This window comes from Zingiber officinale, chromosome 9B, assembly GCF_018446385.1.
Source record: "Zingiber officinale cultivar Zhangliang chromosome 9B, Zo_v1.1, whole genome shotgun sequence".
NCBI classification, from domain to species: Eukaryota; Viridiplantae; Streptophyta; class Magnoliopsida; order Zingiberales; family Zingiberaceae; genus Zingiber; species Zingiber officinale.
This window is the reverse complement of record NC_056003.1, coordinates 41942665-42014753: the sequence shown is the minus strand read 5'-3', so window position 1 is coordinate 42014753 and position 72089 is coordinate 41942665. Positions and strand designations below refer to the sequence as shown.

The following is a 72089-nucleotide window of genomic DNA, read 5'->3' as shown; positions in this document are numbered from 1 at the left end:
GCATGACATACTATCATACAAAACATAGAAATCAAAAGCTGATCATGGCAATATCTTCTAGTATCAACAAGATAGAACTAAACTAATACAATAACTAACTAAACTAATGCTAAGCTGATACAAATTCTGAACTGTAATCACATAACTAAATTGTGAAGCTTTGGAAAACTATTTATCATAAATAGATAAAAATATTAATCATGCTGCTGTTGGGCCTGGCAACTGTACTTGCTATGCGCGCATCCCTAACTAAACTTGGGGTTGCAAATCCCGATTCTAGTAGGGTTTACTAGGTTATCTAAACCTAGGGACGACTGTGGGAGTCCAACCCAAGGACAACTGAAGTCCAGTACAGTGCCACTGAAAAGTAAAATATTAATTTGTAGCTAATATACCTTACCTTGCTCTTACTAGGTTATCTGAACCTAGAGGCGACTGTGGGAGCCCACCCATTGGACCGTAGCCCCATATAAGTTGTAGCAAGGCTAAGTATGCTATAAAATGTTCCTATTGCATTTATCTAAGCTATTAAAAATGCCTATGTTACATTTAACTGAGCTAAACATTTTATCAAACATTTGGTGTGCACTAATTCACACCCTATGTGCTGAAAATTTGTATACAACTAAACTAAAGCATAAATTCATGAAAAGAGCTACTTATACTGCAGGTGAGGGGTTTCTTACTTCCTGCGCTAATTTTCCTTACAATCCAATCGCTAGGCTTTTCCGAAGAAGAGATCTCCTCGACGATCTTCTTGCGTCTATGCTTTCTTCTCGCGGAGAGGAGTGTCCTCGTGCCGGAGTCGTCGCCGGAGGGTGCTCCTTCGACCTTAGGGAGGAAACCCTAGGTCTTCTTGAGCTTGGGCGCCGAGAGGGTGAAGAGAAAGAGGAGGCGGCGTTGAGGGTTTTAGGGAGAAAAAACTATCGATCAAAATAATCAATCCCCACTTAAATCTCCTATTTATATTAAGTGATTAATTTCACCCCAACTCAATCATAAATATTATTGTTCCTCTCTTCTTTCAGCACACCCCTGCTGGGGCCACCTGGTTACTAAGTCATCCATAAGGCATAGAGTTCGCTAGGTCTCGGGTTCGATTCCCGCTTAAGCTGTTTTACAGTTTTATTTATTTTTGCTACTTCTGTTACTCCAAAAATTTTGTAAAAATATTCTAAAATTTCAGAAAAATCATAGAATATTTATAAAATTGATTTGAGAATTTTTGGGCGTTACAATTTGACACATAAGTGTAAGAGTGCTGAATTAAATTTCTATTTCTACACAATTGCAGCTGTGAAACCCTGATACTGGAATTTTGAGTGCAAGTATCAGTTTTTGCTGTTTTCAGAATTTGATATAGGGAATTTGATTGCTGAATTTGGTAAGTTGGTTCAAGAACTAAGTGATGAAATTGGATTCCTCTGTAAATTAAATAGTAAGAAGAAACAGAAATAAAGAAAAGAAAAGGAGAAAAGAACTTGCAGAATTAAAGAAGAAAAAGGAACAAGAATGCTTAAAGTGTGTTAAGAATTGGAAAGCATGATGTTCTTTATTATCTGAGATGGCCAAATTTTAAGTGTGGTGGAGGGAATTATTCTCCATAAGGTGATTTAAGATTGTTTTAGCTTTCAAGTGATGGAATGAAGTTAAAAGGAAAAAATTGGAAAATCAAAAGAGTATCAAGAGTGAAGATAGAGTATCAAGATTTTTGGATAGCCATCAAATTGAAGGAAAGATTAGCTTGATCTTTTGAATTGGTAACGACAAATGGTATTCATCTCTTTACACATCAAATTGGTCAACTCATCAAGTATATTTCTCCAATACTCTCATCTTCTTAATTTTTCATTGAATTCTTTTCTTTTGCCTATTTCATCCACTTTAATTATTTTTTTATTCCATTTCAATTCTTGATGATAAATCCTTTTGATTCATGTATGTTATGTTTATAGTGGTAGAAAATTATAAAATAAGCAAGCTTATGATAGTGAAATGTTGTGAGTTGCATTGAGTGAACTCCACTTATATGCATGTTTGAGTGTGAGAGTAGAATAGGTAAATACCTTGTGAGATTGTAACTTAATTTTTCAATTGGATTGAAACTACCATACCTACTAATTATTGTTTAGATTGTATTCATGATTGTTTGTGATCTTTAGATGACCTTAGTTAATTACTTCTTACCATCTTCTAGGTATTGCTAGGGAATTTGTGTGGAGATGATTTTTAGTTTTCTTGATTTGAACGGGACGCCCAAAATTAAGTGTGGGAGATTTGATAACTATGATTTTACTACATTATTTTGATTCATAATGCATGTTTTTAATTATCTTTTCATAAATTGAATTCATATATCCATCATTTTTCATAATTGCATTTAATTTTGAACTTAATTACAAATTAGCCAATTATCATGGTATTTGATGCTAATATTTTATTATTATATTGTAGACATCAAAAGGGGCATGGACCCGATCAGATCAGACCACATTTGCGATTAAATCTAGGGTGAAATGAGGCAATCAAGCTCTAGAACAATCATAGTCATTCATTCAAGATTGGAACAGATCTATGCCATCCATTGAAGATCTGGCTCATCCAACCTAATGAGGAGTAGATCTGGACTGTAGATGAAGATCAGTACCTTTGGATCAGATTTTAGGCGATCTTCCACTGTTGATTGAGCCCCGAGCATTCTCAGCCGTTGGATCAGATTGGGAGAGGTTTAAAACTCGCGAGAAGCTACAGTGCTTCCTGATCTCGGTTCCTCATGATTTCCTACTGTTCCTTCTTCTTCTTCGCAGCGTTGGCCGCAGCTACCATTACACTTCCAGATCCGTGAGTGATTCTTCTTCGTCGCTGGCGATCACTGAGCTGTCGGCGTTCATCGTCCGAATTCAGAAGAGCGGCAGAGGCGTTCCCAGTCCGTGATGTTTGATTTCTGATTCCAGTTCCGCGATCCAGATTCGAGAGGCGTTCCCCTTATCTGCGATCTTCATTAGCCACCGGAGCTCGAGAGGCATTCCCAGTAGCTTGGGATTTCATTCCATCTTCATTTCATCTATTGCACTCGAGTGGATTTGATCAGTAAATCGAGTGTGTGCAAATTCCAAAATTTGGCATCTGTGTTTGTGCGATGAGAGTGTCATCTAATCCGTGAGCCCGAAGGACATTCCCAGAGGCTGTGATCGAAAGGATGCATTAGCCGGAAGCTTGGTTCTTTGTCGGTGGTTACCCGAAGAGCGTTCTCAGAGGTGACTCTATTTTCTGGCAGAATGAAGAAGTGGCAGCAAGGATTTGGGATGTGGAATGTTTTAGGTTTTTGTTTTCTTTTTCTTTGTCTTTGAATTGTTCTTGAATATGCTCAGATCTGATGATCTGATTCTTTACTTTGCTATTTCGTTCTATTAGAGTTCATTTCTACAATTCTATTCTAATTTTCTTACTTGAAACCCCTGATCTTGTTGAGTTTTTACAATCCGAATCTTGTTCAGCCATTTAATTGTTTGCAATTTATGTTGAATTTGTAGTTTAGTTTACTGCTAACCTGTGAGTTTGGTTAATTAGTGAACAATTCCTTGCTTAGTACAATCGATCTTGTGACTTTATTCTTGCTTGAATGTTAAACGCTTACTTGAGTTCTTGATTGTTATCTCTATTTAGCATTATTTTGTTTGAGCTTGATTGTTAAAGTTGATTGCAATTATGAATAGAATGCTACCTCTGTTCAACATTAATGGGATTAAGCTTTTGAGTTTAACAAGTTCTGTGAATGTAAATTAATATTGAAATGGATTTACTAGATTTAATGACGCATTAGAAACCGAACTTAGCTGAAACTTAATTTGTTGAGTTGAAGCAGATTATGTTTAGATGTAAACAACATTTCTTTGATTCCATTTTTAATTATTCTAGTAAATTTTTGAGAATTAGATGTGTTCAAGTTGAAATGAGAATTGAAAGGAAATGAATAATAGACCTTGTTGGTGTAATAATTCGATTTGAATCAATTCTAGAATTAACACACATTAATAAGTTATCCTTGAAAAAATACGACTTGGGACTTGTTACTGTTGGTGCGGTTAGCACTAACGATTTAACCCTGATTTTGATGAATGACAAATCAGGTTAAGTTAGTTTATTGTTGTCTAAACACTCTGATTGAGTGCACAGGAAAAGTCCAGACAGGTCGACGGGCTGACCAGATGTCTGGCACGAAGCCCAGCTAGGTCGACAGGCTGACTGGATAGATGGCGAGAAGTCCAAGCGGGTCGGCGGGCTGACCGGACGCTTGGCGAGAAGTCCAGCTAGGTCGACGGGCAGACCGGATAGCTGGCGAGAAGTCCAGACGGGTCGAAGGGCTGACCGGACGTCTGGCAGGTAAGTGAGGTAAGTCACCGGAGGGGAGTGACTGCGAGGAAGCGTTCCCGGGAAGGGAACATTAGGCGTCGATCCGGCTTAGATGCATTTCGGATATCTAAGTCGAGATCGTGACTAGATTCCGGTCTCAGAAAGACGGAATCTAAGTCATACTCTTTGCTATTACTTTGTTGAACTGTAATTATGCTAACACTCTATTTTGCAGGATCTATTTTTGTCTCGGACTAACCTTGTTTTGCAGGAAAGTTGTTCGCTGGAAAAAGGTGGTCCGGGCGCCCGGGAGGCACCCGGGCGCCCTGGAGGCAAAAATTATCTTGACCGCGCATCGCCACTTGGAGCTCGCTGGTTGGACTTGCCACGTCTCACCAGGGCGCCTGGAAGGGATCCAGGGCACCCCGAGCTTCATATAAAAGATGGGGCGGAGGCAGAGATACAAGAATCAACTCAGAACTCTCAGACTGCTTGCTTTACTACTCTGCGCTCCTGCGACGCTAACGAAGATCCGACAATACGCTCGTTTCCTCGTCTTTTAATTCTTGTCGGTATCTGTTTTATTTTCATTAGCATTTCTGTACTTTAATTGTAATAATATTCGAACTGCTAGTGATTGCCCAACGAAAGTACTCAAGGAGTACGAGACTTCGAGTAGGAGTCGTCACAGGCTCCGAACCAAGTAAAATTCATTGTGTCCAATTTTTATTCCGCTGCGTTTATACTCGTTATTTTTTCGAATCGATATTCACCCCCCCCCCTCTATCGACGTTTCACGATCCAACAAGTGGTATCAGAGCGGGTACCGCTCTGATTTGGTGCAACCACCAATCAGACAGGGGGTGAAAATTCTTTTTACGCTTAATTCTAATATGATATTATTATTATTAATCTGGGAAGTTTTTTTTTTCTTTCCTCCGTTGCAATTAAATCCATATTGGTGTAACACTAATTTAGATATTCTTATTATTTTTCCCCCACTGCTAATCCAAGACCAAGTCTTGGGATATTCTTTTTCGTTGTTTACTTGTGTGCAGAATGTCTCAACTAGAAGGCTTTAGCACAGTACGCCCTCCCCTATTCAACGGGGATGACTTATCGTACTGGAAGAAAAGAATGGAAGTATACCTAAAGACGGATTACGATCAGTGGTTCAGCGTTATAAAGGCCTACCGAGCTCCAACCGACAACTCCGGAAATCCACTAGACACGGAACAGTGGACTCCGGACATGAGGAAAAAGGCGTCGACAGAAAACAAAGCGATCAATACGCTACACTGCGGTCTAACACGAGAAGAGCTGAACCGAGTCGGACCACATCAGAATGCTAAAGAATTGTGGGACAAACTGATCGAGTTGCACGAAGGAACAAGTGACGCAAAGGTAACAAAAAGAGACCTACTTTTAAATAAAATATTTAATATAAAAATGCAAGAAGGGGAAACGGCAAATCAACTGCATGCAAGAATCAAGGACATCCTCAACGGACTCCACGCGATAGGCCACTAGATGGAAAACAGAGATTTAATAAGGTATGCTCTAAATGCTTTTCCTCGTAATAGCTTGTGGGCATCAATCGTAGATGCCTACAAAATTTTGAAAAATTTATCTAAGTTAAAATTAGACGAGCTTTTCTGTGAGTTAGAATTACATGAACAAACTAATGCTGGAGCCGAGAAAGGTATTGCTTTATTTGCAGGCTTATCCAAAGAAAAGAAGAGCAAGCCCGAATCTGAAGAAGATTCTGATCAAGATTCCGAAGACGAAGAACACCTGGTGAACCTGGTAAGAAAAATGTTCACCAGGAGAAAAAGAAGCTTCAGCAAGAAGGACCTTCAAAAGATCAGTTCTCCCTCGGAACAAAAGAACGTGACGTGCTTTGGATGCAACAAAAAGGGGCACTACAAGAACGAATGCCCAAGACTGAAATTCGACAAACCGAAGCCAACCAAAAAGAAGGCCCTTAAAGTAACGTGGGACGACTCCTCGGACGAATCGGAGGGAGAAGAGCAGAAACACCAGAGCCACCTCGCGCTGATGGCCCGCGAAGCTGAAACAGAAGACGAGTCGGAAGATGAAGACGGGTCTGAACCCGAATCAAGCCACGAGTCCGTACTCGTTTCCGAAGGCCCAGATGAGGTATATTTTAATTTAAACAAAAAATTCTTTAAAATTATTTCTTGCTTAAATAGTAAGTTAATTAAAATAGAAAATGAAAACAAATCACTCCTTGAGGAAAATCAAGACCTCAAGGAACAAATAAAAAATTTAAATCCAACTCAAGATATAACACTTGAAGAGAACTCAACATTAAAATCAGAAATTAATAACTTAAAAGGAATACTAGAGAAATTCACTACAAGATCAAAAAATCTAGACTTAATCCTGAACAATCAAAAAGCATGTTATAATAAAACCGGACTTGGATACAAGTCGAATTCAAATAAAACTTTTAAATCATTAATAACCCAATACAAATCAACTAATCAAGCTTGGGTTCCGAAAGCGTGTTTGACCACGCAAGTAGGAATTAATCAATATTACATACCTAAAGAAAAAATATACTATATTAACTCGAATAAACTAAATCAAAACCCAAAACACAAATCAAAGAAATCAAAATTTAAAAATATTAAAACTCAACAAAAATAAATTATCACCAAGTTAATTATAACTATAAAAGGAATCGACACAAACCTAAAATGAAAATTTAAATTAAACACCAATAATTCAGGGGGAGGCTCCAGAATAGCTGGCACCTCCAAAACTAACTTACCCGACAGGGTAACCTAAACAAACTAACCCGGCAGGGTAATTAGGATTAGCTAAAAAGAGACCAAGTTTAACTTGAATCATGGTACTGGTGAAGTTTTTGGATGATAGTACGTTAGGGAAGCTTGGGCATCGCATGTCTAGAAAGATATGGTTTCGATCTGGTGCATTTGGCCAAGTGGAACTGACCGAAGCTACCCTTAAATGAATCCCAACCAGTTAGACCAAGGTTTAGTACTAAGCTCCGTGGACAGGACTATTCGGAAAACCTCGAAAGGTTGGTTACTTCTAATGACGTCCATGTGACTCACCAAGCTTAGAAGTTTATCCGAAGAATGCCTGTTTGTAGAGACCAAAGTCAAAACTGAATCTAACACAAGTTAAACCAAAACTCCATAATTAAAAATCCAATCCATCTCACAAAATTATAGGATTCCCTGATTGACAACTTAGATCGGGTGAGATGACTAAGAATCAAAATCAAATTTCAAATTAAAATTAATTTTCAAATTTAGTTAATTTTCAAATTAATTAAATTTCGAATTAAATAAATTAAATTTCAAATTGAATTAATTAAATTAAATTTCGAATTAATTAAATTAAATTTTGAATTAAATAAATTAAATCTCAAATTAAATTAATTAAATTAAATTTTGGATTTCAAATTAAATTTTGAACTGAATCAGTTAAATTTTAAACTAACCAAATTTTGAATTAAATACCTAAAATGAATTACGATTAATTTAATTTTGATTCTAAAACCAAATTAACTTTAAAAATTATTTTAAATTGACTTTAAAAAATATTTTAAAAATTAAATTAACTTTAAAAATTATTATTTTAATTAACTTTAAAAAAAATTTATTTTAAATTACCTTTAAAATATATTTTAAAAATTAAATTAACTTTAAAAATTATTATTTTAAATTAACTTTAAAAAATATTTTAAAAAATTAAATTGACTTTAAAAAATTATTTTAAATTAACTTTAAAAAATATTTTAAAAATTAAATTAACTTTAAAAATTATTTTAATTAACTTTTAAAAATTAAATTAACTTTAAAAATTATTTTAAATTAACTTTAAAAAAAAATATTTTAAAAATTAAATTAACTTTAAAAATTATTATTTTAATTAACTTTAAAAAAAAAATTCAATTAACTTTAAAAATTATTATTTTAATTAACTTTAAAAAAAATTTAAATTAACTTTAAAAATTATTTTAAATTAACTTTAAAAAAATATTTTAAAAATTAAATTAACTTTAAAAATTATTTTAATTAACTTTTAAAAATTAAATTAACTTTAAAAATTATTTTAAATTAACTTTAAAAAATTAATAATAATAATTCTGAAGAAACCAATCAATCCCTAGATCATGAAGATGATGAACATACTCAAGCAAATCAACCTCCTAGAACTATAAGAATCAACCCTAACCATCCAACTGATCAAATAATTGGTGACCCAGACCTAAGGGTTCAGACCAGATCATCCTTTAGGAACCTAAGTCAAATTTCCCTGATTTCAAAAATTGAACCCAAAACTGTAGCTGAATCCCTACTTGATCCAGATTGGATCATCGCTATGCAAGAGGAACTAGCTCAATTTGAGCGTAATGAAGTTTGGGATCTAGTACCACCACCTAAAGATAAGAAAATAATAGAAACAAAATGGGTATTTAGAAACAAATTAAGTGAATCTGGGGAAATTACTAGGAATAAAGCTAGGCTAGTTGCCAAAGGATTTAGTCAAGTTGAAGGACTTGACTACGATGAAACCTATGCCCCAGTAGCCAGATTAGAATCCATTAGAATGTTACTAAGTTATGCAGCCCATAAGGGATTCAAACTATATCAAATGGATGTTAAATCAGCCTTTCTCAATAGACTAATAAAAGAAGAAGTTTATGTAGGTCAGCCTCCTGGATTTGAAAATCTAGAACATCCTGATTATGTTTTTAAATTAAAGAAAGTATTATATGGAGTTAAACAAGCACCTAGGGCATGGTATGAAAGGTTGACATCTTACTTAACATCCAAAGGATTCAACCAAGGTCAAATTGACCCAACCTTGTTTGTTAAATTATTAAAAAATGACATATTTATAGCACAAATATATGTAGATGATATAATATTTGGTTCAACTAACTCAGACTTTTTAGAAGAATTTATCAACCTGATGGAACAAGAATTTGAAATGAGTTTAGTAGGAAAATTGTCATATTTTCTAGGATTACAAATTAAACAAACAAATGAAGGAAATTACATTTATCAACAAAAATACACTAAAGAATTACTTAAAAAATTTGGAATGGAAAATACAAAAGAAATAAAAACACCCATGGCAGTAAACACAATCTTAGACAATGACCCAAATGGAAAACCAGTAGATCTAAAGTATTATAGAAGTGCAATAGGCAGTCTACTCTACTTAACTGCAAGCCGACCTGATATCCTATTTGCAGTTAGTATGTGTGCAAGATACCAAACCTGTGCTAAAGAATCCCATTTGACTCAAGTCAAAAGGATTTTTTAAGGGAACAACAAACATAGGAATTTGGTATCCTAGGACCAATGACTTTGAATTGATAGGATATTCTGATTCAGATTATGCTGGATGCAAATTAGACCGCAAAAGCACAAGTGGTGGATGTCAACTACTAGGCCCATCACTTGTTAGCTGGTTTAGTAGAAAGCAACATTGTGTTGCACTATCTACAACTGAGTCAGAATACATAGCCATAAGAGAATGTGTAGCCCAATTATTATGGATGATGCACACCTTAAAAGATTTCAACTTAAAAATCACAAACGTAAAAGTTTTAATTGACAATATTAGCTCAATAAATTTAACAAAAAATCCAGTGCATCATTCAAGAACCAAACACATTGAAATCAGGCACCACTTTATCAGGGATCATGTTACTAAGGGTGACATTGAGCTCAAATACGTTGAGTCCAAGTCAAACTTAGCTGACATATTCACTAAACCACTCCCTGAAAATGAATTTAGCCATTTACGTAGAAAACTAGGAATGTGTCTAATAGACTAGGAGTTTCAAATCTCAAAAATATTTTCAAAAATGATTGTTTTCAAATTATAGGATAAAACATATTTCGTTTTCAAAACTTTCCTATTTTTAGATTTTTAAATATATTTTTAGCCTTAGACTAGTTCAAAATCCTTAGAAAGCATGTACCCATAGGACTAGTTTTGAGCATCTCACCAAAACCCTAGGCTTACCTTGCTTGTGTTTGATGAACATAGAAAGGGGTGAGATGTATAGGCCACTTGCCTAAGACTTAAGATGCTTATTTCAGTGCATCGACATAAGTCTGGGCGTTAAATACAAAATATACATTAATCAAGTTTTAGTTAAACTTAACTTGACTAACCAAGTGAAAGCTGCTATCTTCTGATAAGTCAGTCAGTAACAAACTAGTTAGACATTTGATTTAATGTCAGGTTCAGGGGGAGAAATAAAACTACTTCGGTTTTTCAAACTTAATTTTGAAAACCAAACTTTTCAAGTATGTTAAACCATGTTTTTAAAACTAGTACTCGTGAACTTTGAAAATTTGATTCTAGAAACAGATTTTTTTTTTTTTAAAAAAATCCTTTGTTTTAAAAATTATTTTACTTTGAATATTTTTAGCAAATACTTTCAAAATTTTGTGTCAAGTTCAGGGGGAGGAATTAATTAAAATTTTCCCTTTATTTAAAAATATTTTAAATTTGTGTTTGAAAAATGTTTTCTTAAAAAATTTCTTAAACCTAGTTTTGAAAAACTAAGCTGTTTTACTTTTTATTGAAAATTGATTAGACTTAGTTTTTGAAAATTGAATTTAAAACTCTAGTTCTTAAAATTTGATTTTACTTAATTCTGACATTTTAATTTGAAAGTTAAAATTTTATAAAAATTAGTTTTAAAAATTATTTGTTATTGGATTTTAACAACTTATGTTTGAAAACTTGAATTTTTAACTTTGACCTTAAAAAAAACTATACCTGAAAAATTAGCTATCTCTCAAACTTAGTTTTTGAATTTTGATTTTGAAAAATTATGTTTGAAAACTTAACTTTGACCTTAAAAACTATATTTGAAAATTAGCTATCTTTCAAAATTATAAAGTTATAAATCAGTTTCAAGACTTAGTTTTTTTTTAAATTTAAGAAATAAAAAGCAAAATAATCTATGTTTTAAAACTCGATCCCCCAGATTAACTTGACATTATTTCTTACTTTGTCTGAAATCTATGTGTATGCTTACTTAATCCGTGCTTATTTTTGATGAATGCCAAAGGGGGAGGGTTAGGTGGTTAAGTTAGCTAAACCAATTTGAAAATACAAACTAACTTTAAAACCACATAAATGCATGTTGTTTCTTGCATATGTTTTTACTAACTTAACCAAGTTGTCATTCCATCAAAAAGGGGGAGATTGTTGGTGCGGTTAGCACTAACGATTTAACCCAGGTTTTGATGAATGACAAATCAGGTTAAGTTAGTTTATTGTTGTCTAAACACTCTGATCGAGTGCGCAGGAAAAGTCCAGACAGGTCGACGGGCTGACCAGATGTCTGGCACGAAGCCCAGCTAGGTCGACGGGCTGACCGGATAGCTGGCGAGAAGTCCAAGCGGGTCGACGGGCTGACCGAACGCTTGGCGAGAAGTCCAGCTAGGTCGACGAGCTGATCGGATAGCTGGCGAGAAGTCCAGACGGGTCGAAGGGCTGACCGGACGTTTGGCAGGTAAGTGAGGTAAGTCACCGGAGGGGAGTGACTGCGAGGACGCGTTTCCGGGAAGGGAACATTAGGCGTCGATCCGGCTTAGATCCATTTTGGATATCTAAGTCGAGATCGTGACTAGATTCCGGTCTCGGAAAGACGGAATCTAAGTCATACTCTTTGCTATTACTTTGTTGAACTGTAATTATGCTAACACTCTATTTTGCAGGATCTATTTTTGTCTCAGACTAACCTTGTTTTGCAGGAAAGTTGTTCGCTGGAAAAAGGTGGTCCGGGCGCCCGGAGGTCCGGACGCCCGGGAGGCACCCGGCCGCCCTGGAGGCACCCGGGCGCCCTGGAGGCAAAAATTATCTTGACCGCGCATCGCCACCTGGAGCTCACTGGTTGGACTTGCCACATCTCACCAGGGCGCCTGGAAGGGATCCAGGGCGCCCCGAGCTTCATATAAAAGATGGGGCGGAGGCAGAGATACAAGAATCAACTCAGAACTCTCAGACTGCTTGCTCTACTACTCTGCGCTCCTACGACGCTAACGAAGATCCGACAATACGCTCGTTTCCTCGTCTTTTAATTCTTGTCGGTATCTGTTTTATTTTTATTAGCATTTCTGTACTTTAATTGTAATAATATTCGAATTGCTAGTGATTGCCCAACGAAAGTACTCAAGGAGTACGGGCCTTCGAGTAGGAGTCGTCACAGGCTCCGAACGAAGTAAAATTCATTGTGTCCAATTTTTATTCCGCTGCGTTTATACTCGTTATTTTTTCGAATCGATATTCACCCCCCCCCCCCTCTATCGACGTTTCACAATCCAACAGTTACTACAACACTTGTCTTAATTTTAATGAGTTTCAATTTTAATTAATTTGATGTGTCACGTGACATGCAAAAAGGCCGACACCAGTACTATTCATCCGAAGGCTTTTTGTTCCTTTTGTCCTACAAGTTGTGTTAGTCCAAAATAAAAATATCTAACTTAGACAGAGATAATAAGAGGTAAAAATTAGTTCCTGTCCTTTCAGAATCAGGAACTAGTCAAGGTCTCAGATTATGGATCCAAAATGACCCTAACTTGGACCGACGCCTATTGTCCTTTAACCGGGACATGCCCTCACTTAGTCACTCTCCTCCAGTGACTTACCTTTATTTTCCAATTTGCTAATGGTTGACTAGCCTCTTGACCCACTAGATCTTTATGCTAGTTGTTCGGTTTGTAGACCCAACTGAACTTCTATTGGTTGTCAGGTCCCGTGAACTCAATCGAACTTCTCGCCAGATATTAGATTGGCATGTTGACCTATCTGGACTTCATACTAACTATCGGTCTCACAGACCTAGCTGGATTTCAGCTTGGTGTTAGGTCCTCCAGACCCGTCAACTCCTGCACACTTGGTAACGTAATTAGATCACCATACACCTACTTAACTCCATTATCAATCATTAAAATCTGAATTAGACCATTAGTGCAATCTATTGGGATATGCCCGATGCGGTGTGCGCTAAAACATGTCTCATAAACATGCGCAAAGGAAAATAAAATAATAATAATTCCTAAATTATTACATCACACGCACCACACGCACCACACACATATAAGGATACAACATTCCAAATATGATCACATAATTAAATTTTTATGGAAAGTAAATTTACGCTAGGTGTACCTTACAAATGACCTGTAATGAGAAGGGCATCAACCGTAGCGACGTTGTTGAATCTCGCCTCTATTCGTATCCACACCGAGCTCCTCAAGATAACTCCTTGAATACAAGCCTCTCCTTCAGAAGTTACTAGCCATGAGCGAAGAAAAGAGACCAAGAGGAAGAAGATAATCACACAAGGGAGAGTTTTCTCTCCTATGGTGGTCACGACAACAAGGAGAAAACTTCTCCTTGTTGTTGTGTGGTGAGCGGCAAAGAGAAGGGGAGAGGGAGAGGAGAAGAAAAATTGGCTTAAGATTTTCTAAAAATCTTACAAGCCAATTAATGATCTCATGTGTATAATATTCTCTTAACCATATCAATATATAACCCTCATTAATGAGTTGGATTAAAAAGCTCAAATCCAATCCATTATCTCTTAACTAAAAATTAGCCCATTAACCCCTTGTTTTGGTTCACAACTAAACCAAGTTGGTTCATGACTAATTCAAGATTAAACCAAATATGGTCCAACTCTTCCATAAGAGATGTAGCCCATCCGTGCTTCCATTGTGATAAATATTTTCATATTTGTCTTATGTATGATCCAACCAAATATTTATCTCTTAATTTAAGAATCCTATTATTTAACTTATTTTATGTCTTTTAGAGACTCGTTAGTGTGTGTGACTCAATAGGTTCCTGATTTATCTTGGTCGTCCATAATTAACTACTTAATTATAGAACGATCATGAGTGATACCTACTAATACATCATGATCCCCAATTAGTCAAAAAATCATAGTTAATCTTAGAATTAATTCTAAACCCTTCGGTAGCTATAGTGAGTCGTGCCTCGTTCCTTTCAGTCATCTTATACCCACTTGGTTCAGGACATGGTCTATGTGTCTTGTCTCAATTACGTTGACTACGTCACACCTAGCCCAAGTAATACTTTCTCATTCAATGGATTCAAATTACTCATACATGTGTACAAGAGTCTCATACTCTTAACATGTGATGCTTTGGCCAAAGATTTTGAGTAATAATCCTAACGAGTAGCCATAGGGTATACGTCTCCTCGCAAGGAGCAGTAAATCCTCTGTTGGCTATCCAAACACTTTTGGGCACTTCAACTTATACCCAATCATCCCGGGTCACACCTCAATGAGATGCTTGCTTAAGATGTCAAAGTATAAGTCTTCATGACTAAGATGACTTGTATACTTCAAGTCAAAGGAAACTTGCACTCGTGCTGTAGTAAGAACTTCATAAACATATCTATATATATGTAGAGAACTATATGAAGTCTTATAACGAGTCACTCCAATTAACTAGTTACCATAACTAGCATCCACGTTTAATTCTCGACATCCCGATGTCTCTAGCCAGTGAGAAAATAACTGCTTGGCAAAACCAAGGAGTATAACCCGTGCTAGTCTTACAAAATTGATGATGTCCCAATACATCAATTTGACGACTAGGAAAATTTCAATATATTCATAATTGCATATGTAGATATAATCATTAGTTGCTATCCAATCACAAATTCTCTCATGCTATGAATTATATTACGGATATTCAGTAAATGAGTTTAAAATAATCAAACATATAATATGACTCAAATAGTGAATTTATACTTATAAAATAAATAGAAAAAATTATAAGGTGATTACCTTAGGACATCCCTCAAATTCTAACACAATCGACACCAACAATCTCTCCCTTTTTGATGCAATAATAATCTGGGTTAAGTTAGAAAAAAGATATGCAAAAACAAACAAAAAACATGATTTTAAGAGAAGTCTGAAATAAGACAGTCAGTTTTGTTCTCTTAATCATTTTTAGGGTTAAGTTCTTCTGATTTAATTTTCTTTGGTTGTCTAATTTAAACCCATCTAATTTAAACCCGTCTAACTTAAACCCATCTAACTTAAACCCTAATCTTCCTCCTTTGACATTCATCAAAAAATATGAGTAGATAAATGAGTCAACTGATGAAAAAAATGTACTAAGTAAAGCAATCATGGAAAGTAACAAAAAACTTTCAGGATAATTAGGGGGAAGGAGTTAGAGAATTTTTAACTTTTTCAAACACAAACCATTAAAAGAAATTAAATTTGCAAAACACTTTTTGTGAAGTAGCATCTTTCTAAAAAATATTTCTGAATGTAGGTTAATAGAATTTTTTAAGTGAAATAATTTTAGAAATAAGATTATTTTCGAACAATGTTTCAAAAGGTTTGGGAAACTGAAAAGATAACTCTTGCAAGTGTTTTCAAAACCTTTCCAAAGTGTTCTCAAAAACATCTTTCAACGTATGTCTAAAATAGTTTTCAATATACTTGTAATTAATTTTGCAAAACATATATTTCTGAAAAGAGTATTAGAATTTTGCATGGAAAGCTAACTTTTACAAAATAACTTTAATTTTAAAGCAAATTTAAAAGTGATTTTGCAACATAAACTTTTGAAAAGAGCTTGTCAAATTAATTTTTAAAATATTTACAAAGTAATTTGGAAACAATTTTTTTTTTCAAAATATGGTCAAGAAAAATCTATTCAAAACATTTTTCAAAATGAATATATGAAGAGTATAAGAGTGTTTTTAAAGCAAGTTTTGAACATAATTTGCAAAATATTTCAAAACGATTAAGCAAAAATAGTTTGTAAATATTTTAAGAATATTTTTCAAATAAAGTTTAGAAAGTTTTTTTTTGTATTTTAATCCTTCCTCCCCCTAGACCTGGTATGTATTTAAAACTATTCATCTAGAAAAATCATCCTTAAATGTCTAACTATTAGTTACTAACTGACTACCAGAAGATAGTAGTATTCACTTGGCTAGTCAGATTAAGTAGATGCATCTAGTTAGTGTTTGACTAAAAGCTGATTACTTAACCTGATCACTATACTATTTGGGATTTTAGCCCAAACTTGTGTTGATGCACTGATATAAGCATCTTAAGTCCAGACAATCTGCCTATACATCTCAAGCTATTTTAAATTTTGGAATATAATCAAGGGAGTTCTAGTGTGTTTATGAAATGCTCAAGTCCTAGTTCTATAGAAACATGCTTTCTATGGATTTGATCTAGTCTAAGGCTAAAATCAATTTTGAAATTCTAAGGAAATAGGAATTTTAAACGTAAGAAATTATCCTAGAATTTGCAAATTATTTAGAAAATATTTTGAAAACAACTAGCCTAGTCTATAATCCAAATAAGATGATAAAAAGTGGATTACTATATAGATCAAGTCAGCCAAGTATACAAAGTATGGCAGTCTACTAAGATGATCAAGTATGGTCCTCATCAACTGGAGGGGGTGGAGACTGCTCAGGTACTCATAGGGCTCAAAGGGTCTACTGCAGTCCGATGGCCATCTCCTCTTGGATCGAGGAGAAACCAGTGGCCATCTCTCCTTGAATAGTGTTGAATCCATCCGAGACTGACTACTGGAGCTGTGCGGAGGACTTCTCAAGTTGTGCTAATTGGTCTTCAACGGATAGTGAGGTGGAGGGATGTGTCGAGGTCAAGGGCTAGGTCAGAGTTAAAGGATATCCAAAGAGCTCCTCGGCCGTGAATGCTGGCATCTCCTCTCCCTCACCGAGAATGATGGGTGGAAAGTTGTCCTCGATCTCGCCTGGTATATCTGGCTGTGGTCCCGATCTCATGAGCAGTGATGTCTATATGTACTAATGCAAACTGACGCTGGCTAATCTCGTCATATGCGCTAAGGGGAGTGGTCGTACCCTACATCATATCTACCCCTATGACTGAGAATATATATGTCAAAATATGACAGTATAACATGTGAACTTGCAGCCTAGTGACGAGATTGGATGCATGAATGATATTGTGGAATATGGGTAATGCAATGTTGATGTCAAGGTGCTGGCATAGTGTATACAGGAAAAATGAATGAGATGGCCGCATCATCACAACATCGCGAGATGTGATCGGCAGAATACAGGTAGTCAGGACTCGATATAGGATATAGTCTTGAACCCTAAAAGAGAGTGAGCTAAAGTCAATCACCGTAGGTAGTCTCTCCTCCCCCAAAAAATAGATATAGATAGTATCTAATGTAATATAGGAGTAGGGAAATGACAAATCTCTACTAGGGTAACACAAAAATGGATAAGCAGATCTCTTAAGTCCTAAACTATCATACAATAAAGCAGGGGAGAACTGAAAGTCCTTTCCACAAACTCTTGTAGAATAGATTATGTTATCAACTTTAACTAGATTGTTGTAAAATTGGGCACATAAATCTAAGTTTACTGAATGACTACAATAAACTAGTTTATCCTATTGGAAATGGGGAGAGTTGGAATGTGGAACATGCCCACGTTCCCCACTACTCATAATGGAAAAGTCCATTATGCCCATGGTTTATTTCCCTATATAAAGGGGTGCATCCAAGGATCATGAGGTGTGTGAAATTGCTAGTGTGCAACGCAGAGAGAGGAAGGAGAATATCTGAGGCGGTGGGATTTGATTCGTGGAATTGCGGAGGGTTTTTTGATCCTGTGATCGCTCTTCCGACAGCGAGTTTCGCCATTGTCGATTGCGGATCTGCGGGAGATCGCTGTAAGTTTTTACCGCTTTAATTTAATTCCTCTTTCATGCATTTAGAATATATCTACATTGGTATCAGAGCTGTGTTAATTCTAAATGCATGCTAAATCCTTATCTCTGTGTTGAATCCATTTTATGGCTTGGTTCTGTTCATTTCTTTTTCTGGGCGAAATCATGACTAAGTCGTGATCAGCGATAATAATCGCTGCCCTGAATGGAGTCTGTCTCTGTCTAGTTTTGTCGTAGTTGAGCAAGATTGTGTCCATGTTGCAATCTGCCATAGTCGCCGGCACCGACAACAGCCGTGATCAACGGCTGTTATAAGGCCTCGAATGAACACTCATGGAGTTTGTCTCCATGTGTTGGCCGGTGGCGTACTCGAGGTTGCCTCTTGCAGTTTCTGCACAAAAGGGGAGACGGTGTGTGGCAACCAGCGTTCGTCACTGTGAGATGGTGTGCAGCGTGGGTTCATGGCGAAGAAACGAGTGGAGGCAGTATAGAACGTGGAGTTGCAGAAGATAATTTTTTAGAGTTCACGGTATAAACTAGATTTTTATCTGTTTAATGCATGCTATGAAGAATGAAATACATTAAAAAAAATTAGTAGTAATGTTTCATTATAAATCTGCATGCATTTGAAATTAAGAAACATAATATGTTTATGTTTTTTAATTTAAGTATAAATTTTGCCAAATAATGCATACTGTAGCATTAATTTTGTTCACTCGTTAATTAATTGAAAATTGAGTTCAATTAATTTCACCATTAATGATAAATGGTCAAGAGTAATTTTGGTCCACTTAGACCCGGTTCAGGTTTAAATCATTAGTTGGTTTAACCGAACCAATTTGATTGGGTTTGGACCAAATATGATCAAATGACCAAATGGGTCAAATTTGATCAAATGATTAGATTTGTTCTAATCAGTCAGACTTAAACCAATGAATATTGGTTTGATCAAACGAACCTGAGTTTGATCAATAAGTCTGAAATTGGTAGAAATGGACTTAGATTAAAAGTAACATAACATAGGTACAAAAATCTCTGTCCAATTAGATTAGTTCTAATTAAGGACAAATCCCTATTCAATTAGATTAGTTCTAATTAAGGACAATGGACCAAGCTTAGGATTTGGATCCCTAATCAACTGATTCAATGGGTCTGACTAATTAGATCAGTTCTAATTGTTGATCTAAACTCCTGAAAATAGAGAAAATTTGTTTTTCTTGATTTATTATGTTGGTACTATGCCTGTATAAATTGAAATAAACCGGTTTTATACTGGTTAGTCAGTTTTGTACTCACTTATTTATTTTCAATTTTTTAGATGGCACGGATGATTACCACATTGCCTCATCTTGAAGTGCGCCGAAATTAGCTCAGGGAGGAAATTCAGGAGATAGATTATAACTCTACTTATGGAGTCGACGGACACATTGGATGACTTGATGATCTGTTTTGGAAACTTGAGCGAGAAGAGTTTCCAGTCCTGGACAGTTATAGGATTTGGGCTTTGATGCATTCATTGCCAGAAAATCCAAGGATGATAGCAAACTATATTTGGGGGCGTCATCAAGGATGCGTCACATATTCTGTATTATGTGAGGAAATGCTTCATCATATGACTGAAGAGGATCCAGAAGAGTTTGAAGAGGACCCGGAAATGATTGAGGAGGAACCAGAAGAGGATCCAATTGAGGATCCTATAGAGAATCTTGAAGCTGTCCTACCTGAGGTTACCCCAAATGAGTCCAGGCTGAGAGGGATTATTTTGGCCAATGCACTAGTGTCTGTCCTAGTGGGAGTGGTAGTTGCCTATCTAGTTTACTAGGGTTCTGTTATGTATGAACAATGTTAGTCCATTTCATTTATATCAGTTAGTTATATGTTAATAATATGCAACATAATTTTATATTAATGATATGCTCATTTATTTATGCTATTTGCTTGACATGATGCATGATTAGTTCATGAAGTATTAAATGATTAGTTCATTTAATTAAAGAAATCATGATATATTAAATTATTAGTTCATTTAATTAAAGAATTCATGATATTATAAATGATTAGTTCATTTGTTGGGATGTATGTAATAGAATTAATTAATATTAATTTGATTGGTCATACGAATGATGAGTGAAAACATAGTTGTCACTTGATTTTGTAAACCAACTCAAAGTAATATTAAGTCAATCATAAATTGCATACATATGATATACACTGAATACTAAATAATGTGTTTATTCATGATAGATTATGGCAACCAAAAACATAATAGCTAAACTCAACAAAGGTGAAAAAATTAATGGGGATAACTATAAGATTTGGCACCTCAGGATACAGCATGTACTTGAGGAACAAGAAGTTCTAGAGGTTGTAAATCAGGTTATGGAAGAATCTGTAGATGGTCCTATTGCACAACACAGACGAGATCTTGATGCCTATAAGGCATGGAAGAAAAAGGACTCCACTGCAAAGGGCATATTGATTGGTTCAATGGTAGATGACCTAGCTTTTGAGTATGAGTCATATCTTACGGCTCATGCAGTCTGGGTAGCCCTTAAAGAAAAATGCAGTGGAGTAAGTCTGAGCAAGCTTCGACAGCTGACAATCAAGTTTGACAGTTACAAAAAATGTCCGAATGTGTCAATGGTTCAACACCTCAGGGAGATGTTGAACATGATTCGAGAGCTTAAAACTGCTGGTCATGAGTTGACTGATGAACAACAGGTTCAAGCAGTTATTCGTTCACTTCCAGATTCTTGGGAGACCATGAAGCAGACCTTAACTCACAGTGAGAGTATCAAGACTTTCACTGATGTCTCACGCCATGTAGAATTGGAGGCGGAGAGTATTGAATCCGCAAGGATTTCTGGACAAGCCTATGTGGTTGTAGGTTCTGCTAGATCATATGGATCCAAGAAAAAGAAATGGTTCAAGAAAGGGAAGGGAAAGAAGTAGGAAGCTGCTACTGTGGGGTAGGGCCCAATCAAGAAAATATTAAAGAAGACTGGAAAGAAACCTAAAAACAAGTTGACTTGTTTTAACTGCGGCAAGAAGAGTCACTTCGCTCGGGAGTCCACTAAGCCGAAAAAGGTAAATCCAAGTGTGTCTTCTTTTCAAGAGCATTTTGTTGCTAGCTCAGTGTTGTTAGCTGATTCTTATCCTTTGTGGATTATAGATTCGGGAGCAACCAACCATGTAGCTCGGGAACGAGTTACATTTGTTGAGTACTATTGGGTACCAGCTGGCAACAAGTGGATATATATGGGAAACAATGCAAGAGTTGAAGTCAAAGGAGTCGGCACTTGCAAACTAAACCTCCATGGTGGTAGAGTTTTGTTTCTACATGATGTCCTGTATGCTCCTGAAATTCGACGGAATCTTGTTTCCGTTATATGTCTTCTTGATTTAGGGTATTGTATTAATTTTTACAGTCGGTCTGTTGAACTTAAGATTGACTCGGTGTCAATTGGACATGGTTTTTTAACAAATGATTTTATAGTTCTTGATGTAGAACCAGATGTCAATTATGCTATTGATAATTGTTTTTCAAATATTACTCTAACTAGTGATGCAAATATAACTGATGAGATTTGGCATGCTAGATTAGGACATATAGGACAAGAACGTATGAATCGGTTGGTTAGAGAGGGTCTATTAGACACTCAGGATAAGATTCAATTGTCTATATGTGAGCATTGTCTTGCTGGAAAAGCAACTAGGAAACCATTTGGTAAGGCTATTAGATCTGAATCAACATTGCAGTTAATTCATTCAGATATTTGTGGTCCAATGAATGTGAAGGCTAGACATGGAGCTTCCTATTTCATTACATTTATTGATGATTTCTCTAGGTTCGGTCATGTGTATTTGATTTCTCACAAATCTGAAGCATTAGATTGCTTCATTCGTTATATGAACGAAGTTGAGAATCAAACAGAACGTAAAGTTAAGACTTTATGCACTGACCGTGGAGGGGAGTATTTGTCTGATATGTTCAAGACAATATGTAATGATAGAGGAATTATTAGACAGCTGACAATCCCTGGAACTCCACAGGAAAATGGGGTAGCTGAAAGAAGAAATAGGACTCTTCTTGAAATGGTTAGGTCTATGATGGCGCAAGCTAATTTGTCAATCTCCTATTGGGGAGATGCATTATTAACTGCAGCCTATATATTTAACAAAGTGCCTTTAAAGTTAGTTTCATCTACCCCATATAAACGTTGGACAAGCAGAAAACCAGATTTAAGTAATTTGAGACCCTGGGGGTCAGCTGCTTATGTTCATGATACTTCTCACAAGTATGGAAAACTAGGGCCTAGAGGTAAGAAATATATCTTTATAAGATATCATGAGACCTCCAAAGGTTATGTTTTCATAGGTGAGCAACTAGATGGAACCATCTCCGAAATAGACTCGAGAGATGCGACTTTTCTCGAAACAGAGTTCCCAATCAGAGGTGATGTTGATAAAAATGTTCCTCTATTTGAGGAGGATGCGATATTATCAACAAGAAAGGTGTCAAAAGGAACACCTAAGTCTAGTCAACTGAGTGGGAGTGATATGCCCAGTCATGAGTTGACTTTTCAACAGCCCAACTTACGGAGAAGTGTTCGTAAGATCAAACCTAAGAAGAGGTTTGATATTGAGAATGAGGCATTGGTTACGCTTCCAATTGATGATGACGAACCTCAATCCATTGAGAAAGCATTGGGATGTAGAGTTAGAGAAAAATGGAAAACTGCAATGGTTGAAGAGATGGAGTCGATGATTTATAATCATGTTTGGGACTTAGTCGATCTTCCTCCAGGCCGAAGGGTTATTGGGAATAGATGGATTCTCAAAATAAAGAGGAAAGATGATGGATCGATTAACAGATATAAAGCTCGTTTAGTTGCAAAAGGATATACCCAAATGGAGGGTATTGACTTTGAAGAGGCATTTTTTCCCGTAGTGAAATTTATGTCAATACAAGTTATTTTGGCCTTTGTGGCACATTATGACTTGGAATTACATCAAATGGATGTAAAAACTGCTTTCCTCAATGGTGATCTTAACGAAGAAATCTATATGGTTCAACCAGAAGGTTTCATTGCTGAAGGCCAAGAGCAGAAAGTATGTAGACTTGGAAAGTTTATATATGGGCTAAAGCAAGCATCAAGACAATGGAACATAAGATTTAACGAAGTTGTTTTATCTTATGGTTTCGAGATGATCAATGAGGATCATTATGTTTTCCTGAAAAGGGAAAAAGGAAAGTATGTCATTTTATCATTATATGTTGATGATATGCTGATAGCTGGAAATGACATAGGATATGTGAATGAAGTCAAGAAGTGGTTGTCATCACAATTTGATACAACAGATATGGGAGAAGCTGAATACATCTTAGGAGTGAAGATCATAAGAGATCGTCCTAAAAGACTTTTGGGTCTGCCACAAGAGTCTTATATAAATAAGATGTTACATCATTTCATCATATCTAATTGCAACATAGAACATACACCTATTGTGAAAGGTGTTGGTGCAATATCCCTTAGGTCCAGTTTGACCTGGTTGACCAAGATTGAGTCTTGATTTGGGTTTCGATGTTTGACAATACAAGACTTTGATGATATGAATAAGTGGTATCAGAGCGAGATCGCTCTTCACCGGAATTATCACCGGAAAGGGAAAAAGCTAGAGGGTGAAGAAGTTGGAGCAAATTCATCAAAGTCAAAGAATTCAAGAAGCTCAACCTCAAGATGGAATTCCAAGATGGGCTTGGATTCGATACAAGGGTGCCTCCATCATTTACTTCAACAAGCTTCGATCTTTGGAAATCAAAGATCGAGAATTTTTTGATGATGGAGATAGAGCAATGGTTTTCTCTTATGGAAGGTTTTGAAGCTCCAACAAACTCCAAGGGCAAGCCTCTCAAGAAAAGTAAATGGAGTCAAGTGCAAGTTCAAAGGAGCAAAGCAAATGATAAAGTGACCAAGATTTTGGTCAATTTATTGCCAAGCGATATTTTGGCTCAAGTTGGAGAATTCAAGGATGCCAAAGAGCTATGGAGCAAGTTGGCAAAGATTCATGAGATCCCCTCCACTGTACAAGATCAAGAAGAATCCAAAGAGGGTGACTCATTGGATCAAGACCAAGAGGAAGAGGACGTCGAGGTTGAGAGATGCTCAACTTCCAAAGAAGAAGTCCAAGAAGCTTCATCTTCAAAAGAGTTCAATGTAGAGGGCAAGGAGAGGGCATACTCCTTGTTCCATGTACAAGATGAAGATGAAGAAGTCTCCACCTCTAGGATTGAGGGGGAGCAACTCTTGGTGATGCCGGATCAAGAAGAAGGAGAAGCTTCTACATCCGGGTCAAATGGAGAAGAAGACGATGCATCCTCCACAAGTCAAGTAAAATCTATTGGAGGAGCATCATTATCGGATCAAGAGGAAGCCCCTACCTCCGGATCAAAAGAAGAAGATGACATCCCTACACATGAAGGTATAAATGTATCAATTAAAAATAAAAATCATATCATATGTTTTGAGTGTAGGGAGCATGGGCACTATAAAAGCAAATGCCCTAAATTGGCCAAGAGAAAGAGTCAAGTGGCACCAAAGGGCAAGGTGAAGCCTAAGGAGACCGTCCCCGGAACAAAGAAGAGCAAGGAGCACATTGTGTGCTTCTCTTGCAATCAAAAAGGACATTATAGGAGCCAATGTCCCAAGGGGAAGAAGGCGGTCAAGGCTCTTGGAGGAAGTACAAGTCAAGGGGGAGCCTCCAAGGTAAAAAGAAAGGTATCATTTATTGAGCCTACTCCCTTGAATAATGGTAAAAAGCATGCTAGTTCTAATTTTTATCATTTTAATGCTATTTACCATAAGAATAGAAAGCATGAGAGCTTTAGAGAAAAACATGTGGCTCTACATGCCAAAACTACCACACTTAGGTTTAGAAAGGTAGGTAAAAATCTAGACAAGGAAACTAAGAATTTTAGTTATAGGTCTAGAAATAAATTTGCTCATGGATTCATTGAAAAACCAAAACCTAAGGATTTAATGATAGAAAATCAAGTCTTGAGGTCAAGGCTTGATAAAATGGAAAAGACCCTAAAAAGGATGGAGAATATCCTAAAAGGGCAAAATGAGCAAAACCTAGGTCTAAGAGTACAACAAGGGTCATCCAATGGCCATAGAGGTTTGGGATATAAACCCAAGGCCAAGAAGGATGTAACTTCTTACCATAGGGTTCCATATAGTTATGGAACCAACCTTAGGTCAAATGGTCAAGTCAAAAATACAAGGGAAGTTATCCCTAGGAGTATTTTTGCAACTAAAGTGACTAAGACTTCTAAGAAGTCTAACAAAGTCACTAAAAAGGTCACAAGAGAAGAAATCCCTAGGGTTGGCCTAGAAAATGTGACCAAGGCTTCTAAGAAGCCTAACAAGGTCACTAGGAAGGTATCTAGGGAGGTTATCCCTAGTGAGTACCTAGAGCATCCAAGGATCACCAATAGGTTTTGGGTTCCTAGAAGCATTTTCTCTACCCCATATATGGGTTAGAGGGTGTCAACTCAAATTGAAAGCGTAGTTAACCTAATCATGATGAAGTTGGCACTCCAAGAGCATTTTCAAGGTTATTATTAACCTTTGAAAATGAAAAGGAAAAATCATTTACTCCTTGGAAGAGTAAAATGTGCCTAATTTTGGAAATATTGATTTTAAATCTTAATTGGCACAATTTAGGAAAATCATAAGAACTACTAAGTTGGGAGTTTGGTATGTTCTTAAGAGATTAAAGGCAATCCAGTCCTTAATTTAAAGTGCTACTCTTGTGGAAAAATGAAATATGCCAACACTTGAGGAATATGCTTAATTTTAATTGGCATAAATTAATCAAGAGAATTAGAAATGCCAATTTAGGCTTTAGCACTTTCTTGAAGCACTTTGGGCAATCTAGGTTAGATTTAAAGTTAGCTAAGGGTTAAGGTTACTTAGATAGGTAATCTAGGTATTTTATTTATGCTAATTTTCCATGATTGCTTGCCCATCATATGCCATGACATCATGTTTATTTTTGCACTGATATCTTATTATGAAAAACTCAAAAATACCATGTCATGCCATACATACATCATGTAGTTATAGGATATTTTCTTTTAAAAATTGTTTCTTTTTTATGTATGCCATAACATATCATGCATCATTCTAATTCCTTGTTTATTAAGGACTAATGGCATTAATTAACAAGTAACATTCTTGGTGGATGTCTAAAATTCAAAAATGTCTAGATAGATATACATGATCCCTAGATTAGGGCAAAACCAAACTTTACATCTCACAAAAGAACTATAAGGTGACTTGTATGCGTTTTAGTGCACATTAGATACAAGTGAGATGCTAGGATGATGAATAAAACTCAAGATGTTGATTTAGTGCATTCTTTTGAGGTTTAAATTCATCAAAACACATAGTTATGTGTTTTCCCATCATTGGGAAAGCTAATGTACAAGTCATGTGCATTAAGCCCAAGGAACATGGTGGGATATTGGTTTTGAAAATATTTTAAAATGTCTTTGGAAAACCTTGATGAAGATTATCTGTTGATAGGAATCATCATTGAATAGTTGAGCACAAACTTGGAAGAAAACACTAAACTTTTTACAAGTTTCCAAGTTTGTGTCAATCTTTGAAAATAGAATGTATTTTATTATAAATCTATTTTTTTTCATGATAAAGTATACTCTAAATAATGTCTACACAAATTTTCAAAATTTTTGGAATTTTATAGATTTTTTTAGGGGTTTCTGAAATTCACTGAAAGTGAATTCCAGAACTATCAGGCATTCAATCGATCACCCGATTGATTGAAGAGTCTCAATCGATCGGGCGATCGATTGAGGGCAGGCTTCTTGCGAATAGAAGCTATCTGGATCAATCCACCGATCGATCCAGCCCTTCTGAATCAATTAGTGGATCGATTCAAGATGGTTCAATCGATTGGAACCCAACTCCAATCGATTGAAGATGCTGATTTTGACTGGGAAAGCTTATTTTCAGCATTTTGAACCTATTTTAGTCTAGGTAACCATTCCAAACCCCTAAAAATACATTTGTATACATAAAAAGGGTGTTTTCATGTTGAAAACAAGGATGGATTGGTTAAGGGAGACTAAGTAGAAGTTTACGTTGAGGTTGATTCAAATTTTGAACTTTTGAACCTCAAAACTTCTAAATTTGGGTTTCCTAAAGGTTTAGGGATTCCAAGTCATTGTTGGTACAATAACAGAAGGTACGACCATGTCTTTAGGGGGAGGTACTCTTTAAAGACATGAAAACTATTTTTCATGAACCTTGGAAGGCGGTTAACCTTCTTTTAAGAACATGCTCAAGGTTGAGCGTTTGAACTTTAATGGGGAGTGGATATCCTCATTGTTCAAGTGGTTCAAGTTGGGATATGCTCATGGATGAGCATTCGATACAAATGAAGGGTATGAGACCTTCATTTGGGTTATTGGACCTTGTTAATGCTCAAGGGCGAGCATTGATGATAATGAAGGGTATGGGACCTTCATTATCGTGTTGATCACAACGAGTGAAGTTGTGAACAACGATGAGCAACTCTTCAGGGGGAGAGTCTCAAAAGGGAGAGTTTTCAACAAGTGAACTTATTGATGTGTGCCAATAGGGGGAGAATGTACGGTTTAAGTTAGACCTTCATTATCTAAGAGGGAGGTTGCCTTCTTAGTGGGAGAATGTAGGGTTTAACTTACGCCTTCATTACCTAGTGGCATGAAGGAAGTTGAGGCTATGGGAATTAGCCTAACTTAAATGTGGTATTGTCAAACATCAAAAAGGGAGAGATTGTTGGTGCAATATCCCTCAGGTCCAGTTTGACCTGGTTGACTAAGATTGAGTCTTGGTTTGGGTTTCGATGTTTGACAATACAAGACTTCGAAGGATATGGACAAGTGCAGGTGCAGTTGTTCGTTTGGGGAGATTGTTTGGTGCAATTCCCCTCTGATCAGGTTGGTTGAAGAAGAGTCAAGTAGGTCAAGGTTGACCAGATACTTGACTGGGAAGTCCTAACTGGGATGTTAGGCAGAAGAAAAATCCTGGTGAGTGAAGTCAGGTGAAAGACCTAGTGAGTGAAGTTAGGCAGAGAGAAAATCCTGGTGAGTGAAACCAGGTGAAAGACCTAGTGAATGAAGCTAGGCAGTTGAAAATCCTGGTGAGTGAAGCTAGGTGAAAGTCCTAGTGAGTGAAGCTAGGCAGTTTGAAAGTCCTGGTGAGTGAAGCCAGGCAAGGGAAGATCCAGATGGATCAAGGCTGATCAGACATCTGATGTTGGGAAGTCCAAGTAGGTCAAAGGATTGACTGGATACTTGGCATGATGAGGAAAAGTCCCACTACAAAAAAAATACCCGTATAGGAGCGGTTTATTAGGAGCGATTTTAACACCGCTCTTGAAAATCAAACAATAGAAACAGTTTGAACTAAATCGTTTCTAATGCCTTACCTTTTTAGAACGGTTTTACAACCGCTCTTGTTGAATAGTTCTAACACCGATTTGAATAAACCGCTGCTGAAACCACTCTTAATGATTCAACTATTAAAAATAATCTTGAGACTACTGATATTGGGTACATTTAGCAGCGGTTCTATGTTAAACGCTGCTACTAACTGTTTTTATTACTCTAATTTCTAACAACAGTTATCAAACAGTACACTTTTAACAGCCATTCTGTAAACCACTCTTATCGAAGTTAAAATTGATCAATATTTTTTTTAAAAAATAATAATTAAAGTGTACAATTTACTTAATGTAATTTTATTTTGAACATCTCAAATTTAAATTTATTTATTTAATATAAATATTTATTAGTCAAACAAATTATTCTTTAAATAACTTATAAAATCTTAATTTTATTTATATCGGTTTTCATTCTTTTCTTATTTTTATTTTTGTTAAAAGAAAATTCTTAATTTTATATATACCAATTTCCTTTCTTTTCTTATATGTATTTTCCTTAAATTTTTGTCCTTAATATTTTTTCCCTAAACACATAACTTTCATTCCTGGCATCGCACGCAACCTCCACACCTTCATCTTCCTCTATCTATCTTTGAAATTCTAAATCTCATGTCAAAAATCTTTCCTCTTTTTCTATTCAACTCCGAACCTAGATCTCAAGTCAAAAACTTTTCTTCTTCCTCTATTCAACTCCAAAATCCTAAATCTCACTCTAAAAAACCTTTCTCTTTCTTTATTCGATTTTATCCATCCTCCAATTCACACTACTAGAATATAACTTTGATATTTTTATAAATATTTTATAATGATATTTATTAAAAATTATTTATTTAAAATTTAAAAAATAATATTAGATTATTTATGATCAAAATATTATTAAATATTATTATTATTTATATAGAACCATTATTTTTAAAACATATTAACATTATTATTTTTTTCTCTTAAATTTGTGCTTTTATTAGCCTCTAATAGCGAGTAAAGCTAACCTAAAATTTTTCCTTTCCACTTTTCAGCATCAACTAAAACCAAAGTTCTTTTCATAGATCATCTTAGTCTCATATTCCCATAGGTAATCAAAATAGTTTACTAAACCTGACATTGTTGGACTTATTAAGAATAAACATATAGTAAAAGAAAATTATTAATTAATTATTTAATAATTAACTAGCATATAAAATTATCTATCAGTAAGCGATTATAAATTAATAAATAAATGAATAAATATGTCTCTTAATCTTCTCCTAATTACTAAGAATAACAATATAACAAAAGAAATTATTGACTAGTTATTAAATAATTAACTAACACATAAAAACATTAATAGTTGTAGTCTAGTTGGTTAGGATATTAGGTTATAATTTAGGAGACCTAGGTTCGAATCCCAGTAACAACTAATTTCTTTTCCAACTTTAAAAGAAAATAAAAATAAAAATAGGGTGACACTTGACCCATTGACCCGGTTAAGAGCTCGAGGTCGACGAGTCTACCTATAGGATTAGTGCTCCTATAATCATGACATTTAGGCATTTTGAAATCGCTCCTATATCCATGGTTGTAAGAGCGGTTTAAAACCATTCTAACACTTAAAAAGTTTTAGAGCGGTTTGAACCGCTCCTGAATATATAGTTATAGAAGTGATTTGAAATCATTATTATATGTATAACGTGTAAGATCGGTTTCAAACCATACCTATAAAGTATAATAGGAGCGATTTTTAAATTTTTACCAACGGTTACGAAAACCGCTTCAATAGGATATAGGAACGGCAACAAGAGGAGCGGTTTTCAAACCGTTGGTAAAAGTGCAGGAGTGGTTGAAAGCTGCTCTTAAAAGTCAAAAAAACCGTCCCTATATGGGTGTTTTTTTTTTAGTGTCCAAGTGGGTCAAAGGGATTGACCGGACACTTGGTGAGGGAGTCCTAGCAGGTCAAGGGTGACCGGATGCTAGGCATGATGAACCAACAGGTCATGGATTGACCGGATGTTGGTTTGGGGGCTTGGGACTTGGTTTTGGGCAAAAACCAATGTCTGGATCGATCAGCCGATCGATTGGCTGATACCCAATCGATTGGAAAATCGATTGGGAAGGTCCCCGCGACAAGCCTCAAGTGGGCAAGTCACAGAGCGCACAGAACATCTCTGGATCAATCGGTCGATCGATCCAGAGACCCTAATCTATCAGTGGATTGATTGGGGTGGCGTGTTTTTACGTGATAAAGGCTGGATCGATCAGCCGATCGATCCAGGCATTTCCCCCAGAGCACAGAGGCACTCTGGATCGATCGACCGATCGATCCAAAGCCTCCTCGATCGATTGGGAGCAATCCAATCGATCGGGATCCTACCGTTGGCGCAGATAAAGGCTGCAGGCGTGCGATTCCTTAGACACAACTCTCGGCCACTTCTCCCGATCTTCACTAGGGATCACAGAGCTTCTCTACAAGGTTCTCACAGCTAGTTCTTGAAGCTCTTGGAGGTTTTCCAAGTCAAGAGGCGGATCTATAGCAAGAGGAAGAAAGCTAGGGTTAGGGTTTTCTATACTCATTGTAAGCTTATGCTTGTATTTGTGTATCCTTTCCCTTTCTTCTTGTAGTGTGAACTTGTAGGGCTTCTCCGCCTTCAGTAGTTACCGAAAAGGAGTGTTTATTAGTGGAGGTGTGTGTGAGTGTGTGGATCCTTGGACTAGTCACCTCCTTTGGAGGTGGATACCAAGTAAATCCTTAGTGTTAGCGTTGTGTGTGTTATTTCTTGTATATTTCCGCTGCACATCTTTGAAGAAACAAGCAACGCCGACCACGAGCACGCGAAGAGCTATTCACCCCCCTCCCCCCTCTAGCTACATTTCGGTCCCAACAAAAAGTACTATTTTGAGCAAGAGTATGTGTCCTAAAACTCCAGAGGAAATAGCTGAGATGAATAAAAAATCATATACCAGTGCTATTGGTAGTTTGATGTACACTATGTTGTGTACACGTCCCGATATCAGCTATGTTGTGGGCTTGGTCAGTCGGTTCCAGTCAAACCCAGGACCGAGACACTGGAAGGCGGTAAAAAGGATATTCAGATATCTGAAGGCGACAATAGATTATTGCCTCTGTTTTCAAGGATCAGATATGAGTCTGAAAGGTTATTCAGATGCAGATTGGCCTGGGGGCCTGGATTATAGAAAATCCACATCAGGTTATGCATTCTTGCTAAATAGTGGTGCCATCTCCTGGAACAGCAAGAAACAAGCTTGTGTAGTTTTGTCGACTATGGAAGCTGAATATGTGGCATGTTCAGCTGCTGTGCAAGAAGCAGCCTAGTTGAGAAGGTTCCTGAAGCATCTGAAAAATGCTAAGGATAGTGGGAGTCCAATAACTGTCTACTGTGACAGTCAAGCTGCAATAGCTTTTTCCAAGGATCCCAAATATCATAGCAAAGGCAAGCATATAGAAATTAAATATAATTTTGTGAGGGATATTGTGGCTAAAAGAAAAGGAATTCTTGAGTATGCCCCTACACGTGTCATGCTTGCAGATCCTTTTACTAAGTCAATGACTAAAGAGTCATTTAAAGAACATGTAAAGTCTTAGGGACTTGTAGAATGTAACAATATTGAAATAACAATCAGACTTTGTGTTATGATTGTGTCATTTATCATAATTTATTCAGTGTAAATGTTGTATTTGTTACATTCATATAAGATCTCGGTGAACATGTTGGCAGGTGAAGATTGGTCCACTGACATGGACAATCATCTCTGTTTGTTAAGTACAAATAGGGGTAAGACCGTTACTTATGGAATAACTTATGTATCTGAAATTAGAGACAGATCCATAAGTTGAGGTCGCCTTGATAATTGTGTCAAGATGAGATCATTTATGTGTTAATAATGATCGAAGTAAATGAACCCACCATTTACTGAACCTGTTGAAAGCCAGATTAGAATTCATATGTTGAATTCAGGATTAGACATTAGGTATGTCTAGATCAAAATCTGTACGATGTTAAATTTGAAGACAACATGCACTCTTTTTAGTAAAGAAAATAGCATCGTAGCATGTGATTCATACCACATGTGCTATATATTGAGACAATAAAGGTAGTAGGAGAATGAATCCCTATATCTCTACTATGTGAGACCTTTGAGATTATAAATTAATCTCAGTTTTTGCCTTAGTGGCTATTTAGCTGTTTACTTGAAGTTTTAATCAGTGTCTGCTATTTTAGCGTGTATCCTATGGTTATGGATGATTCAGTCTATGGAGCATAACTAGGAAAGCGACTGATTAAAATAAATAGATTCTAGTTAAAAAGGAAGATTAAATATATTTACATCTTTTGTTATTATTCACTGGTCGACCCATTTCTGTTATGTATAGAAATGAATGTGAATATTGGATATGGAATATTCTCTTGACATAATGGTCATTATAAGGGATTAGAGATGTTCATATCGTTGTAAATGAAAATTATTTAATCTGGGTAAATAGCAAGACATGGATATCTCCAAGATAATGGTTGTGTGTCACTTGAAGATTGGATGAATCCTGGATAAAGATTATGTGCCACCAGGAAAGAGGCTATGTGCCATGAAGAGTATGTCTCTAATTTATTTGAGCAGCTAAGTAAAGTGTAAAAACTTTCTTAGCATTGATTGCTCAAGGAGCGGCTAAGTCAAGGTGTAACAAACTTCTTAGCAACTATTGCTTAGTGTGCTTGCTGTCGCATGAATCATTTTCTCTAAGTATGGATTGGTTGTTCTCATATGGTCTATGTGACCAAACTCTCTAATAGTCTATGTGACTTATTAAGTCTTTGTGACTTACCTAAATGAACTAGTCTTAGTGACTTACCTTGGACGAGTGGGAGATGTTGGAAATAGGGAGAGTGGGGACGTGGGAACATGCCCACGTTCCCCACTACTCATAATGGAAAAGTACATTATGCCCATGGTTTATTTCCCTATATAAAGGGGTGCGTCCAAGGATCATGAGGTGTGTGAAATTGCTAGTGTGCAACGCAGAGAGAGGAAGGAGAATATCTGAGGCGGTGGGATTTGGTTCGTGGAATTGCGGAGGGCTTTCCGATCCTGTGATCGCTCTTCCGACAGCGAGTTTCGCCATTGCCGATTGCGGATCTGCGGGAGATCGATGTAAATTTTTACCGCTTTAATTTAATTCCTCTTTCATGCATTTATAATATATCTACATATCCAACTGATAGTAATCGATAATTTTTACGATAGGTGCACAGTATCTGGTGAAGAATGACCTACTCAAAAATCAAGATTCTAATGCAACATATGTATGCTTTAGAAAATCTAATCTAAGCCGCTCAAAGGGAAATCTAGCATTAGTAGATGGGGCATTGTTAGGGCTAGGGGTAACATGTCATCGTTTCCTAATTTTATACAAGCAAAGCATGCATATAACAACATATAAATAGCCAAAATTAACTAGAAAGTTAGGTTAGGGTGTACCAAGGAGGCATTATTGTGATTTTGGAGTGGAAAACATGAATAAGTAGTGAAGATTAGCAGTAGAAGGTGCCTTCTCACAACTAAAGTTGTGAATGGAGTGCTACTCTATTCACTGATAAAATTGGTATTGAAGGCGCCGTCAGCTTTATTGAAGGTGCATTTTTATAGAAGGCGCCTTCAACTGACTAAAAGCGCCTTCAGTCGGTTGGGGCGGGAAATTTCCAGCCCTTGCGAGGGCACCTCCAATTGACTCGGAGGTGCCTTCGGAGGTGCATTTTTTTATCTTAATTATTAATTTAAATTTAATTTTAAGTTTAATTTTAGTTTAAGTTTAAGCTTAATTTTAGTTTATTTTTTAACTTTTAAGATTTTAATTTTTTAAATTTAATTTTAAGTTTAAAATTTTTAATTTAAGTTTAAGTTTAAAATTTTTACTTTAAGTTTAAGTTTAAAATTTTTAATTTATGTTTAATTTTAATTTGGATTTCAATTTAATTTTAATTTAACTTATTTTAATTTTAATTTAATTTTAATTTAGTTTTAGTTTTAATTTAATTTAATTTTTAATTTAGTTTGGATTTTAATTTAATTTTAATTTGGATTTCAATTTAATTTTAGTTTAATTTAATTTTAATTTTTAATTTAATTTCAAATCCTTAGTCATCTCACCCGATTTATATTTTCAATTAGGGAACTCTATAGTTTTGTGAGATGAGCTAGATTGAATTTTAGGGTTGGGTTTAACTTTGTGTTAGATTCAAGTTTAGCTTTGGGTTCAACAAATAGGTATTTTTCACATAAACTTCTAACCTGTGGTGAGTCACCTGAACATCATTAGAGTAACTACGCCTTCGAGATTTTCTAAATAGTCCTATCCACTAAACTTAGTACAAAACTTTGGTCTAACTAGTTAGAATTCATAAGGGGTAGCTTTAGTTAGTTCCACTAAGTTAAATGCACCAGGTCGAAACAATATCTTCCTAGACATGCATTGATAGAGTTTCCCTAACTTACTATCATCCAATAGTTCACTAGTACCATTGGTCAAGTTAAACTTTTGTCCTTTTTTAGACTAGTCCTAATTACCCATTCGAGTAGGTTTATTGATTTTGGAGGTGCAAACTAGTTTGGAGCCTCCCCTGAATTATTGGACTTGGGATTTAGGTTTTGGATTTGTGTCGATTTATTTTATAGTTATAATAGACTTGGTTGTAGTTTGAGTTTAGGTTAATTTTGTTTTTTATTTAATTTACGTTTATTTGATTTGATTTTATTCTTTTGGTTTAAAGTTTTGATTTTCAGGGTTGAGAGTGAGTTATTTGATTTATTTTGATTTGTGTAGTGAATGTTATTTTTTGGTATATAGTATTGGTCGAGTCCTACTTGCGTGGTTAGGCACACTTTCGGAACCCAGGCCTTAGTATGATTTTTATTTTGAGTGACTAGAGATATAGATGTTTTGTTAGTCGAGCTGGACTTGTATCTGAGTTCAGACTTATTATACACAGCTCTTTGTGATCCAAGTATGATATCAAGGTACTTGGATCTAGTTGTAAACTTTTTTAGTAGTTCTTTTAGTTCAAGTATTTCACCTTTCAATCTGGAATTGTCCTCATCAAGTTTTGCAACTTGGGTTGAGATTTCAGGTTGAATTGGCTTAATTGTTTAGTTTGAATTTAGTTGATCATTAAGTATTCTATTTTCCATATTTAGTTCATTTATTTTATTTTCAGGCATAGTTAATTTTTTATCTAAACATGCAATGATTTTAAAAAATTTCTTGCTAAAAGCATACTGTACCTCATCAGAATCTTCAGAAATGAGTGCGGACTCGTGGCTCAATTCGGGTTCGGACCCATCTTCTAATTCACTTTTCGATTATGCTTCGTAAGCCATCAGTGCAAGGTAGTTGGTGTGCTTTGCTTCATCACCATTTGATTCCTCCGTAGATGACTCGTCCCAAGTCGCCTTGAGGGCTTTCTTCTTCTTGAGGTTTGGGCAGTTGATCTTGTAACGTCCCTTCTTGTTGCATCTAAAGCACATGATGTTGGTCTTGTTGTTGTTGGTGTTTGAAGTGGAGTTGATCTTCTACAGGTCTCTTTGGGTGAAGTTCTTCTTTCTCCTGGTGAATACTTTTCTGACAAGGTTCACCAGGTATTCTTCATCATCTGGGTCTTGGTTAGACTCAACTTCAGGTTCTGGTTTTATTCTGGATATTTCTTTTGATGCTCCTGCAATAAGAGCAACACCTTTCCTAGGTTTGGTATTAATCTATTCATGTAGTTCTAATTCACAGAAAAGTTCATCTAATTTAAATTTAGAAAGATTCCTCGAGATTTTGTAGGCATCCACAATGGATGCCCACAATGCATTTTGAGGGAAGACATTCAGGGCATACCTTATCAGGTCTCGGTTCTCCATCTAATAGCTTATTTGTGAAGTCCATTGAGGATGTCCTTTATCCTCGCGTGCAGTTGACTGGGAGTCTCACCTTCCTGCATTTTGATATTAAATAATTTATTTAAAAATAGGTCTCTTTTAGTTATCTTTTCATCGTTGGTTCCTTCGTGTAGTTCTATGAGTTTGCCCCATAGCTCTTTTGTGTTTTCATGTGGGCCGACGCAGTTTAATTCCTCCTTCGTTAGTCTGCACTAGATTATGTTGAGGGCCTTGAAGTCAATCTAGGCCTTATTCTTCATTTCCAGATTTCAATTTTCTGGGTCCATTGGAATTCTAGTGTTGTGGTCAACTGGTGCCTTGTAACTTTTAGTGATGCTAAACCATTGGCCATAATTAGTCTTTAGATATACTTCCATCTGCTTCTTCTAGTAGGGAAAGTCATCTCTATTGAAGAGTGGCGGATGAACGGTGTTGTATCCTTCATTTTATGCCATGTGGAACTGAGATAGAAAAACTAACAAAAGGTACCAAGACTTGGTCTTGGATTAGCAGAGTTTGAAAAAAATATCGAAGAACTCGAGTAGTGTTGCATCAATTTCGAGTAAAAAATCGATCAAGAAATCATTATTCGAAAAGGTAATTTCTACCAATTCAAATAGGATATGAGAAAACACAAAGCAATTAAAAAAATGGTTCTCTTGGCTTGATTGGTTGTTGCACCAATTCAGAACAGAACCTGCTCTGATATCACTTGTTGGATCAAGACACACGTAAGAGGGGGGGTGAATCACGTGATTTTAAAAAATCATTCTTTTTAGTTTTGAAAACAAAGTAAAAATGCAGTGGGATACTAAGTTAGAAAGCGAGAAAGAAAAACAAGCAGACAGAATACGAACACAAACGGTTTTACTTGGTTCGGAGCCTTCGACGACTCATACTCCAAGACCCCAGGTCTTTTGGACCTATTGATGGGTAATCCACTAAAATACCTTTCTCGGAGCCTTCGGAAGAGGGGATCAAGTACAAAGAAGGTAGGAGAAGTGTAACACACTATAGGTCCCTTTTTCAGTAATTAAGTACAAAGAAATAACTTTGTTACCGACACGTAGAGATTAAAGTGAGAGCGCTCGTGTATCGGTGTCAGTTTGTCAGCCACGATTAGAAGTTCTCAGAGCAGTTGTAGAGTGCAACAGTTTTACAGTAGAGTCACAGCAGGAAGTCAGCGCAGTCGAAACCTCAAAAGGATGCATAGTGGCTCGTATAGAAGTTGTGTTTAGAAGCTTGGTCGAGACTGCCTTTTAAAGGACATAGAGGAGCGCCTTCCATAAGCATTGAAGGCCTTCAATGCAGAAAATTTGATCCTGACTTCGCATGGCCTTATTTGTGATGATGCCCAAAGTTTATCCCTTGGAAGGCGCCTTCCATGCCATTGAAGGAGCCTTCCATGAACAGTGCGAAGACGTCTTCCATGAACAGTGCAAAGGTGCCTTCCAATGCTTGAAGGCGCCTTCAGGTACTGTTCATCTGAAGATTTTTTGCTCCTTTTGCCCTACAAGTTGTGTTAGTCCAAAATAAAAATATTTAACCTGTAAAACAAAGTTAGCATAGTGATAATAAGAGGTAGTAATTAGTTCTTGTCCTCCTAGAACCAGGAACTAGTCAAGGTCTCAGATTAGGGACTTAAAATGGCTCTAACCTAGACTGATGCCTACTGTCCCTTAACTAGGGCGAGTCCTCACTTAGTCACTCTCCTCTAGTGACTTATCTTTACTTACCAATTTTCTGTTGGTTGACTAGCCTCTTGACCCACTAGGTCTTTATGCAGTTGTCTAGTTCGCAGACCTAACTGGATTTCTGCCAGTTGTCAGGTCCAGCGAATCCAACCGGACTTCCCGCCAGATATCTGATCGGTCCATTGACCTATTTGGACTTCGCACCAACTATCCAATCCTACAGACCTAGCTAGATTTCAACCTGGTGTTAGGTCCTCCAAACTTGTCAACTCCTACACATTTGGTAACGTAATTAGAGCACAACACACCTAACTTAACTTCCTTGTCATTCATCAAAATCTGAGTTAGACCGTTAGTGTAATCTGCACCAACAGTGGTGGCCTCCTACAACCATCTGATCATGGTATCAAAGGAGGGAGGATTAATTGTATCTTTGAATTTGAACCAATAAAGGTCACATCAAATCTTAATACTAACCTGTCATTTCAAATACTTTTTTCAGAGGAGTATGCCACATGGAAGAAATATGAATCACATTTATTAGGGATGGGAGGTGGTAAGCACGCTTATAATAAAGAGGCGTGCTTATTATACTAAGCATTAATGATAAGTGACATGCTCAGTTTTCAAGGCACCAATGTGATGTCAGCTCAGGCCTAGCGACAGAACTAGGATCGAGAGTCCGGGTAGAGAACAAGAGACATAAAAAACATAAGTGTCTAGTCAGTCGGACTTACAGCTTTTTCAACTAGACTTAAAGAGAAGACTTATGATACAGTGAATAACGTGGGGCCCTCAAAGTTGGGTCAAAGTCAAGAAAGTCGGCTGAGGTGGTGGTTAAAGTCAAAGAGGGGTCAACACTCAGAGCTAACATAGTTACATGTCTCAGTCGAGTGGTCTAGTCGATCAGACTACTAGTCCGATCGGATCTCGAGTCGCTCTGGATCCGGAAACCTTGAGTTGTATTAGTGCTATTCAGAGTTGAGTCATGTATCTCGAGCGAGTAGTATAACTAATCGGATTGTTGGTCTAATCGAACATGCTAGGCACACAGCTCGACTAGACTAGACTCTTTGGCCTAGCGGAGAGGCTGAGCGAAAGCCGAGCCCTCGAGAGGCTCATCATTCTTTAGCTGACCCAACCTCATCCACGAGCAAAGTCTGATCGGACGACAAATGGGAACCAATCGACCTACTAGTAAAGCATATTGAGGGTCCATCAATCCAACGACATAATATTTCTTTTTGACATTTTATGTAACAATTGTCAGAGAATCAGAGAATATTTCCTATGCAATCTTTACGATAAAAGCTTCTACCCTACAAAGCATATAAGTAGTGGGTCCATTTTTGAAAAGGTGTCATAATATTAGAATTGTCGATCCTTTTTTAGAAATATATTGATATTCGTGCATGGAGGAAAATTACCACTATATAAGGGCTTTCCTTCTAAAGGTGCAAGTACACAACATTATGCACTTAGAGTCTACTATTCCTTTCTACTATTTATTACATTCTTTATCCTCTCGGCCACATGTTTGACTTCAGTGTCGGAGTACCTATGTTCGGGACCCTGCCCTGGCTCTGTGACTAACGTTTTCTTCTCCATATTTTCCTTTTTTGATACATAGGATCACTCAATGTCCCCTTCTTTTAGCTCAAAGTCTTCTCACAATCAACACTGAGGCCACCTACCCAGCACACCATCTTCCCTGATTTCAGATAAGATTAGTTAGCATTAATAGTTTTTAAGTCTTCATAGCTACTCTATTAGTATATCAAGCTCCTCATTATTGAGCATCTCTCCATCATTTATTTTCTCATAAGTGACATTTACATCTACAAGTAATTGGGATGTGGATTGAATTTGTGAATTAGCTGAATGTATCTCTACTTTGTCATTTTGAAATGCATCATGGTTTTGGGTTATGATGAAGTTCGACATTTCTATGGTCGAGTAAGGCTTCATTCAACAAATTGCTAACCATTCACTAAATCTTCTTCTCGTCATCGAGTATTCAATATAAAAAACTTGACCAACTTGTATCCTGAAAATAAAAGGTTCAAACTTGTTTAATCTTTTATTTGCATTGACTTTAACTAAATTATAGTTTGAATATATTTTAGTACTTGTTCTTGGAGTCAGATTATACCATGAATATTTGAATAACACACTTTTTTTTAGGTAAAGCAAGATATTCAACCTCAATGATTTCATCAAGTATACCATAGTAATCAAATTTAGTATTAGTGTTGTTGATAGATCATTTTGCACAAACACTTGAATTATAAGTCAGTATGTGTGAATCATATTGTGCCATGTGAAGTTTGAAACTATTAACATAGCAACCAGAGTAGATTCTTATATATGGAGATGCCCTAATGCAAAATCCATTATCCTTTTATTTTGCACATTTGATCTATGACCCTTCACCTAAAAAAATGGTTATGATATGAATTATTGATTATATAACACACTGACATCAATTAACAAATGTCATCGTAACATCGTTATGAGAAATGAAGTTCTGCCTTAATGTTCAAAAGCCTTGTAATAGTCGATAGTCAAAAATGGCCAAAAGGTATGTTTTTCCATACTTCTTTTTCATTAGCTTTTAACATATCACATAGTTTCTGAACTTTAGGTATTAATATTTCATTCATATTCGAATGATTAAGCATATTCATTGTGTCATAAACTATTGATTGCATTGCATTGTCATTAGATGAAGATTCCTCTCAAGCAATAGGGTCAGATGATGAAGTAATAAAATATCCAATTGGCTCAAACAAATAAGGCTCTCCATGATAATACCAGTTATACTAATTTGGAACAAAATCATTTTTAACCTCGATGTACTTTCATAGTATTCTCATCACTGAAAGATGTATTTCTACATTTGCAATGATTATATGGATAACGTAACTTGTCACCATCCATATAGTATGGATAATACTTAGTAAAGTTCACAAACTCTTCAACTCTATCAAATATTCATTAGTAATATATCCATGGATATATATTTTCTAACCTATTATACATCTAAGTTTTATTCATATACATTGTAACCTAGTGAGAAATAAACTTACAACATTATTAAATATGTAAAACTAGCATTAATATAGTTTAAATTTAAACTTCATTTAATCATTAAAACCTAATACTGTCAATAAATAACCATTGATCATGTACCTAAAGTTGATGCACCAAAAAGACGGTCTCTAAAGAAAATGTCAAAGCCCACACAAACAATGCTAAATAGAGAAACCTCCACAAATAACATTATGAAGTTAACAATCAAATAGAAGGGTGCACAAACAATAATCAAATACCAGAGTTGCATTCTCGCTCGATCCCTGACCAAGGCTGCATGATTGCCCATCGAGTAACGAGGTTGTGGCCAAATTTGCAACCTTGCTTTAAGCCTAGGCATGAGCTCGCGACTAGGGCTGAGATCGTGACCTAGCTTGTGGCCGACCAAGCTTGTAGTCAGGGTTGAGCCAGCGACTAAGCTCTCGACCGACCAAGATAGTGACTAGCCAAGCTCGTGGCAGAACTCACAGTCGTCCGAGCTTACCTTGGTTGACGCTGCACCCGACCTTGCGACCTTGGCACGAGGTCACGGCCAAGGCACGATCAAATTGGGGGTGACAGGATAAGAGGAGAGAGACAGGGAGAGGATGTACCAACAGATGCTTATTAGAGATCGAAGAGGAGAGGAGCATGCTAGAGATTAGAGAGGAAGAATAGCTAGGAAAAAAAATTAGGAATGAAAATCCTAATTTTGATCGCTAAAATAGTAATGAAATTAAGTTTTCATTGCTAAAATAGTAATGAAATTAAGTTTCTTTCATTAATTAAATAGATTAAATATGAAGAGTGGCAGAATTAGCAATAGAATTTAAATTCTTAACTTAATGACTAATATAATCTTTATTAATTAGATCAAATTTAATTTTCATCACTAATTTCATGGGAGCATTAATTCTTCTAATGAAATTAGAAATAACTTATTAAATTTTTATTTTTATTATTAATACTTTTCTTAATTATTAAGGACGGATTAAAGTTCTATCACTCGCATCACTATCTTACAGCACATAAATTCAATAATTCAAGAATAAATGAAAATCAGAAGGAAAAAAAAAAAAAAAAAAAAGGAATAAAAGAAAAACAGATCGAACCGGAGGTAGAAGAAGGTTGAGATGGAAGAATGGTGGAAAGATGTGGAGCGATTCAGAGCAAGGAGGCGAGGGCGAGGCAGTTGCTGGCCATCTTGGTGAGCAGATCGTCGGTGGCGGCCTGCGGCGACTTCGCATTCATCTCCGAGAAGCTGTCTTCGCACGTGGAGAAGTCGGTGACCAGTGCGCTGAGCATGCTGTTCATCGTCCCCTTGTCGTTCGCCTTCACCGCCGCCTCCGCGTCGTCCAGGTTGTCCACCGCGTCGTCGTAGCTGTCGCTGCACACCTGCAGGTTGCTCGCCGTCCTCGGGTCCGTCCCGGGCTTCACCACCGCCGCCGACACCTCCGCCCTCGCCGCATCCACCTTCGCGCGGCACGCCTGCATCTGCAGGCTCAGAACTCCCAGGGCGTCATGCGCCGGGCCGCCTCCTACGCTGCCGCCGAGCTGGCGGACCCACGACACGCACACGTCCGGGTAGTCAGTCTTGCCGCAGAGCGCGGCGATCGCGTCGGCGGCGACGGGGAAGCTGGGGCCTGGTTGGGCGGAGGCCTGCGGATTCCGGCGAGTCGGCGAGGGGTGAATGATGTTGGCGTTGGACGACGGAGAGCTGGGGGTGGGAAGGGGGACGGAATCGGAGGCGTTACGGGCGACGCAGAGGGCGGTGGCAGCAGGCGAGGCGGAGAGGAGGTAGAGGAATGCGAGAAGGCGGAGAGGGAGCTCCGGCGTCATTGTGATTGCAGATGGAGTAGCGAGAAAGGCCGTCTGAATGGAACGGAAATGGCGTCCGCCGGTGCTTTTAACGGCGATGCCTCTGCGTCGTGTTGTTTTAATTTAGAAGTTCTCTGATGACCAACAAAATTTTAGAACTTTCTAAATTTAGTAGTCGTTAATGAATGGACACGAAAGTTTAGTTAACGGTTAATTTTAGTCAACTTTGAATTTTCTTTCACTCCATTTACTCTTTATATAAAATATTTTGTAAAATAATTTAGCAAACAGAGTTGGTTGGCTTGATTAGTTAGGAGGAGATAGATAGCTTGAGTATTTCTAGGTCGTGAGTTGGTCGTTCTAAGTAGGCTAGTTGTCGGTTGAATTAATTAAGGGAGTTGAGCCCAGCGTGTCAGGTAAGCCGGGTAGGCGAGCCAGTTGATCAATCCGACAAGCTAGATAGTATATTCGTGCAATTTAAGTTGCTCAATCCAAGTCGAAATTGATCAAGCGAGTTGAGGGGTTCAATTAGGGGGTACTCGGTTTACCACGCTATGCAATTTGAGTTAGTTGGTGCAATAAAGCAAGTCTCATCGATTCATGATTGCAATGGAATCTTATCCTTCATCAAGAAACAAAAAAAAATAATAAATCTACCTTAATGCTCTCTTTATATCGAAGGAATAATAATAGGTTCCATAAATTATGGGATATACATCTACCATTAGTTTTAATTAATTTTTTATTAGTTCAAAATCAAATTAAATAAAATTTTCTCAATATGATACTAAATTCAATGAACTAATAGCTTGTGACTATGAATGATTACCTTGGTTATGTCACGCCCTCAGTTAGACAGCCACGAGCTTTAACTCAACTATGACTTATTTTTCGCATAATTAGATTTTCTCAATATGAGTCTTTCTATTTATTAAATATTATTAACTTCTATTTTTGTATTATATCATCATTTAATTTAAATTTATGAAATCCTATTTTTTTAAAAAAAAAATTCTAAACTGGATAAAAGAAAAATATTCTAAAAGAAAAAGAAAAAGAAAGATAAAAGTCGATTAAACTTAAACTGGATGAACATTGCATGTCGACAAGCGCCGCCTCGTGCCTCCTCTTCCTTCAGTCATGCTCCTCCATCCGCCAGCTCCTCCAAATCCACGCTCACATGCTCCGCCGCCGCTTCCTCGACGACCCCTTCGCCACCACTGAGCTCCTCCGCTCCTCCCTCGCCTTCCCCTTCGCCGGCACCCTCTACGCCCGCAAGCTGCTTGCCCAAATTCCCCACCCGACCACCTTCGCCTGGAACTCCCTCCTCGCCGCCTTGGCTGCTTCCCCCTCCCCCGCCTCCTCCCTCTCCTTCTTCCGCTGCATGCTCTCTTCCGGCGCCATCCCCAACGCCCACACCTTCCCTCCCCTCGTCAAGGCCTGCGCTCGCCTCTCCGACCTCACGGCGGGCGATCAGCTCCACGGCCTCATGATCAAGTGTGCAGCTGAACACGATGTCTACTGCACCAATGGGTTGATCCATATGTACTCTGCGTGCCGGATGGTCGACCTGGGTCGACGGGTGTTCGATACTTGCACGGAGCACGATGCTGCCTCGTGGAACTGCTTGATCTCGGGATACGTCAATTGTGGGCTGCTCGATCATGCACGAGTCGTGTTCGACGATATGCCCCAACGGGGCATAATCTCCTGGAACGCCATGATTCATGGTTATGCAAAGTCTGGTGACATCACTTCTGCAAGGCAACTGTTCGATGAGATGCCCGAACGAAACGTAGATTCTTGGAATACTCTGATATCTGCCTATGGGAGATGTCGTCGGCTGGACATGTCCCAGAAATTGTTCGACGAAATGCCCTCTAGGAATGCTGTATCTTGGAGTGCGATGATCACTGCTTATGCTCAAGGAGATTGCCCCGCTGAGGCATTGGCTCTGTTTGAAAGGATGAGGAGATTGGATGTGATGCCAAATTGTGCCACAATAGTGAGCTTGCTCTCTGCATGCTCACAGATGGGAGCTCTTGAGCAAGGTAGATTAATTCATAGTTACATAGCGAGAAACAAGATGAATGTGGACTCAATAATTGGAACCACACTCATAGACATGTACGCTAAATGTGGATGCGTGGATAGTGCAGTTGAAGTTTTCGATGCATTAGTGCCAAAGGATGTATTCTCATGGACAGCGATGATTGGAGGGTTTGCAGTGAATGGGTATGCTGCCCAGGCCTTGGAACTATTTGACCAGATGGAGATGGAAGGCGTAAAACCTAATGAGGTTACATTTGTTGCTGTTCTATGTGCTTGTAGTCATGGTGGGTTAGTGGAGCAAGCGAGGTACTTGTTCGATTCCATGAGGATGGTCCATGGACTCAAACCACAAATTGAGCACTATGCTTGTATGGTCGATGTGTTGGGGAGAGCTGGACTCTTGGAGGAGGCTATTTCACTCGTGCAGTCCATGCCACATTACAAAGCCGTGCTGTGGGAAGCTCTCTTTGGTGCTTGCTTGATCCATGGCAATGCTGAAATGGGGCAACATATAGTCGATCGGCTAATTGAACTCGGGCTTGATGATGGTGGTGTCTATGTCCTCTTGGCAAACATCTATGCTATGAATGGGATGTGGAATGATGCAATAAGGACGCGCATGAAAATAAAGTCCAAGGGCCTCAGCAAAATCCCTGCTTATAGCTCGTTTGAGGTTGAAGGTTTTTCCATGAATTCTGTGGGAAATCAAATTTCTATGCAACGGTAAGGATATGCAGCCATGGGAATACTGAACTGGAGTAGTTCAGCTCAAGCTTGATGATGATGTCTATGTCCTCTTATTGGGCATTTATGCCATGAGAGGGAAGTAAAATGATGCAAGGACACAGATAGATCATAGCGCATGTAACTTGATACCGAGGAAGAAAAGCAGGAACTGGGGTCATCATCATGAGAAGTTGTTGGCATTGCTGATCAGCTAATTGACGATAATTCAGCAAAGCAATCGGAATTAAAGAAAATCTAAAGCTATCTTAATTATTGGGCTGTAACCTTGATTGGTGCGGCCTCGAATGCTTCAATTCTTGAGTTTAGATTGAGTGATGATGATTTAGTTTATCACAACTCAAACTCAATAGGTCAAAACCCAACCCTAGCTCGGAAACCACTCACTCTCCCAGCTACAACTTCTCAAAAGTCCTCATTTTTCCGCCCTATGATCTCTATCTCTCAACTTCTAAGACATGTAGGTCTCAGTTAGGTCAGCTAGAGGGGGATGAATAATTTTGCACAGAGTTAGAAGAAATCATTTGCTATTGAAGTTAGGCAAGGACATAATATTAGTTAGGTATAAATAATTAATATTGAAAGAATAATAACTTTAAAAAAAATAAATAAGAAGTTAGAATTTATTTGATTACAATATAGTTGGTTGTTAATCCAAAGTAGTTGAAAATACTAAAAAGATCTCTTTCATTGAAGGTGGAAAAATCTCTTATACTTTTTGATTGTTCAAAAGTTAACTAGGAATTGAATACAGTAGTTGTTGCTTGATTCCTACCTTTAGGGGGCATTTTAGAGCCTCCTAGGATCAATTACTATTGCTTAGAGGTACATCCAAAGCACTCCAGGGCGCCTCCAAGTGGGTAAAATTTATCTCCTCTTCAAGGGTTAGCTAACAGTTAACCAACGGTTTTCTGCATTTGAGGGCACCTCCATCAAGAGGCGTGAGGGTGCCTCTATCAAGCTGCTTCAGGGCACCTCCAAGTTGCTTAAGGGCGCCTTCAGCTTCATTGGAGGCGCCTCCATTAGCTGCTTTCAATCCGTTAACCTCCAAATAATTAACTCTTCCTCGTTCTTCTTTGGGTGATGCTTCGGTTGCCCAGAATTGAGCACACTCAAATTCAATTCCGATCTTCTCCTTGAGCTAGCTTCTTTCCCGGCTTCTCATCCCTTGGATATGCCACGCATGTCATTCTCGTCCATCGATGTACTCTTTCGCAGCTTTTCATCCCTCAGATGCACCGAGCCTGTCGATTTACTTCCCGTGTCATCTTTCTAGTCCTCTACATCTTCCACTCAACTTCTTATATTCTTAAATTTTTGCACACTTAGACACAAGGTATCAAACACTACAGAACTTAACTTGATTTGGTTGATTATATCATAACTAAACAGGGATACTTACAATCTCTCCATTTTTTATGTGCATCAACTCAAGTTAAGTCAGGGTAACTGATATGCGTAGATTTTATACACTTGTTTAGCATACTTTGACGCACATTCATATATTTTGTGCATGCTTTATCTATGCATTTTCGTACTTCCAGCTTTGCTTTTAGCATATTTACTCTTTTTGTTCGCAGATTTGCTTTTGTGCATTTTATGTACTCAGGAGTCGTATTTGGAGAAGAATTTATGATCGATGCCAAATCTGCAAGCTAATGTAAGGAGGAAGACACCATCTTGGAAGTGCCACATGACCATGTTTGGGAGAGTGACCTGGGTCGTGTGGTGATGCTCACCCATGCAACATTGGCAGAGCAAAGGAGTGTCCAGGCCATGTGGTGAAGCTTTCCCGTGTAGCTTCTGCAGAAAAGGAAAAGGCCATGGTCGTGTGTGCATCACACGGTCGTGCCAATTTTGAAGCCAAGAGAGCCACGACCGTGTAGATCTACACGGCTGTGCAAGCCTTCCAGAAGCCAAACAAACCCTGGTCGTGTCCCAAACACAGTCGTGCATGAGTTCCAGAGCCGGAGCCAACACAGGTCGTGTAAATCTACACGGTCGTGTAAGATGGGCAGTGGCAGAACATGTCACGGCCGTGTGCACCACACGGCCATGTAAGATGGGCAGTGAAGAGAATGAGCTAGGCTGTGAGAGCTTCACACGACCGTGTCTCGGGGTCGTGTGGCATCCAAAGCTCTGCTCTATATAAGAGTCTCTTCCATCATTTGAAGGGGGGTTCTCCCTTTTGTGGGGGACAAGATTTGGGTGATTCCTCACCTTCTTAGAGGGATTTTCCGACGATCTAAGGGCATATCTTCAATGAATCGACTCCGAGATTGAGGATTGGATCCGAATACCTTTCTTCATCGTAGATAAGCTTTTCTTCCCTTTCTTTTCTTGGATTTTGGGATCAAGATGCTTATGATCTTCTTGTCTTTGGATTTCTTTTCTTGTTCTATGGATTAAATCTCCTTGTTTTAGGATGGAGAGAGTATTTGTAATATGATTTGATGTAAACTCTTGTGGATTTGCCAATCTCCTATTTCTATGATTTTGTCTTGTTTTTATCTATTTGATCTTGTGTGGATTGTTATGATTGGACTTAATTACCATACTTGATTGAATGTTTTAGTATCTTGTAGATCTTGTAGAGGTAATTCCTCATTCGGTTATACGAGGGACGTACATGATAGACAAGCCCGTGTAAGGACGTTTGAGGGATAATCTTGAAGGTGAAATAATGTCATTCAAGAGGGTAGGATAGATTGTATGCATTAATCTTTTATATCTTGATATGAGTTGAGAAGTAATGAATTTCTATGTTGATTATCCTAGAGGCGCACGTGACAGGGAAGCCCGTGTAAGGACATCATAGGAATCATTCCTAATTGATCACATTTAGATATAGATTTTAGTCCTAAGATGGCTGTCTATTGCAAGAGAGAATCGACAACCTTCTACAAATAATGGGCAATTGAGGAATAAGATTTGGTAGATCATTTACATTGAATAACATTACAAAAAAACTAAAACTCCTAGAACATTCTTTTATCATAGTCTTTATTCCTGTTTCTATGCTTTTACTTCTATGCTTTACTTTTCATAGTTGCACTTAGTTTTTATAAATTAATTGATTAGTTGTTTAGCTAATTCGTATTGAGATATCTTTAGTGGTTATAACTAGTCTCTGTGGATACGATATCTTTCTTTATTACTAACGACGTATCCGTACACTTGCAGAACGTTAACCGTAACAAATAATAAAATAACATATAAAATATTAAGTACAAAACAAGATTTGAAAATAAGTAAAAAAAATTACAATAATGTAAAAAATATTTTCAATATCTCTCCTTTAATTTAACCTCTATAGTTTATTCCCATTTGATCAACATTAAAAAATAAGAAAAAAAAATACAAAAACTAAAGAATTTTGGAAATTTTTCATGGGATTTAAAATAGAGTTTTCAGGAATATTAATTTTTATCAAAATTATTTTTTTTCCCATTTTGGTAAAAATAATTTAAAATTATTTTTAAGTTTCAAAAAATATTAAAAAATTTTGTCATGGTAAAATAAAAAAAATTAGGATCAAGAAAAAAATTCATGATAAAATTATTTTTATTTTGACCAGAATACTTATTTTTAAATAGAAATATTTATTTTTGAATTTAAATATTTAAAAATAGATTTTTAACTTAAAAAATTTTGCTAATTTTTCTCAATATTCAAAATATAACGTTCCTTAGCCAAAAAAAAAAAAAAAAATCAGGTTTCTCAAAATTTATCTCTAAAAAATTTTTAATCTAAAATTATAATTTTTATTTGAAAATTAGATAATTACTAAAAAATTTAAATTTTTTACTCTATAGAAAAGATAACACAGGATCACAAAAAAAATTATGTTTTTAAAAAATTAATTTTCTAAACATTTTTAATCATCAAAATTTATTTTTAAAAAAATAAAAAGAAATAATATAATAATTATTTTTAAAAAAAAAATATTTCTATGAGTTGATAATATCTTTATTTTTTATAGAGAAAAATTTTAATACAAAAGAAAGGATAAACAGAAGGTATATAAAATAGTTAACTTTGTAATCAATATTTAATTTTAAATTAAATTTAAATTTCAGTATACATAAAAATTAATTTAATCAGACTAAACATGATTTAAAAATCCAAAATAAGTTTCTATCTATTAGGGTTGCCAAATATTTTCTAAGAATATATTATCTGGCTACTTTTACAATTTGACCTCTCTAATTTCTAATATACCAGTTTAGCCTTTCATTATATGTAATATTTCTTTTTGGTATTTCTAAAATATTTGAGCATGCATGATCCTTTTCTAAAATTCCTAGTCGTTCTATCAATTTTTTATTTTCATCCTTTAGTTTATTAAAAAATTTTATTAAGGAAGCATAGTTCTTCTTTGACTCTATATACTTTGACCTAATTTGTATAAAGATTTACTTAACATTTTAATGCATTCATATAATTGGTCAGGAAGAAGCTGATGTACCTCACTTACCATTTCATTGAATTTGTAGTTTGGTTCTCCTCCTTTATTACTATATTCTTCAGAAGTGGCTCCCCCTTCATCGTTGCTCTCTTCTAAACTGCTTTCCTGGTCTTTAGGTAGATATTTGAGTATTAGTGCAATTTTGACAATCTCCTCACTCTTGGATTCTTCTTAAGATGAATCGGTGTCCATAAAAAAGTTAAATTTTGATTCTTTTGGTTCTTTGTGGAGTTTCAAGAACTTTTCCCAAAATCTTTTGCACAAGTGCAGATGTCGATTCTATAGAGTTCCTTAGCTGGTAGTATGCTCAAAAGGTGGAACTCAACCTTATCATTTGCCATGAACTCATCATGTTGTCAGACTCACACTACTCTTCGAGTTCTTCTCCGTTATTGTCATTGGGTGCTTCAAAATTATATTTAATTATTAATAAAATATTAAAATTGGTTTTGAAGAATACCTCCATTTGTCATTTCTAAAACACAAACTCCTCCTCGAACTCTGGTGGATATATACTAGATCTGGCCATAGTCTCGTTGCTTCAATTGGTGGTTAGTCCTTCTAAGGTAGTTGGGCTATCACACCCCAAAGGAATCCCTGCCCGACAAATGGACAACATCTCCCTTGTAACCGTGACAATAAAACATGTATACATGCCACAAAGCTACTCACAAGCTATCAATAACTCACATGGCTGGATATAAACATAACCACATAGTTATATATATAGCACACACGACTGAAACAAAAACATAGCAGAAGATATAAGCAAAACATACAAAATAACACAATTGACTGCGAGTCGGCCCGACTTGACATAATAAGTACATAACCAAATAAAAGAATGCCACAAGTCAAAAAATCCACACAGGATACATATCACAAGTATAATAACAAAACCAACAATGTGAGAGGAAGCAATAGTGAAAGAAGTCACTTGATGTGACATGAGACTGGTGGACAGGATCTCTAAACGACTCCATAAATCCTCTACCTACTCCCTAGCGAAAGAAAAACCAGTACAAGGGGTAATCAGTGCTAATGACTTAGCGGGTAATAGATAGATAGTGCACGAACATAATATATATAGAGATTCAAAGGTATACGGTCTCATAGAGAAATAATCAACAAATATAACAGTAATGTCATAATAAGTGTCTATATCTGAATGATGTGTCGAGCCCCTAATAATTGCAAGTGCAAGAGTGAATCTACAAAATAACTGCTCATATCTACTAAAGCATCATACATGGTCTATCCATCTACTAATAAGTAGGCTAATGTCAAGTATATGCAACAGACATACCTCAACCATATGTAAACATATCACAGACATATGTATATAATCAATCACAAACAAATGCAATCATATATCATATGCATATACATGGCATGGTCACTCCCGTCCACTCCTCAGCTACCATGACTCCTGTATGGTCGAAAGACGGGGACAATGACAACTGTACACATACCAACAGTCACTATTCCTGAGTGGTGCGAGTGGACAGTTTGCTGAGTAGCCATCTAGCTACATAGCAAAGGGGTCCCTGCTGTTTATAACTTCAGCTAACACTACCCCTGAGTGAAGTGAGCTGGGCACATCAGGATAAGCTGCACTCACTCAAAGTACACTACCCTGAGCAACCGAGTTAGCAGTGAGGGCCGACGACTCTCTCAACATGCCATGCTACAATGAGCAAGATGAAAATAGTCATCATCATAGATATAGAAAATGATAATGTCACAGTAAAACCAACATGTCTAACAAAATACATGTTACAGCAATCAATGCAAATAAACAAGATATCTAGTATTTACTAAATATCATAGATGGCAAAGAAAGGCTGTAAAGATATGAATCAATCATCTTAAAGATCAAGTAGTCAAGTATCAAGCTCAAGAAATAATATGAGTGGAGTCAAGGTAAATACAATAACCTATCTAAACATAGCTCATGCACTAAAGTCAAAGTACTACATAAACAAAGTAAGAAGTACCCACCTTTATCTGTAGTCCGTGCCAAATAACTCTCATGTCGCGATGCTCTTCTCAATTAGAGTCCTGCATCAACATATATAATTTAGCTAGGTTATACATAAATCAATTAGCTAACCCTAATCCTATTCCAATTAGGAAAACATGCTTAATTTCATCTAATGATCCAACACTTCCTTCCCAATTCTTCTTCCCGTTTAGTAATCAAATTCCATTATCTATTATCACCATAATTAATTATCTTACCAATATGAATCAATCCACCTAATACGTAACACATCATGAATCCAACTCACATAATCCAACCCAATCCAATATCAAATTCTTCCTTCACATATTACAATTTAATCAAAGAAAAACATGAATCACTAGCCCATAGAAAATCTTGACAGAACAATTCATCTACAGTGGAAATCAAAGGGGAAAAAATACTAATGGAGACTTACACTGATGCATGAATAAGGATCGGTTGCCAATATCTCAGCAGGGGCTTAAATCCATTGATACCCAAACCTAACCATCATTCAACCACCTCCAAAGTTTAATCCAAATATTATTCCACTTATGGAAGTAATTAGGTTTACACAAACCCAGGAAATCAGAATCAGGGCTTACCCTCATCGATTGCTCCCTCCCCTATAATGAATCCCTGGGGGCTGCACCCAGCGACAATGGCAGTGAGCAGGAGAGGTCGGCGATCTACTCATAATGAGATCCTGACTGCCATCTGCTGTGGTTGACATTCTTTAGTCTCTATCGGGCTAGGAAACTTACAACATGAAAAACATTTCGAATGTAGTGTACCGTGGATGATCGAGATGAGGAGGAGCTACCGGTGGTGGAATGGATGATGGCCTTAGATTGGAACAGAAGCTCTCTAATGGTGGAAACTAGGGCACAAGGAGGATCAGTAGCGATCGATTGTAGAGGTAAGACTAGGTGGCAATCGGTCAGAGGAAGAAGATTGATGAACCATTGCCCGTGGCCAAAGAGGGGCTAATAGTAGCTCCCACCATGACTGGTAGTGCGCAACAATGGTGGCGTCGGCCGATAGGGGCTACTCGACGAGGCTAACAATGATTGGGAGACACCGTGAGATTGAGGGAGAGTTAGATCGGGAGAGGGGATTGACGACTCGACCCTCACAACAGCGATGGTGGTGGCACTGGGCCATCAGGAAACTCGAGGTGGTGTGACACTCGGGAGGCGACGACATCGGGCTTGAGAGAAGGGAGAGGGGCATTGACGATGGAATGGAAATGGGGAAGACTTAGGTTAGGATATTTAAACCTAAGTTTCAATACTTGTACTTAGTTTAATTAGATTTATCAACTCCTCGTTTAAATAAGTATTCTAAACATCCTCTTTCTTGGCCTAAGAGATTCATTCCCTTAAATGTATTATACGGACTTCGTTTAATTCCTAAAAAATTTCTAAAAATTTTCATAAAATTTTATAAGATTATTTCTTTAATAACACTTATTATTTTATTATTCTTTTTTATCGTATCTTACATGGGCTCTAATACCACTTGTAGGTGTCGGTTAGGCTGGCTAGAGGGGGATGAATAGCACTACAATCAGAGTTAGAAGAAATCTCTTGCTATTGAACTTAGGCAAGGACACAAGATTAATTAGGCATAAACAATTAACATTAAAAGAATAACAACTTAAAAAGAATAAGTAAGAAACTAGAGTTTACTTAGTTATAACCTAAGTGGTTGTTAATCTAAGGTAGTTGAAAGCACTAAAAAGATCTCATTCGTTGAAGGAGAAGAAGCCTCTTACTCTCTTTGATAGTTCAGAAATTAACTAGGAATTAAATTTAGTAGTTATTATTTGATTCCTAGTTCCACGTGGCTTTATAGCCTCCTAGGATCAATTAGCATTGCTTGGAGGCGCCTCCAAAGAACTCCAGGATGCCTCCAAGTAGATAAAACTTTATCTCCTCTTCAATGGTCAGCCAACGACTAACCAATGACTTTCTAATTTAAGGACACCTCCATCAAGATGTGTGAGGGTGCCTCCAAGTTGCTTCAGGAAGCCTCCATCAATAGCACAAGGGAGCCTCCATCAATAGCATGAGGGTGCCTCCATTCTTAATCCAAGGCACTTCCAACTTCATTAGACATGCCTCCATTAGCTGCCTTCAGCCTGTTAACCTCCAAATGGTTAGGTCTTCCTCGCTCTTCTTTGGGTGATGCTTTGACTATCCAAAATTGAGCTCACTCGAATCCAATTCCGACCTTCTCCTCAGCAGGTTTCCTCCCTAGCTTCTCATCCCTCGGATATGCCACACACATTCTTCTCATCCACAGGTGTACTCTTCCGCAGCTTCTTGTCCCTCGGATGCACCGAGCCCGTCAACTCACTTTCCGTGTCATCATTCTCGTCCGCTATATCTTCCGCTCAACTTCTTATGTTCCTAAGTTCCTTTACACTTAGACACAAGGCATCAAACATAATATGACATAACTTGACTTGGTTAACCACATCAAAACCAACCCTGGGTACTTACACAACCACCCTTGTGAATACTAGGGGGGAGGGGTTGAATAATATAATTGAAATTTCTTCATTTTTTTCTTTCTTTTTCTATCAGAGTCGTTAGTGCAGGATCATAAAGACTGGGGGGGGGGGGGGGGGGGGGGGAATAGAATTTCGTCACTCTAAAATCATGAGAATACGTAGAGGAAAAGAACAGAAAAGATAAGTGCTAATACAAGTAGTTTTACTTAGTTCGAAGTCTTCAACGACTCCTATTCTAAGACAATGCAATAATTAAATTATACTGCCAATAGAAGAATGAAAACTTGATCGTTGGTTGTTGGAGCAGATTTTTAATATCCCTGAGACCTTTTTAGGGCAGCACGTGAGTACGAAAGTTATAGCAATTGATGTGCTAGAGATTCTAGTTGAACCTGCTTATATAGACTGTTCCAACCGTGTGGAGCTCCTCTCCGGGTGCTTGGAGTGTGCTGATGTGGGTGTACCTCATCAAAAGTTTATCCGCAAACTTTATCCATGTCCGAGTGCTCAGAACCATCCGGGCTCCTGGATGGTGGCGTGTGTCGGCCAAATAATGATCACCGCCTTAGCTGGTTGCCTCCTGTCACACCCAGCTTGTCTGGGCACCCTAGAGCAACTCTAAGTGCCTGAACCTCTGGGCGCCTAGACAAGCTTTGGGCACCTAGATAGTCTTCTTCCAGCTTTTTCCCTGCATCAAAGTGTTTAGAAAAAATACCCTACAACACAGAGTTAGAATGGTATAAAATAAATATAATGATTATTAATTAGATCCTATATTTCAAAGACTAGAATTTAGTTATGGTCTCATCTTAAACTTCTAAAATGGCTCTAAGGTGGGTCGACGCCTTTAACCCCTAACTGGGGCTCGTCCTCACTAGACACTACAACAAAAACCCTCATAGACATCGGTTATCCACCGATGTCTATTACATTTTCGACCGATGTCTATGAAGGCGATGTAAAAGGTCTGCCATTTTAGACATCGGGTTAAAACCGGTGTAGTATCACTCAACGACATCGGGTGTAAAACTGATGTAGTATTATATGTTAATAACACCAGTTTTGGCAGCGGTATACGACCGATGTAATATTAGTTAAGGACACCGGTTTTGCAGCGGTGGAAAACCGATGTAATATCAGTATTGTTTAACGACACAAATTTGATTTCCGAAATAGTGAAAAACCAATATTATCACCAAACAAATTATAAAATTAAGTTAATATTATTAATTCACTAAGAAAATCACAAATAAAAATGCACTGATGTATCTAAACACACCAAGTCAATATCCATATAACCAACACATAAATATTCTTCTTACAACATAAAAAGATAATAGATATTGTGCACATCAAGTCAGTATCCACAAATTACACATAACTATTCTTCACAAGCTGTTGAATCGCTAGGCGAAGCCTCTTATCACAAGGACGATGATATAACACGAGTGTTTAGTTTGCACCATCAAATCCATTTCATTGTCGCTGTCTACTACAATCTTGAATCGGTGCGGGTCGTTCCGGTATAGCTCAACCTGCAAACGAATGATGAGATTGTAAACCATAAACAGAAGTGTGTTCATCATTTGCTTAGTTTAACATATAGTCAATTATCAGTTCTAGTAGGGTAAATAATCCAGAAACTCGACTCGTATCAATGAGTTTGCACAGGCATTGCTAAAACGTGCCGTCAACTTTGCTGTAGAGAACTTACATGAAAAGGAGGGGCATAGGTTCCACGAATTTCAGTATTGGGAAATAAAGTCTTAGAACCAGGTTTAACAACTTTGACCCTTTTTCTGTTAACTTCTAGAATTCTTCTTTCAAGATTTCCTGCACCTGGAGCCTGTGAGTGACAATTTGATGAAAGAACAATTAGCCAAGGAAGATGATCATTAGTAGGGCTCTAGAAGTGAGCAATTACCTCCTTTGTAGACCTGTCTTTCTCACAAAGTACCCTTATATAATTGAACATCATAGATATGATTGTAACATTCAACAAGAAACATATACATAGTTGATGGTAATAGTCAGTTGATGGTAATTACACGATCTTTTGAAATGAAAGGATACAACTGAAACCTAGTGTAAGGATACACCATCTAAAATGAACATGGATAGGATATTTTAATATTTCTACAAGAAACCTAGTGCATATCAACTGATATCACATACAGAAAACTTTTCCGACCTTCTCAACCCAGCTGGATTCTTTGTGTTCTACTATGAATGGATTGTTGACCTTGGAAATCAGTTCCATCTGAAGTAGTAATTTGGAAACCAAATTAACTAGAAAGATAAAACAAATACTAATGTAGCAATAGTGTGACAGATGAAGCATTATGGAAATTGATTGGTAGAAAATAGAGCATGAGGGAACTATTCACCATACCTCTTGGTAGGCAGACTTGCGGCACCTGTCAGTCTGTTTTGCAAGACGAATCTTTTTCAAGACATACCTTCAATAACATTGCAGAAGGGAGTTTTAGTATGATTCAAATAAAAACGAGTCGGAGAGAAAACAGAAGCATATGATTTTGCATCTTTGCTTACTTCTTCTTCTCAATTTTATGTCTCACTAGAAAAAGTATCCTTATACGATTGAACATCATAGATATGTAAAAATCATTGTCAAAAAAAATTAACGCAGTATGATGTGCGAATTGCAGTACTTGAAAGTTGTTTGAGATGCTTTTTACATGTATGCTGAAGATTATTTTTATAAAGGAAAAAATGAAACAGGCAAGTCAAAAAATCTGCCTTTTTTGTATCACTTCTCCAAAAACAAATCTATAAGCAAGTGATACCATGACTTGAGAAGTATTGTTGATCGCATCATGGAAAATGAACCAAGCAAGGCCTCTTGTAGTGTTTTCTCATGTTTTTCCATTGCTTAGTTAATTGTTATGAATAGTTAATTCAGAACTCAATCTGCTATTGTGCCAAATGATTGCATGCTACGTATTAATTGAGAAAACGATTAAGGGAAATTGATAGAATTTTCAGGAGTGAAATACATGATACAAAGAAACTTACTGAGACTTGTAAAATATCTTCACAAGCTAATGCAACATCCAGTAGAAAAAGGCATACACAGAGAACTATTTACTGCATAGGAAAAAATAGCAAGGCAGAATAAAAAGAATCATCTTATCAATAACTCATAAGATAATTAAATTAAGGCATACCTCTTTAATTGGCTCGATATTCTGGAACAACTTTTTGAGAACAGATAATGACTGTGCATACTCATGGATATGGTAGAGAATGATTGCCTGTGAAGAACCAAATTAACAAAAATACTAAGAAGAGAGCAATTTATAACTCATTCACTAATTATGGAAAGAAAAATTTTGACAAAATGCGGTGAACTACATACAATATTCAACATTGTTACTGAAACATCAAACTCTTGGGCATGGACAACTCTACTGCTATTTATCTTTCAGAGTCAATCTAGTCCACAAAAGTATGCGCAAGCTCTTCACTCTGCTCCTATAACCAATATAGTTATTAATCAAAGAGTGCATGTAAAATATCTTTTCAGTTGCAAGAACAATGCTAGTTTAAGAAATAATAGAATATTGATTGAATGAATAAACATGGATTAAACAACTAGAGTTCTAATACATATAACATGCAGTCATAAAACATCCATTTACAATCTAAATGCTAAAACAGAAAAGAAACTTATCATAATAAATCAAGGGAAGTAAACTTTTAGAAACCTTTTCAACCCAGGAATCTTTATAATCCACAATAAATGGGCTTCTTACTTTTGAAATTAGCTCCATCTGCAATAGTGGCAAAGATAAACAAAATGAATAAATAGCACGCAAACACTATACAGAACACATGCTATTACGAGCATATGAACAAGATGGCTATTGACTTTTTTTCTATATAGATGAGGTAGCAAGCAAACAAAGCGAATGATATGGAGATACCTGTAGTATAAATGGAAAGACTAAGATAGAACCCAAGAAATGAGTTAGACAAGAGAAAGGAAGAGAATGATATGGAGATAGAGCAAGCAAAGAACTACAACAGTAGAAAAGATAGATCACAACCCTCACCTCTTGTTCTCGACCTTATGCTTCACCAGTAGAGCTGACCCAAATGCACCTTTCCCTATCTGCTCCAAAACCTCATACTAATCCATTTCACAACCAATCTTCACCCAGGTCATCTATATTAACACGACCCTTTTCTCCTAAGATGCGGTGAAATCAAACCTTTCCTTACCAAACTGCAACCAAACATTCCAAGAAACCCTATGTTATAGACTCATACATCATAAATGAATTTAATGTGCTAACGACAACCAATAAAAGCAGAGATAAAAAATCAACCCGAATGTGGGATTCTTAGCAAATCGAGAAGGGTAACAGAAGGGGAAAAAAGCCAAGTAAGAATGATGCTTAAATTCATTAAACACATCTACAAACTTGCACATGACTACTACATTACAGTTGTATGTATGAAACTCATAGATAACATGACTACTCAACTGTTTCTTAGTAACTCCTCATACTATGTTGACTTTACAAGTTTTTAGAGTAACAATTAGTCTACAAAACAAGTTAAATTCTCTAGAAAAATGAAATGCATGAACTTTGAGCTTGCAACTGAAGATAGGATTTAAAATCAGCTTTAGGAGCATATGTGACTTAGTCAAATCACAAACTAAATAAATCGACTATATACCTTGCTCATGAAGCAGTTCATCGACCACCACAGCAACCTTTGCAAGGACACAATACACAAATATATCAGCCAAGCAATTCCCACAAAAAGAATACTGACAATTTCATCATGCCAAACCTTATTAAAATGTTCATATTTCTTATTGCCCAAACTAAACACACCAAATTGAAGATTTTCCAACCAGGTTCCTCTCTCTTTCCCCTATAAAAACTAATAATCAGCAATCGATCAAGGCAAAAGGATTATTGGTAGAATAGATTAACTAAATGTGCATGCTTCCAGAACCTCTGTAAACCATTTGTAGAACCGGGCAACATTATCAGTAGGCTCGCCATCTCCATACCTAAAGAAAACAAAGGGATCAGCTCGAACTTTGAGGAAACTGATCATTTATAAAAACAAAAAATCCTTATCTTTCAACTTACGTAGCCAAGAAGAACAAAGCCAGGCTCTCCTTTTTTAGGTTCTCCTCGTACTCATCATCCTCAGTAGCATATTCGTCCTATAATTGAGGAAACTAACTACAGATCAGTCAATTAATCAGTAGTATTTCCAATTATCTGAAACAGAAGGAAGATGATCTTACGATATCCACGAGTTTAAATATGGCATTAGGGTATCGTGCTTTTGCCTCCTCGGCCAGCGCCTAGAAGGGGGGAAAATCTAAGATCATGGGAGAAAAATTCAAAAAATGAACTACTCGGATAAAAACCCTAACCTTCGCGAACCCCTCAGCCGTCCTGGTCTGCGTACCAAAGAAGACAGTGACCTCCTTCTTCCCTTGGTCCTCCTCTGTATCCATCTGGGTCTTCACCACTAGCGACTTCGGCGGCTCGGCGGGCTTCCTTCCGCTCGATCGCCAGATGAAGAAGATTCCACGCAACCGACGAGCACGACGATGACAATGCTCAGGATGGCGATCAGCAGCCGGTTCTCCACGAACACATCCCCGGTGCCGGAATCGAGCCCATATCCGTCGGAGAGGGAGGCGACGACGGCCGACAAGAGATCGAGCGACGAGGCCTTCTCGGAACCTATCTGCATCTTGGCAGATCGAGCGGTGAATCGAAAGCACAGATCTCCGATCTCTGTTTCTATCTGCTTCGATTTAGGAGAACGAAGGAGGTCGAGATTGGGTCGGCGATGGGAAGGGAGGAGAAGATAGAGGCAGAGAAGGTGAGTTGCCCAAAGATGGCTCTCTGTCTCTGCCTCCCGTGGACGGCGTCATATAGGTTTAGGTAGGAAGGAAGAGTTGAAGTGTTGAAAATTTTAGCTAAGTATTGGTGGAAAAAATAAATTATTTTATTTTGGTTCATTAACACCACTTTTAACAACAGTTTTTTACTATCCGATTTCGTAGATAGAACAAGAAAATTATCATAGACACCGGTTTTAAAAACCGTTGTTAAAACCAGTGTCTATTAACTAAAAATGGGTGCTCATAGACATCGGCTAAAAAAATCGATGTCTATTAGCGAAAATCTGCGCTCATAGACATCGGTTTTTGGAAAACCGGTGTAAAATACTCAAAGACATTGGTTTTTACTTAAAACCGTTGTTGTTCCACTGATGTCTATGAGGGTTTTTGTTGTAGTGAGAACTCTCTCCTCCAGTGCTTACCTCACTTACCATTGTAGACCTACTTGTGTCACGCCCTGGGGGTATACTTGTCTGCCAAACCGGATGATACCCTTAGTGACAATATGAGAAATACAATATCAAACTTAGATCAAGCAAAATAACACACCAATGCAATAAAATCAACCAGATACAAATGTCAATACGTGTATGTATCTGTGTACATGTGACTATATTAGACTAACCAAAAACATATCCAACGATATAAATATTCAATACAAAATAAAACCAAAACTACAAGCAGTGAAAACTAGATCAAACAACTTGAAAAGAAATCTAAACTCGAGTGGAATCAGCAGCCAGGACCTCTGAGCGACACGACACACCCTCTATCTGCTAACATGGAGATAGATAAAAAAAAATAAGGGGTAGTGAGTATAAAATACTTAGCGGGTATAAGAAGATAGTGCATGATCAATATAGTATACGAAGATCAAAGGATGCAGTCTCAAGTAAAATACTTACTACAAAAGTAAAAGTACCAACATAAAATCATCTACTAAACAAACTGTAACCAATAATGTAATCCTTTACTAACCTACTCCACTAGGTATAACTAATAAATCAGGAATACATAAAATACATACAAAAACCACTTGTATAAACTCAGCACATAATAAGCATATAACAAACATATAACAAGTCCTGACTGCACGTAACAGCATGTTACCACAAATGGGTCTCGTGGGCGGTCAGGGTATCCACTATCTACGGGCAACAATATATGCTACAACCATCTGGTCAAGTAGGTAGATAGGATGAGGTAGCTATCTAACTCCTCAAGTATTGGCTGCGTGTGATAATACATGCTATCACCAACTGGTCTAGTGGACAGTCAAAGCATATAAATGTCATTGTTTGTGAGCGGCAATACATGCTACCACCACCTAGTCTAGTGGGTAGACAAGACGTGTAGCTATCTTGCTATGGACTATGGGCGATAATACATGCTACCACTATCTGATCTAGTGGCCAGTCTAGAGGTAAATCTATATACACAATAATGACCAAACTAGTTAAAATAATCACATTTAAAGGTAAAGCTCTACAAGATACACTATGATATCTTAAACATAATGACACAAGTATAATTAGTAATAAATGACATGGATAGCAACGAGACTTCAAGGATATCAAATAGACTAAATGTAAGATCAAGCAATAATGTATCAACTCAAGAAGCAAATAGAGTGGAGTCAAGGTAAGCAGTAACTACTGTCTAATTAATAAACAATAATAAATACGCATGCACTAAGATCAAAGAAACTATGGAGATCAAAGTAGGAACTACCCACCTCAAATTTAAAATGCCTTAACTGCCTTTAAGTGAGGGGTCTATCTCGAGCTTGAATCCTAAAGTATAGGATACAAATCAAAATTAAGTAGTCCTGTCATTCTAATATTCATAAATAACCCACCTAAGTTAATCATTCATATATTCTCCTTTTCTAGTCATCATTTAACCTTCTTAATCATGGTATAACAAATTCTTATCAAGACCTTTCAATTCTTCACTTAACTTATGGTTTAATTATATCAACTTATATTACTTCCAATCACATTATTAATTAAGCAATAAGTATAGATAATTAACCTAATTAATCGGAAACAAATTCATTACACTCAGATTAATGATAATATGATTTAATCAAGATTTATCTAATTCTAATCAATCATCTAAATAATTAGTTAATAATCTAATCATCAATAAATCATATAATCACTTTAATCAACCTAATTACACCAATTAATCAAATTAACATATAGCCCTAATTAACCTCAATTAATATTATCGGTACTGGTAGTCTTCACTAGTGGTTGTGGGTCCCCGGTGAACGTCGATTTGCGTTGGCCTGACGGTTGGATGGGGAATGCAGTACCTGGCAGAGACTAGTGACAAGCTGCAATGACGGTAGAACATAGCGAAGGTAGGCATGAGGAGGTGGGTGGCTATTGGTCAACAAAGACGCTTGGCGATGACTCTTGGAAGCGACAGTGTCAAGTATCGAGATGATAGCACATAGAAGAGGAGGCAATGTTAGTGGCTATTCAATGGCAAGGTTAGACTGTGACAACGGCTCTCCCCCTAGCCGATGGTGAGATTATAGTAGTAAATTTTGTGGCGCGACATCATATGGAGGCGGGAAAAGGAAGGTGGAGGAGATGGTCACTGCGCCCACGTGGGCAAAGTGTTGGTGCAGGGTGCACAATAATTAAACCTGAGTTTTAATGTTATCAAAGGTTTAAGTTAAGTCTTGTTATGATCTAATAAATTAACTGTGTATGCAGGTTGTTTACTCAATCGGGAAAGCCCTAGTCACGACTAGGTAGGAAAGACTTAGCAGATCGTGGAAGCCAAATGGAAAGACCAAGTGGGTCGAGAGGATTCGACACTTGGCGAGAAAGCTCGATAGGTTTGGAGGACCGAAGATCAAGGGAAAGTTTTGGTGGTTTGATCCGATGCTAAGTGGCAAAGTCCAAACAGGTCTGGAGGACCAAGGTTTGGCAGGTAGGTTGAGGTAAGAAATTGGAGGAGTGACAGTGATGTAGTGTTTTGGGAAGGAACAAACCCTAGGTCGCTAATCCAATTGAAGAAATCGAGAAGTTTCCAAGTTGAGATTAAGACAGTGTTACTGTCTATTACTACTCATGCATCTTACTATTATTCAAATATTACTGTGCTAACTTTGTTTTGTAGGAGCTTTCATTCTAACTCTGTGTTGCAAGAACCAAAGTTTATCAGTCGACCGAACTAAGTTGATTTGGACCAGAGATCAATTGAAGTAGAGTTGGTAAAGTGACTAATCGGTCGACCACACCCATGGATCGATCGACCGAACCCATGGATCGGTTGACTGAACCTTGATGATGTGGCACAGTACAAATCAACCATAAATAAAGATGGAAGCTAGCCTGATTAGTTGACTGAACAAAAGGATTGATCGACCGAATGATCATCGCATTAAAACCGCATTAATGAAGAATCTTGATGAACGGGGAAAGTGCACCGTTTGGTCGACCGAACAAGGTGATTGGTCGACTGAACCATTAAATATCATCAATGTCTGAAGATCGGATCTCAGTGAAGAAGGAAGGGAGTGAGTTCGGTCGACCGAATGTTGATGATTCTTATAAAAAGGAGCTCGAGATCCGAGGCTCAGTAACAAATCAAGACAATCTATTATTCTGTTCATCCTGTGAAAAGCTTCTGTTCGTCTACGCTTCAATTTGACAAGCAAGCTGCTCCATCCAAAAGAACTGACCAAGCTTCATCTTCTACATATTGTCAGTATACCTTTTTAAAGCTTATATTGTTTTAATTTCTAAAAGATAGTAGTTTATTACGATCTTACATTCTCCATATTGTACGCACTACTTTCCGGAGGTTTTTCGAAAAGAAGAGTTTTAGTGAATTGTCCAACAGTCCGATCAAGGATCGTGGGTCTTGGAGTAGGAGTCGACCTAGGCTCCAAACCAAGTAACCAACTTGTGTCATCTATGTTGCTTTCATTTTAATTTCTGCTGCTTATTCTGATTTGTTTTACAAGCACAAGAAAAGTTTTTAACGTGCAATATTTAGCCCCCCCTATCGCATTCTTCGATCATTCAATTATTATCAGAGTCTAGTAGCTCTGAAAATACTTAATCATTTTTTAAAGTAGTTTTAAAAACTTTTTCTTTTCTTCTTAAAATGATTTTTTTCTTAATTTTTATATCCCTCATTACTAATCCCAAGACGAGAGTCTTGGAAATCTTCCTCTCCTTTTTCTTTGATAGCAAGGATGACAAGCTCCTACTAAGAAGGGTACAACACAGTTCTCCCTCCATTGTTTAAAGGAGAGAACTTCAGCTACTAGAAGAACATAATGGAGTGCTACCTGAAGTCCAACATCGAACTCTGGTTCACCATACTCAAAGGATACACTCCCCTGATGGTAGATGGAAAGCTGGTCTAGAAGACTGGACTCCTCTGATGATCAAGAAGGCGCAACCGAACTACAAAGCAATCAACATCATTCAATGCAACCTAACGATGAAGGAACTGAATCGAGTTGGGCCCTACAAAAATATAAAAGAATTCTAGGATCATCTAGTAAAGTTGCACGAAGGAACCGATGAATCTAAGGTAAACAAAAGGGATTTGTTATTGAATAATTTGTTTAAGATTAAAATGTTTCCCAGAGAGATGGCCACGCTACTACACGCTCGACTGAAAGACATTCTCAATGGCCTACATCTAATCGGACACAACCTGGAGAACCGTGGCACAATAAGGTACACATTAAATGCTTTCCCAAAATATTTTATGGGCATCAATAGTAGATGCATACAAAGTTTCAAGGGATCTTTCAAATCTTAAATTAGATGAACTATTTTGTGAATTAGAATTATATGAACAGTCTAACTTGATTCAAGTCAAGAAAGGAATTGCTTTGTATGTAGGATCAAGCAAAGAAACCAAGATCAGGGCCAAGAAGGAATCAAAAAGTGAGTCTGACTCAGACTCAACCAATTAAGAGGAGCTGGTCAACATGGTTAGAAAACTACTAACAAAGAAGAAATTCAAAAGGAGCACCATGAAGACACCAGTCAACCAGATATAAAACAAATAAGAAATGATTTGTTATGGATGCAACAAAAAGGGGTATCTAAAAAAAGAATGTCCTAACCAGAGGGAGGAAAATTCAAAGTCAACAAGAAGAAAGAAGGCCTTTAAAGTGACATGGGATGAGTCATCTTTCGAAGAATCCGATGTGGAAGAACTGAAGAACTCAAGCCATCTTGCCCTTATGGCAAGAAATGAAGATTCCAAGTCCAAGGAAGAGTACGAGTCCGAGACTAACACCGACTCCGAGAGAAGCCACAGATCCATATCCATTTCCGAAGGTATCGATATAATAACATTTTATTCCAAGTCGAATTTACTTAAAGTAGTTAAATGTCTCCTTAAAAATTAACAAAAATTGAAAAATAAAATAACTTATTACTCAAAGAAATTGACCACCTTAAGAAGCAAGTTAACTTGATTAACTTAGCTAACCAAGTTCAAGTTGGAACTTCAACTCAAATTGTAAAACTTGAGAAAGAAAATTCCAACCTGAAAGGTCAAGTCGAGTTACTCAAGAAAATATTGGAAAAGTTTGAATTGGGATCCAGGTGTCTAAATATGATATTTGAGTTGCAACAAGCCGTGTACAAAAAATCGGGACTTGGTTATAATCCTAACAAAATCAACAAACCGTATCTATCTTTAATCAGTCAAAATGTTAAAACTCAAGTCCAAGCATGAGTCCCTAAAAAATGTTTAACTAAACCAATCAAACCAAACCAATATTTGATCCCTAAGAGCCAAATTCATTACTTAGATAGACCGTATCTAAGCTATGACTCAGGGGGAGCAAATAAAAAATTGGTTCAACCAACTTGATCTACTATGCATGCTTAGGATTAGGTTTACTTTTCTGCTTAGGTTAGAATGGTTTGTTAAAAAGGTTTACCAAACCCTAATAACATAGCATTGGAATGGATTGAGATGATAGTACGTCAAGGAAACTTTGTCGAAGGCATGTCTAGGCTGAATCTTGTGTATTCTACTTGGTGCAATAGACTTAGTGGATCTGCCCGAAGCTACCCTAGTCAAACATGGGCTAGTTAGACCAAAACTTAGTATTAAGTTTTTTAGACAAAAGTATTTTGGAAAGTATTCAGCAAGTGATCCACCGTTGATACACAAGAAGGTCATATGTCTTGCCACTGAACTGAAAACTTATCCTTAGGAAGTCTGCTTGATTAACCCAAAGCTAAGTTTGAATCTAGCATGGGTTAAACAACATTTTTTTTATAGGCTCTTTATTCAAATCAACTAAAACTTAACCTTAAAATTAAAATTCTAAACTAATCAAAATTAATTAAAACTTAAAATTAATTAAAACTTAAATTCAAACTTAAATCTTTAAATTTAAAATTAAAAACATAACTAAAATATTGAAATCTAAAATTAATTAAAACATAAACTCAAACTTAAATTTTTAAACTCAATTAACTTAAACTTAAAATATATCTTAAACCCTAAATCTAAAATTATTTTAAACTTAATTTAAAGTTAAATTTGAAAAATAATTAAAACTTAAATCCAAAGTCAATTTAACTAAATTTAACTTTTAAAAAATATTTATTAATCTAACTTAGAACTCAACTTAAAATTATTGAATAAAAAATTATTATTAACTTAAAAATTAGATTAAAATTATTAACTTAAATCAAAATAATTAACATAAATTAAAATAAAAGTATTAAGTTAAAATATTAAATCTAAAATTGTTAACTTAACCTCAAAATAAATTAAAATCTCTAAATTAATCTTAAATTAAAAATTTAATAAAAACAAACTAATATAATTAAAATTTGTCCTTAAAACTATTTTAAAACTTAATTTAAAATTCTAAAACTTAATTATAATTATTTTAAAACTAAATTATCTTAAAACCTAATCAAAATTAATCAAAACTTAAAATTCAAAATTAAAATTTTAAATTAAAACCTAATTAAATTTAAAATTAAAAACCTAATTAATTATTAAACCTAAAATTTAGTAATTAAAAAAAATGGATCGGTCAACCGAACACCAAGTTTGGTCGACCAAACACGCCATGAATCTGAATCTTGTTGCTAATTGACTAAGCCAACCAATTAATTTTTCAGTCGACCTAAATACCCATTCAGCCGACCAAAAACATAACTTCACTGCAGCGAATTCAACCTATCTTTAGTTGTTTGGTCGACCAAACACTATGTTCAGTCGACCGAACACTATGTTCAGTCGACCGAAAACCTAACTTCAACCTTATCTACTGCTCTGAAATTCTACCATGATCAATTTATCGGTTGACTGAAAGACCGGTTCTGTCGATCGAAACCCAATCAATTATTTCTAATTGATTGGTTTTTAAGGGATCGGTCGACTGAACCCCTTTTTGGTCAACCGATCAAGGCCTATAAAATGAAGACTGGGGCAATAGCCGAGTCTCATCCCCACCTCTTCTTACCTTCCTCTCCTTCTACGCCATCTTCACCTATTTCGCCGCCTACCACCTTTCTTGGAACACTAAAATGCCTCAGTAATCTCTTTCTAAATCTTCTTTCCATATCTATTTATGATTTATTTATTTCATTCCTTTAACAATAGTGAAAAGAGTCGTACAACTGCACAATGGGAGGCTAGTTCCTTAAATCCTAGCCAGGACCCTAGATTCTCAATTGAAGATCTGCATCTATCTTTTCCTAATAAAAAATTTAAAGTTATAGGAACTCATTATCTTGGCCTTCCTTTCTATCAAACATATTGTCCTGAGGTCATTAACATTACTCAACATTTTCAGCTTGATAGCGTTGTCTTCTGTCTACATGCTTACAACCCTATTCTATGTTTAGAATTTTATCATAATTTGTGTGAAATTGACTCCCATCGTTATAAAACTAGGGTCGCAACCAGGGATAAGGTATTTGACCTTGACATGTTTCTTAAATTTTTGAGAATTTGACCTTCTGTTAACCGTATCTTTTTTAGTGCTTCCCTTCTTGACATATTGCCCGCTCCTTTTGCTCATCTTACTCTTGATCTTATGTATGCCAATTTCTTTGAGGGGTCATGTCCCAAAAAGATGTCCACTATACCACTTAGTCCAAATGATAATGCCCTTTATAAGATGGTAGTCTCTTGCATTCATCCGTTGTCATCTAGACATCAGGGAGCTCTATGTCTAGTACATCTTTTTTCTAATGTACGCACTAAGACACCAACTCGACTTTGACTTGGGTTACTGGGTGTTCAAATCTATTATCTACTACTCGAGTTACAACACTTTGAATAAAGTTCACATGATCCAGTGCTACATTCTCACTGCTTATTGCTTCTCTAGGGGTAGAGTTCACCATGGTGAGTTGATCGAGTTGTCCAATTTGATCTTGTTGGGATTAGGCAATTGTCTTTGACTGGGATTAGGACTAGTGCCGAAGGACTTGTGTATAAATGGGCTCATCCCCGATATGCACCAGCTGTGGCCGACGAAGATGTAGTTGAGGAGGAGCCGATTGCGGTCAAGGAGCACTATCAACAGCCGTTTGATCCTGGATTTGCATCGACACCACTTTTCGATACTGTTAAACCCCATGGTGGTTTTGATGTGATCAACCAAGTTGGTTAGGTCCTATATTTTTGTCTGATCCCTGTGTCAGAGTGTGCAGTAACTTAGGAGCACAGGAAGTCGAGCGGAAGACGTAGCTAGCGAGAAGGATGACACGGGAAGGGAGCCGACAGGCTTGGTGCGTCTGAAGGACGAGAGAGCTGCGAAAGAGTACTTCGGTGGAGCGAGAAGAACGTGCGTGGCGTTCGAGGGACGAGAAACTGGACAGAAGCCTGCTCGAGGAGAAGGCCGGGAACTGGGTTCGGGTGAGCCCTATTCCGGATGGCCACAATCACCCAAGGAGCCGAACCGGAGCAAGTCAATTGGGAGTTGACTTGTCAATGGTTCGATCGACCAAACCTATTGATCGGTCGACCGAACCCTTCATTAACCGAAGCCAACCGCAGTAGACACGTCGAATGGCACGTCAAAAGCTGACCGTTGGTGAAGTTGATCGGTCGACCGAACCTAAGTTTATCCAGAGACCAATTCAAGCAGTTTGATCTGGCCAACTCAGCTAGAGACCGTTGTTGGCCGATCGGTCGACCGAACAAAAGGATCGGTCGACTGAACCTGAGCTCGATCCACAGAGACTGCACCTGGACGAAAAACTAGGCAGGTACAGCAGGTTCGGTCGACCGAACCTGGGGATTGGTCGACCGATCCCTCTCGAGTCAAACCTAATCCCGAAGGATCAGGTGATCTGATAAGCTCGAGAACCCCTATATAAAGAGGGTCTCGGGCAGCTTTAGAGAAGAACGAATTCATACGAAAAGCAACTCTGTAATTTCTGTTTAAGCAACTAGTGTGCTTTCAAAGTGTAAAAGGCTTCTTCGCCTTCAGAGAAGGAGTTTTCTTACTGCGCCTTTCATCGCCCTGGATTAACAACCCTCTTGGTTGTAACCAGGTTAAAACTCTGAGTTTTATTTCTTTTCTGTCATTTTGTTTTGTTATTAAGTGTTGCTTTATTTTAAGAGTTGAAAAGCTTTGAGGAGGGTTATTTTTAGTTTTCAGGCAATTCACCCCCTCTTGTCGGTCCCCGCTGCACCAACAGATACTTCTCAGGGCAACTCTTCCGCACGCCCACCACCGACTAGTGACTTTTTTAGTCATCTTCAAGATGACATTTTTGGCCGATTCAACTATGAGATATGATAATTAAATAAAATAAAATTTAATTAAGATATTATCTTAGAAATTTTTTAGGGATTTTAAGGAATATTTTGATTTTGTTATGAATTATTTTACACTATTGGGGATAAAAGGGTAAAAGAAAAGCCTATTTTGTGAATCTATATAAAGGAGGAAATGTTTATTTTCTAAAAACATTTTCCTTTCTTTTGCCTAAGCCTAAACCCCGCCGCCCCTATTTCTCTCATGTGATTCCTTCTCATGGCCTCACCGCGCTGCTTGTCTAGCCGATGCAACTGTCGGATCATTAGACATTATCGTCGCTCTACGTGTGAGGCTAGCTTGGCCACACTGTCACTGCCGGATCACTTGAGGACGTCGTCTCCTCTTCATGAGTTGCCATCCAGTCATCGTGGCACCCCTTGTCATACCTATCCAGCAACGTTGTCGTCCCCCTCTTATCTTTGGATCACTGTGAGCACCGACACCGTTGCCCCACTTCGTCGGTGCCATGTCCAGCCAGTCATCGCTACCTCTCTTTTGCCTGTCTCACCACCGTAGCAGCCACCGCAAGGCCTCTCCAGCAGCCATCATCACAACTGCCCTCAATAATGGCCAAGACCCCATCGCCTCCGTCTGTAACAAAGTCCGGCCACCACCGTCGCCGCTGTGAACTACCGCCGAGAGCTCACCACCATAGCAAATCTACAAATTAGGGGTAACGATAATTAAACCATTTACCTTGATTAAAAATCTATTATTAGGTATTAATGATTAGATTTATGGATTAATTGATGAAAGAATGATTAATTAAGAGGATTAAGGTTCCATCAAGTTAACCAAAATTGAAATAGGATTGCTCAATGAATTGATTTAGAATATAGGGTATGTTAAATTGATAAGGGGATGATGCATTATTGGGATTGGTTAATTGAAGGAGTTAGTAATAGATTGACTAATCGATTATTATCTCTGACCCCCTTGATAAAAGAATTAATAGGATAAGTAACTACTGGACAAGTTAAGATGAATATGAATTATTATTGGAGAGATAAATAAAGTCATAATAAAATTGAATTGATTATCATGTTAAGATTATTCTAATATTTAGTTTAGTTCGTGTCATGTACCTGTAGGATTCGAGCATGAAGCAGATCGTTGACGTGAAGACATTCGAAATGATCTATAATAAAGGTGGGTAGATTTTGCTTATCTTCTTGATAACTTTGATTATAGTGCATGATTATTTACTGTCATGTCTAATGAGGTTATAGTTACTCGCTTATCTTAAATCTATCCTATATTACTCCTAAGATAATACCTTATTGTTTATCCTTATATGTTGACCCCTTGTTGATAACTATGCAGTTATATTTGTTATTCATGATTGGGTTCTTATGGATATGCATGACATTACCATACCATAGTATAGAACATTGGATATTCTGCTAGTCCTCTTAGTAGATGATTTGACTTTGTATTTATTGTTAGGATGATCATACTATAGTATAG

General features: G+C 37.1%; 3 protein-coding genes and 1 long non-coding RNA gene across 4 annotated transcripts; 1 reads left to right on the top strand and 3 right to left on the bottom strand.

The window, feature by feature from the left end:
* Positions 1-42477: 42477 nt before the first annotated feature.
* Positions 42478-43152, bottom strand: LOC122022963 (pectinesterase inhibitor-like). Its single transcript, XM_042581064.1, has one exon. The coding sequence runs from the start codon at positions 43150-43152 to the stop codon at positions 42478-42480; it is 675 nt and encodes a 224-aa protein (XP_042436998.1).
* Positions 43153-44193: 1041 nt separating this feature from the next.
* On the top strand, positions 44194-46217 carry LOC122022453 (pentatricopeptide repeat-containing protein At2g29760, chloroplastic-like). Its single transcript, XM_042580471.1, has one exon. It carries the CDS (start codon positions 44231-44233, stop codon positions 45908-45910), a length of 1680 nt encoding a protein of 559 aa, XP_042436405.1. The 5' UTR covers positions 44194-44230; the 3' UTR covers positions 45911-46217.
* A 10107-nt stretch (positions 46218-56324) lies between these two features.
* LOC122022962 (187-kDa microtubule-associated protein AIR9-like) lies at positions 56325-56896 on the bottom strand. Its single transcript, XM_042581063.1, has 3 exons — positions 56843-56896; positions 56633-56764; positions 56325-56453 (listed from the first exon to the last, which is right to left on the bottom strand). Exons 1-3 carry the CDS (start codon positions 56894-56896, stop codon positions 56325-56327), a joined length of 315 nt encoding a protein of 104 aa, XP_042436997.1.
* A 1227-nt stretch (positions 56897-58123) lies between these two features.
* On the bottom strand, positions 58124-58792 carry LOC122025698. Its single transcript, XR_006123810.1, has 3 exons — positions 58647-58792; positions 58298-58413; positions 58124-58193 (listed from the first exon to the last, which is right to left on the bottom strand). It is a non-coding gene; the product is annotated as an uncharacterized LOC122025698 (long non-coding RNA).
* Between the last annotated feature and the right edge of the window lie 13297 nt (positions 58793-72089).

Coding starts and splice junctions, on each gene's coding strand:
- LOC122022963 (XM_042581064.1), bottom strand. CDS start 43,152: ATGACGCCGGAGCTCCCTCTCCGCCTTCTCGCATTCCTCTACCTCCTC.
- LOC122022453 (XM_042580471.1), top strand. CDS start 44,231: ATGTCGACAAGCGCCGCCTCGTGCCTCCTCTTCCTTCAGTCATGCTCC.
- LOC122022962 (XM_042581063.1), bottom strand. CDS start 56,896: ATGATGTTCAATTATATAAGGGTACTTTGTGAGAAAGACAGGTCTACA. Junction 56,765..56,842: donor AAGACAGGTCTACAAAGGAG/GTAATTGCTCAC, acceptor TGTCACTCACAG/GCTCCAGGTGCAGGAAATCT. Junction 56,454..56,632: donor CCTATGCCCCTCCTTTTCAT/GTAAGTTCTCTA, acceptor ATTCGTTTGCAG/GTTGAGCTATACCGGAACGA.